This window comes from Anastrepha ludens, chromosome 6 (genome assembly GCF_028408465.1).
Source record: "Anastrepha ludens isolate Willacy chromosome 6, idAnaLude1.1, whole genome shotgun sequence".
Lineage (NCBI taxonomy): Eukaryota > Metazoa > Arthropoda > Insecta > Diptera > Tephritidae > Anastrepha > Anastrepha ludens.
Window position 1 is genome coordinate 93,379,951 of NC_071502.1, and position 72,089 is coordinate 93,452,039.

General features: G+C 38.4%; 4 protein-coding genes across 4 annotated transcripts; all 4 read right to left on the minus strand.

Moving 5' to 3' along the window:
- Positions 1-14,471: 14,471 nt before the first annotated feature.
- Positions 14,472-42,471, minus strand: LOC128866800 (major facilitator superfamily domain-containing protein 6). Its single transcript, XM_054107788.1, has 7 exons — positions 41,852-42,471; positions 20,384-21,093; positions 20,052-20,315; positions 19,702-19,977; positions 19,447-19,582; positions 18,227-19,387; positions 14,472-18,159 (listed from the first exon to the last, which is right to left on the minus strand). The coding sequence occupies exons 2-7, from the start codon at positions 20,671-20,673 to the stop codon at positions 17,968-17,970; spliced, it is 2,319 nt and encodes a 772-aa protein (XP_053963763.1). The 5' UTR covers positions 20,674-21,093; positions 41,852-42,471; the 3' UTR covers positions 14,472-17,967.
- A 10,920-nt stretch (positions 42,472-53,391) lies between these two features.
- LOC128866157 (attacin-B-like) lies at positions 53,392-54,477 on the minus strand. Its single transcript, XM_054106673.1, has 2 exons — positions 54,052-54,477; positions 53,392-53,981 (listed from the first exon to the last, which is right to left on the minus strand). The coding sequence occupies exons 1-2, from the start codon at positions 54,369-54,371 to the stop codon at positions 53,582-53,584; spliced, it is 720 nt and encodes a 239-aa protein (XP_053962648.1). The 5' UTR covers positions 54,372-54,477; the 3' UTR covers positions 53,392-53,581.
- A 7,424-nt stretch (positions 54,478-61,901) lies between these two features.
- LOC128866336 (attacin-B-like) lies at positions 61,902-62,848 on the minus strand. The gene is made up of 2 exons (XM_054106968.1): positions 62,537-62,848; positions 61,902-62,448 (listed from the first exon to the last, which is right to left on the minus strand). The coding sequence occupies exons 1-2, from the start codon at positions 62,770-62,772 to the stop codon at positions 62,049-62,051; spliced, it is 636 nt and encodes a 211-aa protein (XP_053962943.1). The 5' UTR covers positions 62,773-62,848; the 3' UTR covers positions 61,902-62,048.
- Positions 62,849-65,706: 2,858 nt separating this feature from the next.
- Positions 65,707-66,786, minus strand: LOC128866372 (attacin-B-like). Its single transcript, XM_054107045.1, has 2 exons — positions 66,367-66,786; positions 65,707-66,296 (listed from the first exon to the last, which is right to left on the minus strand). The coding sequence occupies exons 1-2, from the start codon at positions 66,684-66,686 to the stop codon at positions 65,897-65,899; spliced, it is 720 nt and encodes a 239-aa protein (XP_053963020.1). The 5' UTR covers positions 66,687-66,786; the 3' UTR covers positions 65,707-65,896.
- Between the last annotated feature and the right edge of the window lie 5,303 nt (positions 66,787-72,089).

A 72,089-nucleotide genomic window follows, 5' to 3' on the forward strand; every position in this document is an offset into this window, starting at 1 on the left:
TTACAAAAAATTACTTACAGTCACTTTTTCTATTACTATGTTAAAACACGGCCGCCGTAGCCGAATGGGTTGGTGCTTGACTACCGTTCGGCAGTGTGTAAGTCCGAATCTCCGTGAAAAAACAAAATGAAGAAAAAATGTTTCTAATAGTAGTCGCCCCTAGGCAAGCAATGACAAACCTCCGAGTGTATTTCTGCCAAGAAAATGCTCCTCATAAAAAAACATCCGCCGTTCGGTGTCGGACTAAAACTGCTATGAAAAAATATTCATCATAAAGGCTGATCAATTTAGAGGTATCAGATTTTAAATTGAAATAAAAAGACGAAAATTCAAATCGGTTTATTAATTTTGTGTAGCATCATTCATGGCATTTATTTTTAAAGATAATCCCTATCAAATGTTTTCCGCAACTGCGCCGTAATTCGGCCATCCGCAAACACCAATTTTGAATTACTCGCTTTAGGACTTCGAACGGCATCTGATGGAAAACTTTAGTAATGTTCGCTTCCAATGCCTCAATCGAAGCTGGTTTATCCACAAATTATTTAGACTTTACATATCCCACAAATAAAATTTCAAAGCTATGATATCACACGATCTTGTTGGCCAATTCACTAGCCCGAGAAGAGAAATAAATTGCTCACCGAAACGACGACGCAGTAAATCCATTGTTTCACGGGCTGTATGAGAAGCAGCGCCGTCATGTTAGAACCAAATATTGTGGAGTTGACAGACTTCAATTTCCAGTACCAAGAAGTAATTGATCATGGCGCGATAACGTATGCCATTCACTGTTACATTAGCGGCAGCCTCGTCTTTGAAGAAAAATCGGCCGATGATTCCTCCAGTCCATAGGCCGTACCAAACGGTTGTTTTCAATGCATGTAATGACTGTTTTTGAATGGCTTCCGGTTGCTCTGCAGCCTAACTACGACAATTTGGCTTATTGATATAGCCATTACACACAAAAGGGGCTCGTCGCTGATCATTGTTAAGTTGGCCTGAGCGGGCGATGAACACTTTTCACAAAGCGTCGATTTTCGTACTCCAATTGTACGATTCGTAAACATTGTTGAGGCGTGAGTTTTCCATGATGAAATCTCAATGAATGCTGAGAAAAATTATGTATTTAGTTTGACAGTAGTCCAATGTGATCTGTAAACCAAACTGCATTGGAAAAGTACCTCTAATCTGATCACCCCTTATAATATATTCCACGTACCAAAAAAAGCGTACTCAAACACAAGTCTGTTTTAAAAAATTATAACATTCATAATATTTCAGTAAATATTAGTGTTCATATTAACTTCGTATTACTTAAATTCAGATTTTTTTTTAGTTTGGGATGCTCAAAATTGCCTTCAGAGCTATGGGCTTTGTTGCTTATATAATAATTTTAGGTATATTAGAATCAAAAAAAAAATTTACCCACCCTAATGGATGCCCTCAAATATTGCCTGGATAAATATTTGTTTGTTTTTCTGTAATTTTAATCGTCGTTCACACTTTTATGCCTCATTAAAACGAAACCGCAGACAAGTGGTGAACATTTACACAATTCAACAGGGCTCGGCATCTCTTCATTGAAGCATCGTCTCACTTGAAACAAAAGGCATCAAAAGTTTTTATATATAGCTCTATAGTACAATAAGTTTAATGAAATCAAATGTTTTTTTAATTATACATTTGACAGCGAACTGACAGTTCAACACTCATTGAGCTGACGTAGCAATACTTGATTTGTGTCAACTCCGGTGAGATTGCAGAGCAAAGGGAAAGAGAGTACAAATACTGACTGAAAATGAAAATGAGTGAAACTGCAATTTTTAAAAAGTAGTTGGACCCGTTGGCAGTTAATTAGAAAGACCACATTTTGACCAGCATTGAATACTTTTCTTTTGTTTTTTTTTTTGTTTGTTTAGTTTTTGCTGATTTTATTACAACAAATATCATATACGTATGCCCAAATTTCGAACCTTTTTACAAGATTTATAAAAATTCGCCAAGTTTCCATGAAAAATTCAAACCTTTTAATCAGAATTAAGAAAAAAATTAGATACGCAGTTTTATTTTATTTATTTTGTTTCCTTGTTCACTCCTCTCGGGAGCATGGGGCCACGACAAGACTCTTCCACCGTACACGGTTCTGTGCTGTTTGTTTTTGCACCGTCCCATGAGATGTCGACATCTGCTAGTTCGAGCGGCATCGACCTTCTCCAAGTGTTTTTCGGTCGATCGCGAGCTCTGCTCCCTTGCGGGTTCCAGTCCAATGCCATTCTCGTGATGCTCTCTTGTGGTTTTCTCAATGTGTGACCTTTCTGCGTTTGATTTGCCTAAGGATGGCTTCCTCATTCGATAATCTCCATAGTGTGTCGTTGCTGATAGTGTTCGGCCAGAATATTCTGCAGATGATGCGGAGGCATTTGTTGATGAAGGATTATAGCCTCTGTGTGATGGTGTTAGAGACCAGCCATGTTTCGCTTCCGTACACCAATACGGACTTCACCTTTGAGCCGAGTATTTGTAGTTTAGTGCGCCTAGAGATTTGCGAACTCCCCCATACTGTGTGCATTCGCCCGAATGCCGCCCTTGCTTCGTTTAGCCTGCAGTTGACATATTCATCTGCTCCATCATCTGCCGTGATGATACGGCCGAGGTAGCAGAAGCTTTCGACGAATTCCACTGGGCATCCATCAACCAATATCTGCCTTGCATTATTGTGGTTAACTCTCATAGCTTTGGTCTTGACGATGTTGACCTCCAGTCCGACAGTGCGTGCCAGCAGAACTAGAGTGTCCGCCTTCGCTTGCATGTCAAAGGGTTTATGAGAGAGGAGACAGATATCATAGGCAAAGTCCAAGTCCCCAAGATGTCTGGTGAAACTCCATACGATGCCTTTTTTGTGCAGGGTCATCAAGAACGATGGCGAAGGGAAGGGGCGACAGGGGACAACCTTGCCTTACGCCTGCGTTGTAGTGAATGGATCGCTGATATCGCCTTTGTGGGACACTGCCAATTCGGAGCTCTCGTAGAGGGCTTTGATGATGATGTGGGAATGAAAAATTTCCGCGTATATTTGCGGGTCGGTAGTCATTAGTGCAAGCTGTATGCCATCTTCGCCCGCAGCTTTGTTGAGCTTTAGCTTCTTAATTGCATCCTTAATCTCCGATAGGCTGGGGCAGGATGTTACTATTTTATTGCTGGCTGTTGTACTGCCCACCTCGAAGCTAGGTATAGTGCTTAGAGGTATACTCCTAAGAAGCTAGGTACACGCAGTTTTAAAGCCCATTGAATTTTGGTAAAATAAAGTACAAGTTGGAAGTGAAAATAATTCTCGTTGTTAATTTGTTCTCCCTGATGACGTTGCGCATTTTCTCCATACAACGAATGCATGACGTTTCGTTAATTGTTGGTTGGTTGCACAAGAGAATACCGAGGAGTCAATTAGCACTAAGATTGATATTATTTAACGATTACCGCTGCTTTATTCTACTTATACAGTAGGTAAATATTTTTCCGCTTTAGTTAAACCACTTCAATATGTTGATACTTTTTCGCTTCCTTAGATTATTTTAATGTCCTCTGAGCGAACTGATAATCACAAATCAAAAAGACGCCTGTGGATCCAACTTAAACTGAGTCAACGGGAGGCATAGAAGCTGTGCTTATCAGGTCAAGGAAAGCGATCGAAAGCGTTAACGAAGTGGATAATAGATTGCCTTCAGTTGCTTAAAAATTTGGTCTTTTAAGCGAATGGCAGAGGGCTGCAAAAGAGAATGAAGTGTGGAAAAGGATGTTATTTTTCTTGTAGGAAAACAAAAATCGAAATATAAAATTTGCAAAGCACCTTCAAAATCTTGACTTACGGTTGAAAAATCCGCTTCTTTGCACCTTTTTGTACCTATAAACCTATAGCTAGGTTGATTATAAGCCGGTTTTCAATTGCTCGCTTTTAGAAAGTAGAAACTTGGGTATTTTAAATGGTTTACATGGTGGGTCTTGCGGCAACTGAAGGCAAGATAAAGTGCCTGGTGTCAACCATTAAAAAAGTCTACGCGTATTGGACAGCAGGTTGCGATTGACAATTACGAGTTCGCCGTAGTCAAGGACTTCGTCTTCAAAAGATACGGCGAAGAATAAATAACTCTTGCTAACAGGTGCGACTGTGGGCTGGGTAGGGAATCGAAATGCAGAACCCTTTCAACGACGCACGATAAAAACGCTCTACCAATCACTCATCCATCCCGGTTGGCACTGGTCACTGACGAACACGGATGGGTGATTATTAGGAGCCTTCAAGAGAAATATTCTTAGCAAGATTTATGATCCGATTTGTCTGAATGTTGCATACTGAATAAGATGAAACCCGCTGAGGCCTATGTAATTGACGTGAGGCAAGTAGGGTTTGCATGATAGGCCGCGCTCTTGCAAAAATCACCCTCTTTTCAGACAGTCAGGCTCTGGTCAAAACACTGAGGTTGATAAAGAAAATTTACGATCACTACAACCTCTTCGACGACGAAGCTTTAATCTACTCGTACTTATATGATATTTCCCAGGACTTTATGGTGTTCAAAAAAATAAGCAGATAGGTAATGAATCTTCTTTCTTCAAAAGTCGCCCGCTTTATAAACAGTCAGGCGCTTAAGTCGATAATGGAGAACGAGGATTCCTAAAATTTCTTCGACATTTCGATATATTTGACATAATTTGGGATATCGAGTGCAGAAATGCAGTTTACACAAGTTGAGAAGAAGCCTCGAGATATTAACGATTAACAGGTGGGCTAGTCTAAGCAAAAGCGAACATGAAGCTGCTGAAGGGAGTACTAACGAGTTATTGGACTATTGGAAATTTATACAGCCGATACGGAGCTCCACACAACGATTTCTATAGGAGTTACTTGGGTGTAAAAAACGGCAGAATTCATTCAATAAATCCTGTGCAAATGCACTTCATGCTGATTGAATTTTTGAAAAAAATGGGTTGTTTTAAGGATTCGTTATGTAGGTAGGTAATTGCGGCAGTCGGTATTTAAACCAACTCACTTATACCTAGGTCGATCCATTGTGATAACACAGTAGCAGTTTACCTGCTACTCCTCGTTAAACCCTGTTTTTTTAAGTACGAACCCAATAATCTGGCTGACACTTATATCCCTAAGGTCATCAACATCATTCAGAAACGATGAGCCAAAGTATCTAAAAATAGTGGCATTCCACGCAGGACAGTGGCAAAATAGGCTCTTGCTCCTCCTCATTCTTCCAGCTCCTGCAATAGTCGAAATGAATTACATTCAATCTTTAAGCATGTCCATCTAAGAGAGAGTGGCCAGTGATCAAAGCCACTAACATTGAAACGTTTTCCTTGACCGATTAAGTAACGCTTTTGAGCGCCTGACGTTCCATTTTGGCCAAATTCTTGTTGTAGTGTTACATGTCAAACTATCAACCTATCTTGTGTTGGTAGAAGTGGCAATGCTATTTGTACCATGCAGCTTAAAAGTTGAGAAGAGTATACCTACAATCTCCATACCAAGGGGGAGGCGAGTGGTAGTGCTCTCTCTAGCTAATTTGTCTGCCTTGTAATTCCCTGGTGTGTCACTATGCCCATATCAAATGGATGCGGAAATATTCCGCAATCTGCTTAAGAGGCCCCCGGCATTTGCGAGCAATGATGGAATTAGTGACAACCCCACCAAGAGATTTAATCGATGCTTAGCTATCGGTGTGAATATAGTTTTTTCTAAGGTCTCATTTTTGCCTACCTCATTAATGGTTAGAGTTTCAGCCTGAGATATGTTAGAGTGATTAGGAAGGCGTGTCGAAAAGCTTGCTTTTGGTTTCTTGCAGTAGACACCAAAGCCAACTTTATCGTCTAGCTTTAAGCCAACAGTAAAGAAACGTATGCAGTTACTCCGACCAGGTATATTGCCAACTCATTAACGTCTAGCTGCAAGTCTAGTACTAATTTACCTATTAAAATATGGTTCATCCAACCAATAGTCAACAGTATCAGTTGGACCCAGACCGAGTATCATGGCCGAATGTGTAACACCTAACTACCTAAGAATAACATTTGTTGGGAGAGACCTGAAAAAGTATTTTCTGTGCAGCGCAATAAGCTTCTGTGGCTATCGAGTGACATCATTTTCACAGTGGTCGCTCTAACCTCAATAAGTCGTATAAGAGTGACAAAATGGGTATTTGGTTACTGCCTACCTTCGATGCACAAAGCCATGTCCATCTGAAAAAGGAAATATCAGACCACGTATTATAAGTCTCTCGTCATACTTCCCGGTTGTATTTAACAGATAACTCCCATTAAAGTGGTCCTTAGAGTGTTCCGAGTTGCTTCAGTCTACCGCACTGTCTCAAGTGCAGCAGTTTGTGAGATCAGTTAGGAGATAACAATCGACCTCATGGTCCGGGAACGAGTGTATGCGTGGAATTTTAGGAAAAAATGCCGCGGAACGGAGATGTCAAACCATGCAGCGATGACAAAGCCAATGGGGCACTGATTCCAGTGGAAGATGGACGGCGAAGCTGATTCGTACAATATGTAAATGAGTTCAAAGGAACTTCGGGGAAGTGGGCTATTTCATGGCTCGGTTCCTCTCGGGTCACGAATACTTCCGGAAATACCTATACCACATGGGTAAGGTAAGTCCTGGTGCATATAATGTGAAGCGCCGAGCGATGATGCCGAACACACGTTTTTTTATTTGGGACATATGACTCGCGGATGCTCGGAGTGAGCAGATTAGCGACAGCACGCTGACCAACGTGATCAGCAAAATGCTTGAATACGAGGATAACTGGAATGCGTTTGAAAAATACGTTGAAGGCGTATTACAGAGAAAAAAGATAAACCTCGACGCAGTAGAATAAAGCGAAGCCGCACAGATAGAGACAAAAGAAGTCGAGCCTATAGCACGAATGCTGGCTACAAATATCGTGGGCCCAGACGTGGGTGAATAGAATTGGTCCTTTATGGATGACGTTCTAGGATCTCCCGAAGTAATGCAGAAAATAGTTCCGGGAAGGCTGTCTCCCCAGAAGGAGAGGAGGGATTGTTTTAGTCGCCCCACCACTCGATGCAGAAGACGACGGTCGCTGTGGGAAAGCATTTTGAACAAAGAGTGCCCGAAAGCAATTCGTACGAAAGATTGTGTATCTTTGAACATTAGAGAGGGTCAAAAGCAGCAGAATTTGAAGAAAAGAGCAAAGTGGATTAATCAAAGAAGTAAAATTGGTGCGGATAGTCGTTTGTCTTCAGTTGAAAGCAGTAAGCAAATAATTCAAGATCTTTGTGTAAAATTTTCATCAAGTTCGCAGCTTCAGTGCTGAATCCGCACAGAAAGCTTCGAAGATAAGCTATTATGGGCCTTATCATTTCAGTTTAAAATGCTTCCTCCTTTCTCAAAGCTTCAAAAATAATAAGCCTACATAATTTTCTGATCACTTCTGATCAAGTCATTTCAGATCATGCCAGACAACAAATACAAAATACTCATTTCGCCCTTCGGTTTTATTCACTCAATAGGTTTTTATTATTAAAGTTTTTGTTGTTGGTTTTTTTCTCTATAATCTTATTATTCGTTTATTTTGTATTTATGTTTACATTACAATAATATATATATATATAGTGAGTATTGTATGTATGTGTATATGTGTATATATATTTATTCATTACAATACTTGTTTGCTTTAGTTTACTTTTAATGCTTTTATCGATTTTTCTCGATTCAGACGAGTATGCGCCGCTATCGACTTTTTGTGGTAACATTTAACAGTTGTCAATATTTTTGTTTACTTAAAATATCAATACATAATTCATATTTTTTTATGCTGTGTTGAGTTATTTTCCTTTAATTTCTACTAAAATTAGTGTGGGGTGAAAATACAAAGGTATAGTACATTTTTTATTTATAAAATAAATAATTAAAAATATAAGTATACTATACCGTTAAACTAGTTGAAGCACAAATAAATGTATGTAATAAATGTTTGCAGTTTTACTTAGGTTCTGGGAAAAAAATTATTTATAATAATCATACTTTCATATGTTACTTATAGCACTTTTTTGGGCTATAATTTTATAATTTTTATTATTATTATTTTTTTCATATAGTTTACAATCAGTAATATCATTCGGTTTATAAGCTTACTTTTCGAGCTTAATCTTTTGTGTTTTTTGTTTTTTAACTTTATTAATTTTTATTTCTAGTGCCCTTACGTGACTGTGTTGCCTTTTTCAAGCTATTAGGTACATTATAAATTTTAGTATTTGTTTTTGTTTATCTACAAAAACCGAAAATTGAAGACACATAAAAGAAAAATATTAGAAGAAACCCATAAAAATCATAAAAATAATTTTAAATAAGGTGTGGCTACTGCCAATCAAGAATTTCAACTCTCTTTTCTCACTTTCTCTTGCTCGCACCTTTATTCCAGTATACCTTTCTCTCTCTCTCTCTCTCGCTCTCTTAATTTAATGCTTGTGCTTGACGTCGTTTCCTCTAATATTTCTCTTCCTCGCCCTACGATATCCTTCCTTTATTCACGCTATTTAACTTTCTCCCTCTCTCTCTCTTGCTCTCTAACTTTCCCTCTCTATTTTTTAAAGAAGAGTCCGCATGACTTGACGTTTAGGATTGCCTCTTTTTCTTTGCGTTTGGTTGCAATTCCCAAACATCTATCCTATCAGATATTGGCAAAAGTCTTCTGAGAAAATAAAAATGTGCCGAACTGAATGACGGACCGCATTTTAGCACGCCCGCTGACAAAAATTTGGGCATTCCCACTGCAGTCAGTTCTACGTTACCGGCACGACCCGGATTTTTATTCGGCCAAGGATTGTCACTCCAGCAGCATTCCCCTTACATGTATGGAGAATGTTTATGTTGCTACAGCAACAACAAAAGTTTAGAATAAATTATTTATAATTTGTCTGATCAAGAACGGCAAATCCGCCTAAGCAGCGCTTGTGCTTGACATCGTGTCATCTAGTATTTCTTTCACCCGTTCCTCTCTAACGTCCCTCTCTTTCTTCTATTATCTTTTTCACTTTTTCTCCCAATTTATCTCTCCCTCTCTCTCTCCCCCTCTCTTTTTCTATCTATCTTTCTCTCTATCTCCCTCTCTTTCTCCCTCTCTCTCTCCCCCTCTCTTTCTCTATCTATCTTTCTCTCTATCTCCCTCTTTCTCTTAATATGTTCCCTATGTTTCATGTCCCTGCGCTACTATCTCTCTCTCCCTCTCTCTCTCACATGCCAATTTCCCTATGTTTGACACCATTTTGCCTTAGTTTCGTCTTTCTCGCGCGTTCTCTCTCTAATCCCTCTTATACCGCTTGTTGTTTTGCATCTGACTCTTCTACATTTATTTACACCTACGTCATATATGAATGTATAATACAATTTTGTTGTATTTTACTCGTCATAGATTTAATTATTTTACTTATGTATATGTTTATGTGTATGTATGTATGAATATCTCTCATTTTGCATGTTCACAAAATTTTGTTACTTATTTGTGTATTGGTTGATTGATCAAAGAGGCTGGTTTCAATAATATCATTCGTTTAAATTTAATCATTCTTTCTTAATTTTTGTATTTGTCGCTTTCTCTGTTTCTTCAAAAACAAACTTACATTTTAATTTTTGCGTTAATTGTTTGATGCTCGCCAATTATTCCACGGTAATTTTCAACCAACTGTCAAAATCAGCTGCCGCGCAACTTCGTGTGTAAAAATCAACTGTTTTGCTTTCCTTTTGTATCTCCAATTTTTGTGATCGGCAGGCTGTCAAAATCAGCTATTGAATTTTGTTGGTTTGGAAATTGTCAACATCAGCTGTTTGGTTGTCCTTTTTACAGACATTTTCTTAATCAGCTGTTACTGAAAGAGTGTCACACTCAATTTTCCATTTTTTATCTTTATAATGCAATTTTTTTTACTTTTTATTTCTTACCAAGGTACAACATTTAGGTATTTTACTACTTCTGCTTCTTATTGATTCCCTTTCATAACAATATTTCCACTAATTTATCTATTTTCTTCGTTTTTATTCTATTTTCTTTCTGCCCTCTTTTATTTCTTTGCCTACACATTTCTTTACCCTACATGCATATCTATATCTATTCAACATTTATTTAAACTCTTTTTAGCTGCAAAATAACTATACATATATTCTCTCTATTGCTAAAATGATATGATTGTGATGTGAAAAAGTTGCAACTAAAGTTTCTATAAAGCATCTGTATACAAGTACACCTGCACTCTACTACTCTGTGAATATATTTTTTAAGTACACATTTCCTACCTTGTCTTCATTTTGTAAAAAAGAAAATGATATGACAAGTTTTTTTTAAATTAAACTACATATCCCATTATCGCAGTGAAAGTTTTCACTGCTTTCGCATTATAGTAAGCTTTGGTGCGCTCTTGAATGGAGAAGGGCAAATTTGGATTTTATATTTAGAAATTTAGAAATCGTATTAACATATCAGCTCATATCTCACTTTGACTCGGCTTTAATTTCGAAAGCTTATATGCGAAAGCATGAAGGCTTAGATTATTAAACGCAATAAAGTTCACTAACAGGTGAAAGCTTTATTTTTATCAGGTTAACAAATTACGAGCTTTTTTAACGACCATATGAGCATTGGTTTCACGCGTTCTGGGGAAGCCAAAATTAATTTCAATTTTTTTATTTATTAACTGCCTTTATGTTCAGAACTTATGTAGCATTTTCCCCAATATTAAGCTAATGAATTTTATAAATGTACATATATCAATGGCAGGAGAATGGTCTCTTTTTGGTTAAAGCTGAAATTTCTCTATTTATACTGCTGTTTCTCGGAGCTATCTCTTATTTTATGTTTGGAAATTCTGCGATTCAAAATATAATGGTGAAAGTTAGAGTTTGAGCTTTCACTGGTGATTTTGAATTGCACTCACCCTTTACTACATTTTCAGAGTGAGCTTGAAACTCTCATCTAACTAAAGTTTATAAATAAAACAAAAAAAAGCTTTCAGTAGCTGATAGAATCTTTTTGTTAAAGTTAGCCACCGGCAATTCTTTGAAAGCTTTGCAAGTTTCTGAAGCTTTCAAGCCTTCTAATCTTTGCTTCTTTGCTGAATGAAAATTTAGTACAAGGACCGACGTTTATTCATATTTCACATCAATTTGATATATCGAAATCCTGCTTTTTAAGATGTTGAGGGCAAAAACAAATAATTATTTGCGAATGAAATATATGCCTTAAAGTCATACTACTTCGAATATATGTAGCTATAATGATTTTAACTACAGAAATTACAAACAATCTCATTCCCTTTAACAGTACAGTAACAATAAAACAAAAAAAAACCTTTAATGTAATTTCATTTTATTTTGTTCCGTTTTATTTTCTGATACTGTATGTTATTTTAATCTGTGTAATTTTTATTACATATGTTTTTTTTTACTTTTCATTATTTTATTTTATTAATTTTTTATTATTTTATTTAAAACAAAAAACAAGAAAAACTTTAATGTAATTTAATTTTACTTTCTTTCGTTTTATTTCCTTATACTGTATTTTATTTCCTTCTGTTAAATTAAATTTTTTATTACATTTTGTTTTCTTCATTTTATTTATTTTTTTATTACTTTATTTTAGTTAATTTTTTTTTATTATTTTAACCTTATTTTGTTTGTTATTGTTAGATCTTATTGTATTTTATCTTTCTTCACCTTATTTTATACTATTTCATATTGCTCTTTCCCATTTTTATTTTATTTTGCAATATTTTACTTTATTTAATAATTGTTTTCCATTTTACCTTATTTTATTTTATTTCATTTGAATTTTTTAATTTTTATTTTATTTTGCCTTATTTTACTTAAATAATTATTTTACTTAAAGGGTTATACGCAGTTATGACTTTCAAAAAAATCGATTTTTTTTATTGCATTTTTGTAATGTACATATATTCAAAAGTATACGCACGAAATTTGAAGTAGATCTAAGCAATACTTTCGGAGTTATACCTAAATATGTAGAGATGCCTCGGCACGTTTTAAGGTAGGTATTGAAACTTTAAACGTGTTTTTTTCAAAACGGCATTTTTCAAGTCGGTGTACACGATATCTCGAAAACGGCTTGTTTGATCGGTCAACCGTTTTAACTCAATCTTTAAAGATACATTTTCTAGTAATTAATCGTTCCTTTTGTAAATCTGATACTTATTTTCCATTTTACAATCAATTTACGGCCAAATTTTAACGTAAAAATCGAAATCATTTCTTTTAAAAGCTGCCATTTTGTGAAAATTCACTATTTTGATTAGCCGAACGATTAATTACTAGATAATCTAATATATTAACAAAATTTGTTTGGTTTTTTGATTTCAGATAATCCAATCCTGAGTTACGATGTACACCGTAAATCGTCTTTTTTTAAAGGAGGTTCCAGAAATCGCCTGCAGCGCGCTCTATAATCAACATTTTCATAAATAAAAAATTTTGTTACGTTCTTGAAGGATGCTTTTATAACCGCCAAAAATTTTCAAATTAAAATATTCTGAAGTTTCTTCAGGATAAATCCTTGACAACCCGTCTTTTATTTGCTTCATAACTGCGTATAACCCCTTAATTTTATTTTTTTTTTTTTTTATTTAATTATATTTATTTTAGTTTTTTTCTTCATTTACTTTATTTCACTATAATTTCACAATATATTATTTTAATCTCTTTTATTTAAACTTTTATTAAATTGAATTCACTTTATTTTTCTCAATTTTTTTATTATTTCGCTTTTTGTTTAGGTTTCTTTATGTTTTACGTTATCTAACTTTATCTTTCTTCATTTTGCTTTTTGTAATATTTTATTTCATTTAATTTTATTTATTTTATTTCAGTTTTTTATTTTTATTTTGGTTTATTCAATTTTTCTTTACTTATTTTTAATTTCTTCTTCTTTATTTGCTATTCGTAATCGAATGTAAGCTATTATACAAATTAAAAGTAATACATTTTTTTACAAACTTTTTTATGTTTGTTTTTAACACTCTTTTATTAGGTCGGGTTGTATGTATGTATGTAACGGAATCTTTGAGCTTAATTTTCACTGGCTTCTAAAAATCTGATCGACTTGAAATTTTGCACACCTATCAAGAACCGATGACAATGCAATAATTTGATAAAAGTTTTCCATTATCCTTATTAGGATTGCCAGGATTAATATTTTCTTTTTTTACCTGTGGGCAAAAAGTAAGGTGCATTTGGTTGTAAAATGAAAAATCTTTATTTATTCTTGTAAATCAGTTTCTCAGGCTCCCTCCACGAAATAAGTTCTTCATCCCGATTACTTCTTTATCACGGCCGATAACTGCATAGCTTTAGACTCACAGTCGATAAGAAAGGAATTAAATATAACACGAATATATCGAATCATTTAGTCACTGACTGCAATGATAACAATAATAATTTTCATTCATAATAAAAAAAAATAGTTTAAAGAAACTAATATAAAAAACACGCTTTTATTGCTAATCGAACTAAAAAGTAGAAAATAAATTTTAATGACAAAGAGACCTATAATGAAGTAATAGCAAATCGAACGATCAGTCATAGTCAACTACCTCAGAACAGAATTATAACAAAAATTAAGATACAAATAGAGTCATTCGAATTAGAGTTAAAAGCGTGGGATGCATTTTGCTTCACTTTCATAATCCTCTATACATAGGTAGTTGCCAATAGAATGATTGTATTGTAATATTGACTATATCAAGCATCCCACGCTTTTAACTCTAATTTGAATTACTCTATTTGTATCTTAATTTTTGTTATAATTCTGTTCTGAGGTAGTTGACTATGACTGATCGTTCGATTTGCTATTACTTCATTATAGGTCTCTTTGTCATTAAAATTTATTTTCCACTTTTTAGTTCGATTAGCAATAAAAGCGTGTTTTTTAGTTTTTTTTAACTATTTTTTATTTTAATTTAAATTTTGTGTTTTATGTTCCTCAACCAAGATCACGCCCGATACCTCTTCCTCTTTGAATTTTTAATTTAATTTCATTAGATTTCATTTTATTTTATTGTATTTTATTTTATTCTATTTTAGTTTTTATTTTGTTACATTTTATTTACTTTATTTTGTTTAAATTTTATTTATTAAATGATTTCATTTTATTTTAATTTAGTTTTATTCTATTTTTCCCCTTTTTACTTTTTTTAATTTACCTTATTTTGTTTTATTTTATTTTAGTTTTATTATATCTTTTTTTTATTTCTCCTTTTGTATTTTGTTTTATTTTATTTCACTTACCTTATTTTGTTTCATTTTTTTATATTTTCATTTTTTTATTTTGTTTTTTTAATTGAATATTTTCTCATTTTCTTTTAATTTAATTTATTTTTATTATTTATTTTACTTCATTTAATTTCTTATTTTATGTTATTTAATTTTATTTTGATTTAATTTAATATTAGTTTTTAAGTTTTTAGCTTTTATTAGTTTTATTATTTATTTTGTTTAATCTTGCTTTATCTTATTTTATTATATTTACTAATTAAATTTAATTGAAAATATAAATGTAAATATCCTAGTAAGAATAAATATTTTAAACAGAAATATTTTCCTTAAGAATACGAATTCTTCTTATAATTCCTGAGCACTATTGCAACTAAAAAAACCCTTGAGAGATACTTGTAAAAATATTTTAACTAGAACTTATTTTTTATAAATTAAGCTAATAAATGTAATGCAAATTTTTTCAACAAATACGCGCTATGAAATAATCGTTTAAATAAATTAAATATTTCCTACGATAATTCGTAGCATTAGCTATACTTGTTCAGTACCACTTGCCCTTACATTTCATAGTTTGCTATAATTTTCATATGTTTTTTGCAAAATTTCTAGCTTCAGACCTCCTTGAAATTTGTTCCATATTTGTGTACTTGCATAAAATTTCATCAGTGCCAGCAAGGCTCACTTAAACATATACATATATACGAGTATGTTGATATATAGCTGTATGTAGGTATGTATGTATGTATGTGAGATGTTTATGTACTTATGTGCTTGTATATAACATTAACTGCTGCTACACTACTTTGTTGTATTTAAAAATATATATTTTTTAACATTTAGTATTTGTAGTTTGGTGCGCACAAAAAATATTTCTCTTCAAACTGGCATTCAAAATTTTCCAATAATTTGTTTATGCTAAATATTCGCTGTAAATAAATGTAAAAATAATTTATGCAAATTTTTATCGATTTTCTATAAATCGCAATAAACTCAGCAAGGCAACTAAAAATATAAAATTCTTTGCTTTAGCAGGCCATTTTCCAAGATATGTTTGCAGTAGTATTTTGCTTAACCACTCTCCGTTAACGCTTTCGTTTTCCCTTACATTCCTACGTATATAAGTTTTTACATATTTTTTAACATTTTATTCGTTACAAATTCTTCACTGAGCTGATTTGCTTTGCTATCGTGTCGCTGCACATTCAAGTTGATTGTTTTTCATTACCATGTATGCGTTCTTTTGGTTAGTACATTTTTAATTTCGTTTTGTGTTTTTGCTTTTTCAATTTCTTTTGCTTTCATTAAAATTTTTTTTATTTTTACTTACACATTTTGTTTTTCATATTTTTTTTATTTTTACTCATTTTATATCTAAATTTTTTGGTACGTCATATTTTTAATATTTTTGAACAGTTCATGAAAGTTTTAATCGAAAAAACACATCTAGAATTATTTTGGTAATTTTGAATTAAATATAAAGTTCACTAGTAAATATAACTACTTTTTTTTGTTGCGATTTCGCTTACTGCTCAATTAACTATCAATGTAACAAAACAAACTGGTATAGAGGATAGTTGTTGTACATATACGAGTCATAGTAGAGGCCAACGTTGTGAGGTGTAAATTATTTTGTTAGCAGACGTTTTTATTTAGTTGCACTGGTTCACACCAAAAATTGGCACCAGCTGCCACTCTCCAATTCCCATGTAAAATCGCTCGCTGATTCCGCAAATGGAGTTAATTTTTTTTGTGTACTACTTTTCAAGATATTTGCATTGAAATTGTTGCAAATTTTTTTGTGGAAAAATTAAAGCTTTAACAGGGAGCTTTGACAGTTTTCCCTTATTAAACTTAAGATAGCTCTGGGCTGGGTTGAGCCTATTTGCCTTTGTTCTGGCCGAGATGTCTCATCCTTCTTCGCGCTACGGTGTCACATTCAGGGAGAATACCCGTGAGCATTCTCAGTTTGTCCTTGGGAAGTGTTAAGAGTTTCCTAAACCTCATTTGATTATACCCGCCCAGTGAAGCCTGTAGTAACAAATTGGATACGCGTATCGACTAGCACTCAAAAGCTTAATACTTGATCTTTCGACCATCTCACACTAATTATTCCGTTCTCACTCTCCTTAAGTCATCAGTAACGATTATGGCAATGTAAGGGTAATGGTAAAGATATTAATAGTTGCAATGATAGTGGTAATTGTATTGGAATGGTAATAGTAATGATATTCGAAATGATAGGTCGTAATCGTGGTAAAAATAAAAGTAATGGTAAGTGTAATTGTAATGGTAATGGTATTGACAAGAAGGAATGGTAACGATACTAGTAATGGTAATATATAGGTCGTGGTCGGGGTAAAGATAAAAGTACTTCAAATGATATAGGTCGTGGTCATGGTGAAGATAAAAGTACTTGAAATGTTATATGCGATCCTAATGGTAAGGGTAATTGTAATGGTAAAGGTATTGGAATGGTAATGGTATTGCTCGTGGTCATGGTCGTGATAATGCTACTGGTAATATTTATGGTAACGCTGTCCTAGTACCTTTGTAATTTTGATCACAATTCATTTCGATTCGTTCATAGATTATTTCACATATTTTAAAACCACTTAAGATCGCATTATCAATGATTTGAAGCCTTGGAATGGTTATGCACTTCTCTGAAATTATTTATCTCTCCCTCAAATAAACGTAAATAGTCGAAAAAGTTATCTCTCGATGAACAAAACTAACACCTTATAAGACCCACATCATACCCGTATGTTGCATATGCTTGGACGATGACAACATCCGATGAGGCGTCACTTGGAGTGTTTGAGAGAAAGATTCTACGGATGATTTTTGGACCTTTGCACATTGGCGACGGCGAGTATCGCAAGCAATGGAACAATGAGCTGTATGAGCTTTACAACGACATAGACTTAGCGTAGCAAATAAAAATCTAGCAGCTTCGTTGGGAAAAGAAACGACTGCCGCGCTTTGTTAAAGTCGGCCAAAATCGCGTAAATCGTTATTGCGCCGATCAAGAAGAAGAAAAAGATGGCGAAACTCAAATGTATGGCTTCAAAAACTTCATAGGAGTATATCCCTCTTCCAACTTTTCCATCCATTTTCCAATGCTCGCTAATAGCCAGTTGTAAGTCTTACATTCCGCCCAACTGAAGATAAAAGATCGACTCGCAGCCTTGAAATATGGATAATGATCCCCATTGACTGGGAGAAATTCAATGTCCCTGACTTTTTTATAGTACCTCTCTCAGAGCTAAGACAATAACCGGTATTTGATGCTTCATCGCCGCCCTGGTGCCAAAGTCTGTAGTATAAACTTTCAGCGCTTGGACGTGCTCCTGAGAGCTTAACTAATTCCAAAGGGGACAGCAGCGTGCTTTTCGCATCCTCCCTAATTCTCGCGCTCTACTATAACTCCGTTTTCTTATTAATAACACGTTTAGATTTAGTAACAATATTTTCCTATCAATATACATATTTAAACTATACAAATAGATTTCATCAAAACTGTTCTAACATAATTACATGCATACGTAAATGCAAAATCATCAAAAACTTTTTACCTCACAAACCCTTCACTAATTTCCCAAATATGTCCAAACTCCAAGGAAATAAGCACCACGTCCTTGATTTTCTCGTTAAATTTATTGCGCGAATGGATTGTGTGGCTGGGCACCAGGTATATCAAGATTACCGCCCGAGGTCTGATAGGTGCCGTAGCTGTTGCCAGTGCCACCATTTGGATTCATCTCGTTCAGACGCGCATTGGAAAGTGCGCGCGGTATCGGATTACTGGGCACACCATGTGGCGCCAGATGTGAGGTCTCCTCCGCCACCTGTAAATATATAATATTAGTATTTCAATATACTTAGTACCTTTCTTGGCGCTATCCAAAAGCTTACCTGACGTGGATCCTCCGTTGGTGGCAGTTCCGAGATGAAGCCCTGATCTTTGCGATAGAAGTTCACAAAGATGAAAATACCTAAGACCACGAGGCAAACCAAGCCATAGCCGCGGAATGTTTTCGTAGTACCGTAATATGTGACAAACATACCGCCAATGATCGCACCACAACCGCGTCCCAGTCCGTGGTGTATGCCTTGTAAAACGCCCTGTGCTGAGGCTCTGAGATGTTTGGGTGTATTGTGCGCAATATATGAACAGGAGGCGGCCCATACGGCGGCATGCGTGACGCCCTGCATCAGTTCGAATGGCAATACCATCCATGGGTTGGTCGTATATGAAATATATAAGAAACGTAGCACATTGCCCATCAATCCCAGGCACAACACTTTAATATGACCGATTTGCGTGATGAAACGGAAGCTGTAGAAGTAAGCAAAGATCTCGGATACGTGATTAATCACCGAAGCAACACCGAAGAGCGTTGGTGTGCCACCGTAATCTTGCAGATGCCAGAAAAGAAAGGTGAAAATCAAGCCAATGCCAAAGCCCATGAACCAGGCCACGAATAGGAAGGAAATGGTTTTAATATCCTTAAAATGTGTCAACACAGTCAGCCACTCGGGCATTTCCTTAGTGGTTTGAGCAAATATTTTCGACTGTGCACCGACAGCAGCCTGTGGTGCCTTACCCACCACTGCCGAACCACTACCAACCGCCAACGAAGGCAAATTCAGCTGCGCGGCCAGCTCGGCCATAGACTCATCTTCTGCTTGTTTATTGGCCGCAATATCTGGATTCTCAGCGGGCTGTTGCTCCATATCGATTGGATCATATTTGAATGTAATCTTTGCCGCCGAAGCGATGGCACAAGACATCAGCACCGAGAAAATGGCAAAGCAGATATTATAATTTTTTTCCATATGTCCAGCACCACAAGGGTGATGCGAGAAGCGTGTAGAATGATCGAGCACTATACCCACAACAAACATGGAAATACCCCAGCCGAGTGAGCCGAACATCCGCTGATGGCCATATTTATCCGCGTCGTCGCCAAGCAAAGTTATGACCGCTGAATCGGCAAGTGTAATGGCGGGAGCGCTAAAGAACTCGCCTATCAAAATGACAAGCAAAAGCAGAAAGAAGGCTTTTTGGATGTCCTGTTTGGAGAAATAAAGAAATAATTTCATAACAGAAATGCGGACCTCGAGGAACTCACCGGTGTGCGGTAGACCATGGAGGAGAAGATCGGGCTGACATAGTCCTGATGTTGTTTGTGATCGTAGTTACTAACAAAATTGATGTGGATGGGTGAGATGCCGGCGTCGATGCGGGGGATCAAAGAACGCTTGCGTCTTAAACGAGAAGGAAAAAAAAATAAATGGTAATAGCAAACACTATAACATTGGCTCTACAAAATAACGTAAATCCATAGTGTAACGTACTTCAACACGCTTCTTCCGCCTGAACTCACCTAATATGCGAGTCCTCCTCCATTTTAATAGCGGGCATCGCGGCAGCACCACGCAAAGCTGCGGGCGTATCGAAACTCTCGGTGCTTTCTTTATTCATATCGGCCATATCATAAGCGGAGAGGTCACGTTTGGTGCGCGTTAAAGTCAAAACGAAATCGGTTTCATTCTTGCGTTCGATGCAATTTACAGCTTCTGGTTTGATGAAACTCAAAGGAATGGTAAACAGCACCCAGCAAGCGAGTGAGGCCAAAAGCAATTTCTTGCCCTGACGGCAACTGTAAAAGAAAAAATAAATATAAAGCAAGGGATAAGGGAGAATGAGAAAACCCCTCTTACTCTAAGTACTTACCGATCAGCGTAGGAGCCCCAGAAGGGTGCCGATAAGAACTCCACAAATGGACGCATACCAATCAATATGCCACATTGGCCCGGATTCATACCCATCTGTTTAAAGTATACGCCCATCAGCGGGAAGAGCGAACCAAAAGCTGCGAAGAAGAAGAAATAGAAAGCCTTCACCGGTATGAGTTCGTGTTCAGTGGGACCGAAAAGCATTTCGATAATATCGGCATGACCGCGTATTTTGTGCGTTGATTCCTTGGCCTCGGGATAGCTGCACAAAGGAAAGTATGATTAAATATATTTATTAAGAATCTCTTTATCTGCTCAAAATGCACTTACAGCGTTGGATCCACTTCACCAGTGGCTTCCACATCAACACGCGGACGTGCTGCCATGCCATATGGTTGCTGTGGTACTGCACCTAAACCAGCATTCGGCATGGCTTGGCCACCATAGCCACCACTTTGATCGTAACCGCCACCGCTTTGGTCATAACCTCCACCTGTTTGATCGTAACCGCCCATCTGTTGGCCATAACCACCGCCGCCGCCATAGCTGGGTTGCTGTTCATAGCCACCGCCTCCGCCGCTACCAGCAAATGGGTTGGGCGTGCCACCATACTGAGCCATGCCTATGTAACTTTTATTTGGATCCCCACTATCTGTTGTAGACAGTTGCAATTTTTGGTATGCAAACTCGAATTTCTAACGTAACAATAGCGCTATTGTCCTTGTGTTTTTTTCTTGTTTTTGTTTTAAATATGGTTCGTTGTTCTTGTGTTTTTGTCTGCGTATTCTTTCGTTCGGTTCTTTTATTTTGTCGCCTCCTAGTCCTTACACAGTTCTCGTTCGTTGGCCTCACTTAATCTCGCCTGCTAATGATGCTTACGGCTCGTTAACTTTCTTTCCTCTTACTCCCTTCTATTTTTTAATTAAACCTTTTGGATTTTCGTTTAAGCGTGAGCGTTGCACTATCATTGTTCATGTCTTTTTTCATTAATAATCATTCATGAACTCATTGCTCCTACGAGTAATATTCTGCTTTGTTATCTGAAAAGGAATGAATATAAAAGGGAATATTAAACTTGGTTTAAAAATGCCATCGAAGAGCAGGTGCAATGCGCTGGTGAATAAAAATTTCGAGCAGACTTGGGAAAATGTTTATGGTATTTTTTATTATTGAAAGATGATAAGGATTATAAAATTGCTTAAATATCCTGCTGCAATATTTGATTTAAAACCTCAGAAGTAGTGGAAGTGAGGAAGCATAAAATTATTGTTAGTGTCACTAAGAAATTCTGAACGGATTGCGGCAGCTATTTAAATTTGAATTAGAAATTTTGTAGCAATTTTAAATGTAGGTGAATCAAATTGTCTCTTAATTGTTGAATGCAACTTTTTTTGAAACTCCAGCTTACAGGTGAAAGTAATAAAAGTAAACCACATTCTTCAATTGCCCAATTGGAGTCTTGAAGACAACTTTAATTGGCCCCAACTGCAGCCATCGGATGTGGAGAGCTCAGTAGATAGTCGATTAGCGCGCAACAACGTTTACTATCTAACCCAAGAAATCAAACTTTATACGCTCTAAGTTGCCTCAGTGGCTCATTCACAATAAAAAAATATTTTTTTTTTAATTTTTTTTATAAAGTGAGTATCGTAATGATTAGGTTCGCCACATATTGATAAGTTTTGCCTACATATTTTGTTTTTTTTTTCAGATTAATTTTATTTAAATTTTTTAAATATTTCATTCCACTTTACTCCATTTTATATATTTCACAGAGAAATCTTTAAATTGCTGTCTGAGCAGTATCAACTGTTTTTGGCACTTAAAGGCGACCTGATACCCATAGTATTGGAGGAAAATAAATTTGAAGTCAGAGTGTGAGCATGGAGCAAACCAGAACGCATTGAGGGAGGTTTGAAATAAGGCCTACAGCCGGATGGTACTTAAACGATAGTAGTAAGTAGATATCACTATGCTATGGGGGAAATGGCAACTGTTTTCCAAACGGAAATTTTTGCCATCCTGAAAGTAGCCGAATGGATAATCGACAGGAGATGGAGCGGGACACAGATTGGAGTTTTCAGTGACAGTGAGGCTGCCCTGAAGGCCCTGGGAAACGCGTAGCAAACCTCAAAGATTGTTCAAGAATGTAAGAAGAAGCTTAATTCTGGTTTGTATTATATGGATTCCAGGACACTCCGGTGTTCAAGGAAACGAAATTGACGACGAATTGGCCAACCGTGAATCAGCGGTTCCCCCACATGGGCCAGAGCCAATAATCATAATCAGTTTAGCAGGAATCACGAAATGGATCGGCGATTATGTATGCAATTTACATAAAGAGCGATGGTCCGGTCTAGAACGCTGCAGAACTGCAAAGTGTTTTGTGACAAGTCCGAACAGAAAACTGTCAAACTTTCTACTAAAACTTGGAAAGAAAGACGTTCGGTGGATGGTCGGTATTATTACAGAACACAACCCATGGGGTTAGCATATGACCACCATTAGAATCATTAAGGACCCGGTGAGCCTGTCTTGCTTGAAGGAGGCGGATAGCACTGAGCACATTCTATATGAGTGTCCTGCCTTTGCTAGAGCACGGCTAGGAGTTTTGGGTTTCGATGTCATGAGAATGAGTACTATTCGTTCTCTAAAACTGGAGGATATTTACAGATTTGCCAAAGAATTTGGAAGATTCTTACAGGACTAACTACCTTTATCTATGTCTCTATTCTTTCCTATCTCTTTCTCTGATACTTTTCTCCTTCCCTCCTTGACTATCTACCCTTTTTCCAGAGCTCTAAATGCAAGGCCGAAAAAAGCGCGCCAAGTTCAGTCGAATGTAAAAGTTTTGTTTACCGTTTTCTTCGATTGCAGGGGCGTTGTGCATCATGAGTTCTTGCCACAGGATAAAACGGTCAATAAGGAATATTACCTGCAAGTTGCGTGCAATTTGCGCTAAGCAACCCGCCAGAAACGCTCGGATTTGTGGAAGAACAAAAATTGGCTCTTGCATCACTATAACGCCCCTGCTCACACATCGTTGCTTGTGCGCGACTTTTTAGTCAAAAACAACACATTAATGATGCCACAGCCACCGTATTCCCCAGAACTGGGCCCCTGTGACTTTTATTTGTTCCCGAAACTGAAGAGGCCCATGAAAGGACGACACTACGCTACGATTGACGAGACAAAGACGGCATCGAAGGAGGAGCTGAACAAGATAAAAAACTGATTTTTTGAAGTGCTTCGAAGATCGGAAAAAACGTTGACACAAGTGCTTAATATCTTATGGGGATTACTTTGAAGGAAACAAAATAGATATTAATGGATAAATAAATAATTTTTGAAAAAACACAATATAAGCGATACTTTTTAAACACACCTTGTATGGCAGCCACTTTGCAATTCGGTTATTTTCCACTATTAACGGCATACCTTCTTTCCTCTTTACAATGAAATAAACATCCGCTCATTAAATTGAAAAATAGCATTTTTCTTTGAATATCAAAATAACATCTCTTATTGGAAAACCTTTTATGAAACCGGTAGAGAAGATTTCATTCAAGAAAATATCCATTACTAGATAAACATTTTCTTCAACTCTCAGATAATTCGTAAATGTCTTCAAGCAAAATTCGATGATCTCCATTTCATGTGAATAGCGTAGAATCCTCTTTTAGCTGATTTTACACTGCAACTTCTATGGTTGCGATATTTTTGGTATTTCAATCAGCGCATTATTTCACAGGCACCGGAACATTTAAGAGCGCATATACTGACTCGAATACTTGTGTGTTTCCGGTTTGTTAGGAGAATTAGTCACTGCGATCGACCTAAATGACTTAAGAGTTACAACTAACGTGTCAGAATTCCGGTAGTAATTTTAAATAGTTTAGAAATTTTGTTTGTTCGTTAAATTCACTGTTGTTAAAATGTAAGCCTTCAATGTAGTTGTAACATTGCCAGATTATACAAAAAAAATAGATGCATTTCTTTCCATATACAAAACTAAGCTCATTGGAGAAACTTCTATAATAATTTGAGAGCACGAAATTCCGTATAATTAGCTAAATTTTTTCTTTTTTTTAGCTAAAAATTAGTTATGGTGGAAAACTCTTTACCGAGCTTCAAATTCATAAAATCACGCGCTTGAAGAAATTTCTAAAATTCACACATTTGTAGTCAACGCCTTCTAAAGGGTGGTTAAATTTTAAGGACCGATATTGAATGTAAACCACACCTAAACGTGAAGTTTTTTTCTGCATTTCATTTGACATTTTTCAATTTCAGACTAATTCAATTTGAATCACGGAAAGATACATAATCGAGCAACGCGTTAAAGTTATTCAGGCGTATTATGAAAACGGGCGTTCAAATCAAAATGCATATCAAAGAAAGTCATCTTCAGTAATGAGACACATTTTCAACTCAGTCAATCGAATCGTCAATAAGCAGAATTGCCGCATTTGGGCGAATGATAATTCAAGAGTGATTGCCAGAAAACCAATGCACCCACGAAGAGTGACTGTTTGGTGCGGTTTATAGGCCGGCGGCATCCTTGGGCCTTATTTTTTCCAAAATGAGGCCGGTCAGGCAGTTACTGTGAATAGTGTTTGCTATAGTGAGATGATAACGAACTTTGTGGAAGATATGGCTGTGGACGATATGTGGTTTCAACAGGACGGTGCCACTTGTCACACAGCTAACGAAACAATGGCTATTTTGCGCGAAAAATTTGATGACCGAATAATCTCACGTCGCGGCGATGTCAATTGGCCGCCAAGATCATGTGATTTGACACCGTTAGACTCCTTTCTTTGGGGTTATTTGAAAGAAAAGGTGTACGTTGATAAGCCAGTAACAATTCAAGAGCTAAAGGATGAGATAATTCGGCACATTAACGGCATAGAACCAGAATTATGCCTTAACGTCATCGAAAATTTCGACCATCGGATGGAGGTGTGCCGCCGAGGCCGCGGCAGCCATTTGGCCAATATTTTGTTCTATACGTAATTGAACCATGCCAATATTATAATAATAAAGAGAAATGATAATAATTTACTAAAAAAATTGTATTATGTTTAAAATCAATACCGGCCCTTGAAACTTAACCACCCTTTATAAGCGAATTCAACTTGGCTTTTTTGTAAATAATTCACTTACTTTTCCAATTTATTATATCCGAATTTGTTGTTTTTCTTCGCTATCTGCACACCGCAGCATTTTCGAAGCACAACTTTTGCCAAAGTTAAAGTGATATTATTATCAGCTTATGGAGCGGAGAGAAGAGAACCTTTACTGTAGCTTCCAGTAGTTGCTTTGAATTACTTTCGCTCTAATTCATGAGATATAATTTATCGTATGGCACGACATTTATGATATTCAACCACATATTTATGCTGTATTTGACTATAAAATTTCTTTGTTAAACATTTGCTTTTCGTTAAGCGCTACTTTGAGGTGAACACTTTTAAGTGAAAATATTTAAATAGCGCAATTTCGCTGCTCTTACTCCAGCAGCATTCTTCTAATTTCCTTCTACACTATTTCTCTTTGTACGAATTTCATATATTTATTTCAATGCTAACAATCGTGTGCACTGAAAACAGTATGACATTGTTTATTTTTAGATGGAAAAGTATAACTCAGAATACCCTTTGCAAATGTCAACCAGCTGTCGGCTCTATATGGAGGTGAGTAGCTGCCATTTTATATTTTGCTTACCACTATATTCCGCTCTCTCCTATCGACCAACTATGCATATATGTATTTCTTTAAAGAGTAAGAGCGAATCTGTGTCACTGTGTGACGTTGGCGGCAAACAAGCATGCGTTCGTTGATGTGGGCGCCTGTTGGTATGCTACAATGCTCACACCACATTTAGCGGAATTGAGTGTTTGCTTTTGTACGAGTTATTGAATTTTGTTTGTGTTTGTATAAAAAAAAAACAATTAAGAAAAATTGTATCAGCGTACACTTTGGAATGCTATATATTTTCAATTTGAATATTTATTATTTCACTCTGCGTTTCTTATGTCCATTAAAATTTGTATTCCTATAAAATTTTTATTTTCGTTATACACAGCAAATAGCACAAAACGGCACTAACAATTTGATAATTTTTCTTCATTCATATTTTTTGTAAAACACTTGAAAAGCTCTCCTTGCTGACAGTAATTTGTGGTATTTCCACTTATCTACAACAAAAACCATTGAAAAAGATGCGCAATATATGCCAAGAGCACGAGCAAGAAGAGGAAGAGAAGCAGCTAGTATATGATAATTGAAGGACTACGTATGATGGCTACAAGGCTAGAGACAATAAAAGACATACGCAATAAATTTGTGGTTAGCTACATGAGCAAAATACAAATTGGTTTAATTCCATGCCTGTGTATTTGTGCAAGTGGCAAGAAATGAGCAATAAATATTTCGACTTTAAAGTTTTTTTAGACCCAACTTTGAGTGCTTAAGAAATTTTAAGTGCATTTGAATGGGTTGCTTAGACAAGCTCTTCATTAAAGAGCTCACTCGGAGACTAGAAAACTGCGATGGAAAATAAAACATGAATATTTTTCGAAACAAGTTGAAGATGAAACTAGAACAGCTACTAAGAGTCTTGTGTTCACTTAGGCAATACTAGGCAAACGAAGAATATGAGACCTACTAAGGATCTCAAACACGAGTATATCGTGTGCCCTCAAGTGAGGGTTAATGCCGTCTGGACGATTAGCAATAAGGATGCCAGGTTTTGAGTCTCACGTAACATTTTTTGTAGGAGTTTTTTTTAGATGAGGAAAATGGGAAGTCATTCAGCATATCTTGTATGAATGCACTGCGCTTTGGAACTTGAAAAAATATAGAGAGTTGAAGTTTAATCTGGTAGAAGAGCAGATTAGGCGCGCCAAAAGATAGTGATGATCATTCCCATGGTAGCCGGTTCAACGTTACCGGAATGACTCGGGTTTTTCCCGACCAAGGACTGTGGCCCCAATAAACTAGCCCTGCCTAGTGAACAGTATATCAGTATAGTGATGATGTGAATACATAAGGGATATGAGTGTGCCAGTATTCCCTGGGAACGCTTCTCTACCCACGATTGAACTCTCGTTAAGAGTGGCCCGTCCAATCTCACTTAACCGATTTCCAAAATCCATAAACAAGGCGTTTATAAAAGTAAATCTTTGACCGAAAATGAAATAGCCTATGATCAAAAAGTACCGGGAATGTATAATTTAAACGAAACGCGCACGTGGAAACCCGTTCATTTTTTTTTTTTCTTATGTTGGTAGGACTGTAAGACACACATCTGACACTTTTTAACGCCATCGGATCGTTTGAGAGATGCTGCACGTCGCAAACGGCCAGAAATGTGGGCAAACAATTCTTGGATTTTGCATGATGATAACGCGCCATCACATCGAGCCCAAATTGTACTGGATTATTTGACCAAACACCAAGTAATTACCATCGTATTGACCTGATATGGCCCCGTACGACTTCTTTTTGTTTCCCAAGTTGAAGTTACCATTTCGTGGACAGAGGAGATCAAAGGGAATGCGACGATGGAGCTGAAGGCCACCCCTTCGTCGGCCTACCAGAGGTGCATGGAGGACTTGGTTACATGAAGGAGATAAAATAAATTCGCCTGAAATTTAACTCTGTTTTGTTTTATTTAATCATTCCTAGTACTTTCTTACCATAAGGTACTCTTCGTGCTTGGCAGAGTTGACTAGCAAGTCAGGGTAATACCACCAATGCTTGTCCACGTCCACAACTCAATATTTTATGCATTTTAAAAACGAAATGCCTAAGAATCTCAGCTTATTTGCTTAACCAGTTGACTTAGAAATTGAATGGAAATGACCATCCTTTTCTTTATGAATTCTCAGTTTGTGCATTGGAGAAGACAGCTGGGATGTGGGATGTGAAATTTATTTGAAAATCACTATTTTGAACTCTGGCAAGCTTATTGGTCGCCTTAAAATTGCCATTTCATATCAAAAGTGTTCAACAAAGTTTAAAAAAAACAGTAGATTGGATCAACTTAAAAAAAAATTAGTTTAGATAGTTGCCTCCAAAGAGTAGTCAGTAGTTACTCTTTGAAGGCAACTTTTGACATGCATTTAAAGGTCGTTTGTTATTTTATATTAAATTTATTAAATCAAATATGGCAAACATATTTCTTAGGCAACACCGGTTTCTTAATCGACCTTAGCACCACTACTTGGCTGTGCACTCGATGGTACCTAATCCACCTTCGGATTACCGCTACTTGACTCTAACCCATTCGCCGCTTTTGGGAGACTTTTGTCAATGCTATTATCAAGTCGATACTGTCACTAAGTTCTTAGTTTCACGATTTTATGAAAAATTGATGCCTCTAAATTATTTTTAAATCACGTTGGTCACTCACTCTACATGAGGATAAATTCAATTTTGCAGTTAATTTGTGTTAAACGCAGCTTTTGAACATTGAGCACCGCAAAAATTTGCAAAGGTTTCATATTTCACTTCTCCATTATTCACAATTAAATTTATTTCTTTTTTTTTGTTTTTTTTTTTTTGTCAATAGCAAACATTCAAAATGTCGCGGATTCTTTGTCACATTTTTATTCCCTTTTCATTTTCCTTAACTGTTTTTAACCTCAGCGCCAGGTTAGCTGAGTTTCATATTTCATTTGAGTGTCAGTGTCGCCATTTAGCATTTTTCTATGTCAATGCGCATTACTCACACACACACACACTCAAATGCTTTACATGTACGCCTACATACCTATAAAGTATACCCACATACATACTCGCATGTGTAAGGTCACACGCAAATATATACAGATGTGGACAACTAAATAGGGAAAGATATTTTTAATTTTCCTTCATATTACAGTACAGTTATTCTTTAATAAAGATTGAAAGCCTTTTGTCTGGCAAGCAATCAAACTAGTAACATTTTAAGTGTATTTTTGCGTGCATTTGGCATCTTACTAAAAGATTTTCAGCTGAACAGCAAAATAGCTTCAAATCGATTTGGTTGGAAATTTACATTTTAGGTCAAATCAAATTCATTATCCATGTAAGTGCAATACATACAATGGCATTCAATGCAAGTTTATACAAAATTAAATGCATTCACTTTCAATGAGGCAGACTCAAATGTCTTTCTAGCTGTTCCACGGCCTGCTCATTCAAAACTCAACAGCAAATACCATTACGCCAAATTCACACTATAAAGCCATGTATCTAAATTTTAGTCCGACTCTGTATGTATGCTCCATATATGTATACATATGTAGTTATATGCCCGCAAACATTCTTAAGTACTCGCACTTGTGTGCCATGGCGTATGTGCACTTTGCACTCTTTACTTTTCACAATTACCCATATTACTCATACGACATGCACAACCCGCTTCGGGTATAATTCTTTTGAGGGTTTATTGCTCTGTTTATTTTTTATTGTTTTCTTTGCATATTTCTAGGCAGCAATTGTGCACTTATTAGAAATGTTGTACATACAGCTCAGCGCTTGAGTTCATACAACTGCGCATACATAAATTTGTGTATGAGAAATAATTTTCTTATCTGACTATTTACTTAAAAAATGTGAATATTCAAAAATTTTTTAAAATATCAGTTAGTGTGAGATTTAATAAAAACTTATTATTCCATGGAGACGACAACTCTACAACTCTTTAAGTGGCTCAAGCGGCTTGCGGTGCGGCAAATACAATATTATCAGGTATAGGCTTACCCACAAAACACAATTTTTTGGCGCAAAAACGGCCACAATGAGTTGGCAATTTACATATATTTTAGGAGTACTTAGTAACTTAACAAAATCAAAATTATTAACACAATCAAATATGTCACATGTCGCATGCCCATAAATTGAGTAGAGTACACTGAATAATATTGAATGGAATTTCTGGATATATTTTTAGAATGATAAGTAGGCATAAATAAATTTAGATCTTTTTGCTTCATTTTTCAGTAATAATTTTATTCTAGATACTAATTAATACCTGCTAACTACCCTTAATATAATTTTCTTATTTTAAATTAAACCCCTTGCATTCTTGCTCGAATACCTGACAGCAACGAGGTAATGACAGTGTCATACTTCTCTTTTATCAGATCACAGGAGAACAGTAGTTGGCAAAGTATAAGGCCGGCTTTCTCAAAAATCATCTGGTGAAACAGATGCTAAATAACCCGCGTGACATTAGTGAAACTCCATTTTTATGTAACGAAATACAAACAAGCAATCAGTCTTCTAGTAAAGTATTGGGCATGGGAATAAGTTTCCGCCCTCGTAAAAGAGCTGTCCATACTATTTTTGCGTTCGGTGCTGATACTATTTTTGCGTTCGCTCTAGTAAAATATTGGTGATTTGAAGGTGTATATGTGAGGTCATTTTTTATGTGACTTACAACACCGCGTTACACACATTCTGTCCTATGAACCAAATATACTTTTTCGGAAAGGGGATAAAAAACAAAAATACACGTGTATCGGCGATTTTCATGTACACGTCACACTTTTCTTTTGTATTTTATAACTTTAAACGAGCAATTCTTGTATGCATATCTGTATAGCCACACGATCTCAGGATTAGCTTAACGGATTTGAATGAAATTGGGCACACAGATAGTGAATCACATTTCTAGACTTTACACTTAGGTGTTGCCACTGGCAATGTTTCACAGGGTTGCCACCTGTTCGAAATTAAAAAAAAAATTGCATGAGATATGCCGATGTGGGTATCAAAAGAAAGGTATTTCACTCCGCATTACAATAGAGATAAAAAACCCCGAATTTTTTTATTAATTTTATTATACTAAAATTAAAAATGTTAATGCTTTTAAAGAAACTTAGGCCTCTTTTTTGCGGTTGTAAGCATTTGTGTCAGTATCGCGACAAATAGACCAACAGTATTCTCCAACCATATGCGTAATGTCTTGTCCTTTAAAACGCTTTTCAATGTCCTGATGGAACCTTTCGCCATGTTCATCGCTACAAGCTCCTAAATCACCAGGGAAACAATCTAAATGATTGTGAAGGAAATGTATTTTTAGCGACATTAATAAGCCCATTTCGCCATATGCCGAAATCATTTCTGCAACAATATTTTTGTAATTGTCAGCTCATTTGTTGCCAAAAAACTGCTCAATAACGGCAATTGTGCCTTTCCATGCACGTTGTTCGATAGCATTCAATTTTGATGAAAATTCATAACTTGAAACTATTTTTTTTTATCTGCGGACCACTGAAAACACCTTAAATTATACACATCATTAAAAAAATAAAGTTACTAAAAGCCTTCGTAAAAAAAATACCTGCACGAATCTTTGTGCCGCTCAGTTTCGGAAAAATATTGCGCAAACTTGCAATCGCCTCGCCCCCACGATCCAGTTTTTTAACAAAATTTGATAAGACACCGAGCTTAATGTGTGGTGATGGCAAAATGATTTGAGATGGCTGCACTAATGGTAGATTTTCTATACTTTTTACGCCTACTTTGTAGCATGTTCGCATGACAATTTCGCCGTGAGGCGATGGATGAAGGCGCATGTCGAACACTTAACGATATGTCTAAAGAGATGGATGTTGACAGATCAACCGTCGGTAAACGTTTTCATGCGATGGGAATGATCCAGAAAGCAGGTAACTGGGTGTTACATCAATTGAAGGAGAGCGATATCGAGAGACGTTTGGTGACGTGTGAGATGCTTCTTGAATGACAGAAGCATTTTCTGCATCGCATTGTCACTGACGATGAAAAATGGATCTATTATGATAACCCTAAGCGTCGAAAAGGTTGGAGCATGTCAGGTGCAGTAGGTCCATCGACAGCGAAAACAAATGCATGCTTCAAAGGTTATGTTATGTATTTGATGACATTAGAAGTGTGCCATCTATTATGAACTCCTTAAAGCATCTAAAACCATCACTGGCGATCGTTACCGATTGCAGCTAATACGATTGAATAGAGTTCTCAAAGAAAAGTGGCCGGAATGGGGCGGTAGACATGAAAAACTGATTTTGCTGCATGATAACGCCAGGCCACATGTTGCTAAATCGATCCACAAAGAGGGACTAAATTGGGAAATCTTACCCTAGCCACCGTATTCCCCAGACATTGCACCTTTGGATTACCATTGGTTCCGATCAATGCAGTCAGGCCTTATTGCGGAGCGGTTCACTTCTTACGAGAGCATCGCAAGCTGGCTCAGTGAATGGATCAAGTCAAAAGAACTCGATTTTTTCGTCAGAGGAATCCGTATGCTGCCTGAAAGATGGAGTAAAGTTGTGGCTTCCAGTGGCACATACTTCACATAATATAATTGATGAACCAAGAATTATTTTCCAAGGCAGCACAAAACTTAGGTAGTGGGGGTGCACAAATGTTGACCAGAGAAGTGACAATTCTGCGGTAAGGAAGTCACAATCCTGCTGTTGAACCAAAATTCTGTTGTATGCAATGAAATTACGACTAAATCCTGTAGTCTGAGACGAAATGAGTACAGAGCCAAAATCCTTAAGGAAACCAAAATCCTGCAGCTACAGACGAAACGATGACAAAAAATATCAGTTCTTTTTTTCACTTCAAATTACGATTTACACTTTTGACCAACCATTTATAAAAATGTTCCCCTTCATATACAAAAAATTTTCAATCCAAGCCTATTTATTTCTACAGAAAAACAGAGCCTACTTATTTCTACGAAGGGACTTTTCATAATTCACATAGCTATAATTTTTTGCATGCAACTGGTTCCAAACAGTTTTCTAGCGAATTTTTATTTCCTGGGCAATAGAAACTGCTCACTTGCGGTTCCGACTCAATAACTGCTCTGCTTTTAGCAACATTTTCGATGGGTGTTCAAGAGTGTGACTATATTATCAGAATGGAATCATTGGAACCACGACTTTTCTGTGTGCCTATTGGCCTGCTGATTGACCTTCACTGGCTCAGCCTACTCAACTTTTCACATTGCCCATAGTAGGACTAAGGAATGTATTGGATTTAGTTTTGCATTATTGAGCCCTGTAACACCCAACTGGCTTCATCAAACAAGTCTCATCTTGGATCATTTAACGTCAGAATAGCACTTTAAACTTGTGGAAATTTATAGTACTTTGAAAAAAAAATAAATCTGTTCGCGAAGTTCTCAGAGCACTGGCGGCAACTTCGATCTTTATTTCTTTCGAAATGAGGAAGAAGCTGCCGCTATGATGGGTGACAAGCGCTATCGAGCCATGTTGACTGATCTTTGACTGATTTTTGTATCCAAAAATTAATCTGCTAAATATCGACGGCATTTAATTACAACAGGATGGAGCAACTTGCCATACAACGTGCTGAACAATCGATTTATTGCAATATTCAAGCCACCATGGCAGCTATATGGACTGATTTATTAGAAAAAGTAATGGACTATGAATAAGTTCGTGCGGGTTTTTTTCGAAATTTGAAACTTTATTGACGTAAAATGGTTACAAATTTAATATTCAAAATATTGTCCATCGCTTACTACTACTTTTTCCCATCTTTCTGGCAATTCACGGATTCCCTTTGTGAAAAATTCGGTCGGTTTTGCCGCAATCCACGAATCGATCCATTTTTTGACTTCATCGTAATTACGGAAGTGCTGGTCAGCCAGGCCATGTTGCATCGATCGGAAGAGATAGTAATCGGATGGCGCAAGGTCTGGACTATACGGCGGGTGGGGTAGGACATCCCATTTGAGCGTTTCTAAGTATGTTTTGACCACTTGTGCAACATGTGGCCGAGCATTGTCATGTTGCAAAATAACTTTGTCGTGTCTATCGGCGTATTGCGGCCGTTTTTCTCGCAGTGCTCGGCTCAAACGCATCAATTGTCGTCGGTAGACATCCCCCGTAATCGTTTCATTCGGTTTCAGTAGCTCATAATACACAACACCCAGCTGGTCCCACCAGATACACAGCATAACCTTCAGGCCATGAATATTCTGCGCCGACGTCGATGTTGAAGCATGGCCAGGGTATCCATACGTTGCCCGACGTTTTGGATTGTCGTAATGGACCCACTTTTCATCGCCAGTCACAATTCGATGCAAAAAACCCTTTCTTTTGTGCCGTTGAAGCAGTTGTTCGCATGCCATAAAACGGCGTTCAACGTCTCTTGGCTTCAATTCATACGGCACCCAATGGCCTACCTTTCGGATCATTCCCATGGCTTTTAAACGTTTGGAAATGGTTGATTGATCAACTCCCAAAGTTTTTGCAACCTCTTCTTGCGTTTGAGCCGGATCTTGATCGAGCAATTCCTCCAATTCGGTATCCATGAACTTTGGCGGCGCACCCTCGCGTTCTTCGTCTTCCAAGCCAAAATCACCACTTTTAAAGCGTGCAAACCACTTCTGGCACGTTCGCTCAGATAGAGCATGCTCACCATAAACTTCCACCAAGATACGATGACTTTCGGCTGCTTTTTTCTTCATATTAAAATAATGAAGAAGAATTCCCCGCAAAAACACATTATTTGGCACGAAATTCGACATTTTCAAGTGTGGTAAAAATATTGTTGTTTACGCTTCAAATAAAAAACTTATACTGACGTTTGTGCCTTACGACAGTAGCTCTCCAATGAATGTTTGGAAATGTGGATCGATGGAATAATAATCAAGTTACGCCATCTGTTGTAAAACCGTAACGAACTTATTCATAGTCCTATTAGTAAAAAATTGGGCTGTCTGAATATACCACCTACCTCGTAGCTGGGATGGGCATATGCCAGATATTATATTCAAAAAATAAATACCATGAAATTATCTACCAGATTATAATAAAAAATAAATTCCAACAATATTTTTTAAGCTTTCACGCTCTTAAAAAACACCCTTTAGAATGACTCGATGCAATGTATTATAAATATCTCGATATATGGCTCACTAAAGGCATCTAGCGGAATATATTCAACGCTTTTTATTTCCCTTAATATTTTGTGATAGATTTAAGTCCATTATCAATGAGCTTTTTTTGGCTCCCGGTCAGAGATTCTCTATTTCTGAAATTTTTGACAATAATGCTGGAAATGGGTTCTCAATACGCTTTCGACGACACTAAAAAATTAAAAAATGTTTATCATGTTCGGACGTGTTAACACCTCGCTCTCGAGTGCAACATCCTTAAAGTGGTAAATCTTTAATTTAAAAAGTCTTTAGTTCGCGAAATAGACGCTTTAACATGCTAAACACAACTTAGTATTGTTATTAAAAACAAAAACACAACAACATAAGTGAAATAAACAATATAAAAAAATATAAAAACAACGATATAAACAAAATTAGAATGCCAGTAGAGCGCACTCCACCCCGTGAACGGAGTATACCGCTTTCTACCGCGCAAACAACAAATTCAAATCAGTGCTCAACTTACTCTGATAAAACAGAAATAGAAACAAGAGAAACTATGGCTGAAATAAGAGAATTCCGCTATCGTGGAGTGATCAATGTAAAACACCAATAGCGTTAACGGCTAATCACCATCACGAGGAGAATCCGGTAATAAAGACTACTTTGGCGCCCTACAACTGTCCGCAAGAGACAGCAGCAACATCATGCTCGACAGCAACAGGTACTTAATACTCCATTATCACTACATCAGCAACAGCTCTAAGCTCAACAACAACAACAACTTCATCCACTTCTGCTAAACCAACCCACGCACCTTCAACTCTCTTTCAAACCGCAACACGCAGTGCTGAATGTAGCGCACCAACTGCACTGATCGCATCATCATCAACAGCAACGCACAATACAAGAATACAAATGCAAAATGAAAAAAAAGAATTTGTGCAATCACAGTTAAAGAGAAACCGAGATAAGCAATCACCAAACAAACTCGAACTCTCAAGTAATAACAAAAAACAAAAGAACAAAATGCAAAACTCTACACAAACAACTCTACAAGAGTATTGGTTAGGCAACCCAGCTTCATCAAATAGGTTCGATCTTTTGGATGTAGATAACGAACCAAATATCAATGAGCCAGAAAGCAACCCAGTAGAAAAAGACCCAGGTACGCAGCGTGCACAAAAACCGCCACCAATATATGTACAAAATGTAGAAAATGTGTGTACCCTAACAAATGCATTGAATTCCCTGCCAAATAATAAATTTGAAATAAAAGTTCTTAGCCGAAACGAAATTAAAATCCAACCGAAAGAAACAACACATTACACAAAAATAATAGACTTACTAAAACAAAAAAAAACAAAATTTTATACATTTAGACCAAAAGAGCAACAAGGGTTTAGAGTATTTTTACGACAGATGCATCACTCGCCTACTATCGAAGACATAAAAAATGAACTTTTTGAACTAGGTCATGAAACAACAAATATTCACAATGTACAAATTAAAAACGCTTCGGGAATAAAACAACCTCTGTCACTATTTTCAATTGAACTAAAATTAAATGAAAACAATAAAGGCATATACAGTATAACTCATCTACTCCACTGTAAAATTAGTTTTGAGCCACCGCGTCAAAAAAGAACAATTCCTCAATGTACAAACTGTCAGAGATACGGACATACAAAAAACTACTGTTTGGTAGATCCAGTCTGCGTTAAATGTGCTGGTAAACACAAGACAAATATGTGTAAAATGAAGAACAAAGCGGAAACAGACCAAATTAAATGTGCTCATTGTAGCGAAAACCATACAGCTAATTATAGAGGCTGCGAAATCTACAAAAAACTCCAAATACAAAGATATCCGACACTACGCAAAAAAGAAATTCACGCCGCACAAGAACAAGGCAATAATGAACATCACCAGGAAAATCTCGGCACTAATACAAATCAAACCCTTATACCAGGCGTTTCTTATGCACAAGCAGCATCAACGAAAACATTAACAAAAGAATTTAACAACCCTAATAGTACCACATCAAGTATAGATGATTTAATTGAACTTAAAACTATGATGAAACAATTGATAACACAAATGGCCATCATGATGAACATTGTAACCATACAGGTATCGAAGCTAGATGGTCGCACTAAGTAAAATAAAAATAGCAATTTGGAACGCAAACGGACTTACGTGCCACGAACTAGAACTCAAGACTTTTATTCTAGACAAAGCAATTGATATTATGCTAATATCCGAAACTCATGCAACTCATAAAACTTTTGTAAATATACCCAATTACAACATACACTACACAAATCACCCAGATAACAAGGCTCACGGAGGAACTGCAATCATCATCAAAAAAACATTTAAATACCACGAACTTGATGGTTATAGAAAAAATAACATACAAGCAACGACAGTTTCAGTAAATAGCTCAAATGGACCAATAACAATATCAGCAGTATACTGTCCGCCAAAATTCAATAGCACAAAAGATCAATACCTGGAATATTTAAACGGACTAGGAAGTCGATATATCGCTGGAGATGACTACAATGCAAAAAATTCTATTTGGGGATCAAGGTTAACAACTTCGAAAGGCCGAAAATTACTAGACGATATAAGAGAAAATAATGGACACTTCATAAGCACCGGAGAGCCGACATACTGGCCTACAGATATCAGAAAACAACCAGATTTAATTGATTTATGTATTGTTAAAAATATTCCACAATCCCATATCACCATTAAGTCATGTTTGGAGCTATCATCGGATCATTCCCCACTTCTAATGACAATTCTTGGATCTCTGCACCAACAAACTTTTAGAGGACTATATAATAATAAAACTGACTGGAATTATTTCCGACAAAGTGTAGAAGCACAATTGACTATAAATATTTCATTAAAAACGGAAAACGAGATTGATTCAGCAATAGCTTTTTTCAACGATTCCATCATCAAAGCCCTCACCCTTTCGACACCAAATATAAAAATTCAACAAAAAGAGTCTATTCCAATACATATCAAACAAAAAATTCAACAAAAAAGGAAACTCCGTAAGAAGTGGCAAACTACTAAACATCCCGAAGATAAGGCAAAACTTAACAAATTAACAACTGAATTAAAAACATTATTAAAACAACACCAAGATAAAAAGCTTGAGAATTACATACATAACTTGGGGGCCATGGCAGTTAACAATTATTCTCTATGGAAAGCAACTAAAAACTTAGTCAAAGCAGTTCCACATAAACCTCCCATAAAAACACAACACGGAACTTGAGCAAAGGCCAATAAAGAGAAGGCAAACACACTAGCTGAACACTTTAAAACAATATTCTCAAACGAAAAAGACAATCAGCACATTGAACAAAATGTGTAAATACGAGTAACCCAGAAAAGAGAATGAAAATGACAACCTCATCAGAAATCAAATATCATTTGAAAAATCTGAACAGTAAAAAAGCATCAGGCTTCGATCTAATAAATGGTAAAATACTAAAAGAACTACCTGATGTAGCAATTACATATATACGACAAATATTCAACAGCATATTAAGGACACAATGCTTCCCACGCCTCTGGAAAGTTGCACAAATAACGGCAATCCCCAAACCAGGTAAAAGTTCATCAGAAACGGCGTCATATCGCCCTATCAGTCTCTTGCCCATTCTTTCAAAAGTGTTTGAAAAAATACTCTTTGCCAGATTAGACAAAATTCTGATAGAAAAAAATATAATACCAAGCCATCAATTTGGATTTAGACGACAGCATTCAACTGTGCAACAAGTCCACAGAGTTATAAACAAAATATTAAATGATATGGAAAATAAAAGGTTCTGCATAGCTGTCTACCTGGATATTGCAAAAGCTTTTGACAGGGTGTGGCATAAAGAACTACTGCATAAGCTCAGCCAAATATTACCACAGAATCACTTCACCATTCTCAAAAGTTATCTGGAAAACCGACACTTTTTTATAAAGTTCGAAGACGAGCATGATGCAAATGACAGCAGGTGTACCCCAAGGTAGTGTCCTAGGGCCTCTATTGTACCTGATATTTACAGCAGATATACGGATCCCAACAACAAATAAATTGCATGATAGCCACATTCGCGGATGACACGGTTTTAATGGCATCGGATAAAATAGAAAAAAACGCGACTGACATTCTTCAACAAACAATAAATAACACCGTATCATGGTTCGATAATTGGGGAATAGAAGTCAACAAAGATAAAACGGTACAAGTAATATATACAAACAGAAAGCCTAAGAAACATAAATTAACAATAAAAAACAATGAAATAAAAATCCTTCCTAGTGCAAAGTATCTTGGCATAACTATAGATGAAAAACTAAATTGGAAACGACATATACAAAACAAACGAAATGAAATCAAAAACAAGTTCAGAAAACTATACTGGCTGTTGGCTAAAAATTCAAAACTAAGCCTTAACAACAAAGTAGTGATATATAAATCTATAATCTCACCCATTTGGAAATATGGCATTGAAATCTGGGGCACAGCAAAAAAAACCAATATCAAAATAATTCAAAGGACGCAATCTAAAATACTTCGAACAATAACAAAAGCAGGCTGGTATATACCAAACGACGGGATCCACAGCGACCTCAACATCGACACAATAGATGACACAATTAGAAAATACAGCATCAAGCATATACAACGACTAACAAATCATCAAAATGAACAAATGCGCAAACTACCACAATCGGAGAAAGCGGGAAAACGAAGATTAAAACGATTAACTCCAACAGAACTCACAATTTAACAAAACAATAAAGAAAAACAAAAATAATAATAATAATAATTAATAATAATAATAATTATAACACAGAAAATAATATAATGTAGCATAATCTGAAGCAAAATTGAATGTTTATCTAGCATTGGTTAGACAACAAAGAATTCCAACACTACTTTAAAAATAATTACTTATTGTTAAACTTTAACAGATTGTAATTTAAAACGGGAAATAATAAAAAAAAAAAAAAAAAAAAAAACTAAGCACCTTTTACTTTTTATTATATGCAGCCATACCTGAGTAACTTTTTCTTATGTGATTTCTTTGAGCACTCAAACTGAAAAACTGAATCGGTCTGGATTCATAAGAGCTAATTTATATTAATTTTCTTTAAGTTGGATAGAGAAGCAACATTTTAAGCTACTCTTTAATAGTTTTTTTACGCTTGGATACTTCACGTTTCAATAGTAATTTTTTCTATACCTGTAATAATAATTTTACCTGTAATAATTTTATTATAGCAAAAGTAGGTAAGGCAGTCATATTTTAACTCCTACGATGAAATATTTTATTAAATTTGGAAAATATAGCGAGCTCAAAGTTCAGCAGTCAGTTGATGTACATTTCCCAAAGGCCTTTACTGGTATAAAAAAGTGAAAGGCAAAATCTCTGAGTTTCAGAGAACCGAAATCAGAACGGATGATAAGTGTTTGAATGCTTAGGTGATTCAACCTATTTAAAATCCATGCAGCTACCTGAGAAGCGACTCAAAAGTATGTTGTGTCTGCCTGTATGAGCTCTGAATGGACAATATACAGTTAAAGACTCCACTGCTATCGAAAGTTGCAACTATGTTAGCCTCAGAAGCTCCTTCGAGCGCCTCCGAGTGAGCCCTACTCGGAAAATCATGCTTTAGAAGCTACACTAATACAAAAAATTCTCATTAAATTCAAGCTTTACTCAAATTGTTTATTAGTTTTTGCAATTTCTCTGATGGCTTCTTAACAGAAAATCAAAACTATGCAGTTAAAAATAATATAATATTTTGCATGAAAACGACAGTTACAAGTACGAGAGACGAACACTACAACTCTGGAGAGCAATAAAACTTTCTAAAATAAAATTTTTCAATTACACATTTATGCAATACACTTTGCTATAATAAATTAACCTCCTGCAAAAATGCGTTTCTCTGAAAAGTTTTTGGTCATTACTTGAAAGAAAACGATTTTGGGTGATTGCCAAAAAATCTAACCACAAAGAGACACTAAAATCTACATATCTGGGTTAGTTAAGCAAGTAAAGCAAATTTACGTTTACTTTCATCTCCTGCCTTTTGCCTCCTTCCATCTACTCTTACTCACTCACAACGCAGGCAAAACCAAAGCCAAAGCCAAAAATATGCGTACGCGAAATTATGTTAAGCATTTGAGCCAAAAGAAGTTGGTAAGCAGTTATACTCATACATACACACATTATACTCATACAAGTGCACGTATATGTGTTTCTCTGTATGTGTGTGCTTACGAAGAGGCACAGGCTGCAGGCGCAATGCTATTTGTGATTTTTATATAATCTTGCCAATATTGAAAATTCCTCCCCCCTCCGCTATATCGAGTATCTCTTCTCGTCCTTCTGTACTCGTTGGTTTCTTTCAAAAATCGAAAATGTTCAAGAAATCGCACACCTCCTCACTGTTGTAGCAACGAGCTGGGCAACAGCGAGAAATTTGTTATCATAACATTTGTTGTTGGTGTTTAGAAATTTTACAAAAACAGATTTTTCTGTTATAAATATTTTTGTGCTTTATGCTGGTATGTTGTTGCTATTTTTAAACCTTTAATTTTGTTATTTTTGCTTTTTTTCTAATACTTTTTGTTATTGTGTTTGCATCATCGCTTTTTATTCGTCTACTGACAGTTTTATCCAATCAAATACTGCTTTTAAAATTATCACCGTGATTTCTGTTGCTTTTTTCTTGCTTTTAGCGATTTTCTTTGTTCTCCTTCGAACACCTTCAAACAATTCTGGATTTAATGCTCACATTCAAGGTGGAAAAAGTAGTAGATGTAGCTGATGCGTGTGTGTGTGTGTGCTGTTTGTATGTATACTCACATGCCTCTTCCAATTGTCTGCTTGAGAACCACAAGAAAAAATTTGTTGGCATTTACAAATACTGCAAATTTACAGAAATATTTTTCTTTTGGTGGAAAATTAAACGCCAATATAATTTTACACACTTTTTAAATATGTTTTTATAAACTTTTGTAAGTTATATTAAAATATTTTATAAATATTAATTCTCACATTTCCTCACACTTTTTTTCACTCGTCTTCAACGCTCCGAAGGCCAACCGAGTTATGAGAAATTCGATTTTTTCCGCTTTCCTGTTTATCGCTGCCAAAGCACTTCGTTACCTTTTAGATGCTTTTCAAAGGCTTTCCTAAGTAAATTTTTATATCTTGACTTTTCTACACGCAATTAAGTACATTTATGTGCATTAATATTCAGTTTTTTTCGTAACTTTTCACATCATATATTCCTTTTTTCAAGTATAAAATGGTTTTAATGCTCAAACAACACCACCAGAGCGTCTAAAATAGAAGCGCTCATAAAAGAGCAAGGACGAGTTATTAGTATTTCCTATTGCTGCTGCTGCTGCTTGTGCTGCTACGGCTGATACTGTACTACTCAGGCGGGCGCTCTACTAACTGCTGCTACTACTGCTTTTCCGCTCAACTTCTTGTGGCGACTCTCGCTCGATTTCACCAAATTAAGCTGTCAAGTTAAATTTCTTTATATTTACTCAGCAACACCAAATTCAACATAACCCAAACGACCAGCTAGCTCTGTGTTTTCCGTTTTTTTCCACTTACACTTTAATTTCTATTCCATTGACACCCCCTGTGCTGGCATGGCAAACTCTCAGCGTCCATTGTCCTCCATGTCGTATGAGTGCGCGCTAAAGCGCATTAAATTTAATTCTCATTTTCCGTTAAATGAATGAGCGTCATGCTAGTGTGTGTGTGTGTGTGTGGTGAGTGGGGGAAAAATACAAACCGCATAACATGAGAGAGAGAGAGAGCGCGCGTATGGAATAAGAGCCATGCTGCTGATGTCTGGCTTTTGCGCTACTCATTCGCGCGCGCTCAATTCAATTCAATTTCATTTATTCCATTCGGTCGCTTTGAGTTAAGCTGGTTGACAGTTTTCTCAGCATAATTGTAATGCTCAAAGTGACAGGAAAGCTTTAGGCGCGTGCTTTTGTTGGGTATAAGCTCTTGTTTCCGTGTTAAATTTGAGGGATTTTACTAATCAACATATGGTCGTTTTCGCATCTAGCCTATAAAGTGAGCTTTAGTAACCGAGCCGATGATGACCCATTCCCTTTTTAAAGTGCCCTTAAAATCTTATCATTTTCTCAACTGTTGGCTTGCAATTTGCTGGTTGCAAAACCTCGCCAGCCTTGGCTTAATGCCGATGTGTAAAACGAGCTTTTCTCTACTTACATCGCCTGCATTTCATTTCACTTAATTTTACTTTAAGCTAAGCTAAAAAAAGTAATAAGTAACCTCTTGCGCTCCGACATTTAGGAAATTTTTGAACGTTCTTTTTCTAGGTCTATCTGACATGACTTATTTTCCATAAACACAAGCTATAACAATGCAAAATGATAACATCTAACCGCGTGCGTTTGAGAAGCCGTCTAGAGGTCATATGCTGTTCAAATAAGTAATCAGGAGAAAAAAAAATAATCCGCTTTCATCAGGCAGCCTTGCAAGACTCAGCTATTGTTCTCGGCTCAGCCGAGAGGCTCTCAAGTTAGTCATACACTCTGATGGGTCTGCCCTATGACTATATTTGCTGTAAAGCAAAAAAAGTGGATACAAGTTGTGTAGTGTATTTTAAAATAAATATTCCTTCGACTTAAACAAAAGAATGTCTCATTGAGACCCAGTTCGCCCAATAACTGTGCGTGCCTTACAAGACTACCGTAGAAGACTGAGATGCTTACTTCTGATTCTTGTAATGGCATTCACATTCAATGTGTTGCAGAAGTGACAGAGGGCATTGGCAAAGGAATTTGCAGTCGGTAATAGTCAATAAGAATGCCTGTGAGCATTCATAGATTGTCCTTAGCGCAGCTTATGAGATATTTACATATCTTAAGATTCTAATCTCCCTCCCAGTAAGGACTTTACTTGGCGTAGCCTTACAATGTGGTGCCAGCTGAAGTTCCTTAATCAAACGATAAAATGGATAACTTTTAGGGAACGTTGTTTTGGATGGTAGTCGTGCCTACTGAGATACTTAGCTTCAACCGATTCATGACGATTTCTTTATACTAGTAAAAGGATACTTAAAGCAATGTCCATACATATATAGGTACTAGTAAACTATTTATTTAAAATATTCTTGTACTACTAATAAATCACTTGTGTTCAAAACAATGTAGACATCAGAACGCACAAATTCACCCCTAATCAGAGGCGCGTCTGAATTAATTACAAAGAAGTTATTTACACTGCGGCATGAAATCGGAGCCTCTACTAGAAACGCCTTTCAATAGTCTGGCGGCGTCAAATTGTCTCTTGACTCTTAACAAAGTAATGATTGACGGCTAGAGGCGACAATAAACGCCAGACTGAGGAAAATTACCACACTTGAAATAATGGAATAAAAAATAAGTCAGAAAAAAAAAATGAAAATAATGAAACGCGAGCACAATAGAAAAAAAGCAAACATGAAAAATAAATAAAAAAAATGCAAAATGCACCAGTAATACAAAAAGGAAACTTGTAAGAGGAAAGCAATACAAAATTACAGAAAAAGAGAACAAAACGAAGAAACAAAGGACGAAAATATAAAAGCAATGCAAATGTGTAGCAAATTTCTGTCTACTCAACGCATTGACTGGCTTTGCAGGCGCGAACAATGTGCCTTTTTGAGCATAAACAGCAGAGAATGAGAAGTGTGCGTTGGGCTGATTTATTTTTGTTGATGATGAGAAGTGTTGTTTGTTGTTTTTTCGTGGAAGCATTATGCTGTATGTAATTGTATGCTTGTGTGTATGCTTATACCGGATGCGAGCAACAAGTGGAATGGTTACCTGAATCTTTTGCAGAGATTACTGCTACAGAGGAAATATTAAAAAAAGTAGCTAATAGCACATAAAATTCGATGCTATGAAATAAGTATTAAGAATTAGTTTTAAATTAATTATTTAAATTTTAGAGTTAAAAAATCGTAGTCTTAGTATTAAAAATTACCTGAATTTTTTCAATTTTAATGTAAAAACTCGTAATCTTAGAGAATTTCTACATAAAAATTTGATGAGTATGATACTTTTAGTACTCAAGATTTAAGCATCACCTCCATATTCACATAGAAGGTAGCACAAAACTAATCATCCCATAAACTTTTTGAATAAATTCTTTTTTATGTAAAAAAAATGCTTTTGAATGCTAATAGAAATCTTTATTTTTACCATTACGCGCTTCCTTACTTGTCTGTTTATAAATTATACTGCAGTTATTTAGCTTACAAGTGTCGAATATGCTTGGCGTGCGACACCATTTGCAAAAATTATAAATCTTCCGGTAGAGAGATTAATTTTGAGCCACCTTGTACATGTATCAAAACGTAGAAAAAGTTTCGAAAGAGAGAACACTTCACAAAAACTACTGACCCAATTTTCACATTTTCTTCACCCCTTTTAATTGCGTGTTGCCAACTGTTTATATTTAAAAAAATGTGATTTATTTAAAAATAGACATATCTGCAAAAGTATTACAGCAAAGGTATCAATGCAAATATTTTGAAGAAAAAGCTTTTCCATATTAAATTTACAATATTTTAAATTTTAACATTAAATATATTTAAGACAAATCTTCTAAAGTTCTAATTGTTGGAGCATCATCCACTGTATTCAAACGATTTGGCCCCTGGCGAATTCCATCTGGGCTTAGAGCTATAAAAATGTATGAGCGGAAAGCGTTTTGCATCAAATGATAAGATCATAACAGCTGTGGAAGTGTATTTTGCAGCCTCTCCAGATTCCCACTTCAGGGATGGAGTTCATCGCTGGAACAAGTGTTTTGATGTTCAGGGAGACAATACGAGAAACGTTTCGAATACCTGCATACCTGCCAAGGATTCTCCAGAGCTACCTGGTTGAGCGTGAACTGCTGTACGACACACCAGATGGCCAGGAAACAAAACCGATAACGTCTGGCGCAGCTCAAGAATCTATTCTCGGCCCCGATCTCTGAAATCTGAGCTACAACGAGATATTGAGCATAGAAATGCCAGAAGGTACATATCTAGTGGGATACGTGGACAATATAGCGGCGGTCATACCAACTCGGGACACTGAGGACGCTAGAAGGAAGCTGAACGAAGTTGTGATAAGGTCGCAAATATGACTTGAGAACCATGACCTGGAACTCGTCAAACATAACACCGAAGTCAGCTTTATGACTCGATGTCACATGCCACTCGATGTCAGTATGCAAATAGGCAATACGTCCTTAGTGACCAAAAAATTTCTGAAATACTTAGGTATTCAACTTGACTGCAGGCTTACTTTCTGGGCCTAGATACGGCATGCGTCTACCAAAGCAGCAAAGGTCACGGGTATGCTAAGAAGATTAATGGCAAACATCGGTGGGCCAACACAGAGCAAACGAAAGCTAATATGGCGGCCACAAACTCAATTCTCCTGTACGGCAGCGAAATATGGGGAATTGTACTAAACTGCAAAGCCAAGCGAAAAGCACTGGAGGCTGTGCAACGTATCAGCGGGCAGATACTCGTCGATCTCATAGTACGGGAAGGAATAGATGCGTGGGACTCCAAGAAGAAACACATTATGACTAGCTTCTCAGAACGGAGACACCAAACCAAGCTGCGGTGGCAAAACCAATGAGACACTGAACCGAGTGGCAGATGGACGGCGAAAATTTTTCCATCAATTGGCAAATGGGTCGAAAGGAACTTCGGGTAAGTGAACTACTTTCTCTCGGTCCACGGATCCTTCCGTAGATACCTATACCGCATGGGCAAGGTAACCGATTCCAAGTGAATATACTGCGAAGCGCTGAGCGATATCGCTGAAGACACGTTTTTTAATTGTGACAGATGGCTCGCGGAAAGAAATGCTGTAAGGGAGCAGATTAGCGACATCGCGCCGAGCAACATAATTAGGGAATTGCTCGAACGCGAGGGCAGCTGAAACTCGACAAAGCAATACATCGAGAAAGTACTACGAAAAAAAAAGATTGACCTCGACTCAGTACAACAAAGCGAAGCCGCACAGATAGAGACACAAGAAGACGAGCCTATAGCATGAAAGCTGGCTACAAATATGGTGAGCCCAGACGTGGGTGAATATAATTGGTCCTTTACGGATGGCGTTCTGGACCCTCTCGAAGTAATATAGAAAACAGTCTCGGGAAGGGTGTCTGCCCAGAAGGAGAGGAGGAATCGTTTTGGTAGCCACGCCACACGACGCCGTAGACGACGGTCGCTGTAAGTGAGAAGGCACTGAGCAAAAAACCAAAAAATAAAGATGTTCAGGTAGACTGAATAATAAAGTGTATTTCAAATTCATAAAATTGTGTTTTTCTTATCGAACCGCAAAACGAATTGAACAACCTAGTGTGTATATATTTTAACATCGACTGTTGAATAGCCAATTTTTTCACTTCTTTTTGAATTTTTAGTAGATACTGATTTTTTCATTGAGAACATAAAATATTTTTTTTTTGTTTCCACTAATTTAAATATACAGAATTTGGGACCAAAAAAATTTTGCATACATAATTTTTGTAACCAGTTTATTAATTCTACCTTATTTTATCATTACAAAGTTTTGGAAATAACAGAAATTATGGTCTAAAGGAATTTAGGCTGCCTAGCATTTATTTCACATTTTTTCCAGAATTTTTACAGCAAAAAAAATTATTGTAAAGCAGAATTTAGAACCGCCCCCATTCTTATAACCGCGCAAAGTGTGCATACATTTTTTGGAACACCATATAAACTCGCCTTTGTGCGCGAAGAGGGTAACGCGATTAATAATAATAATTGACGCTTACGAGGTGTGTTCAAAAAGTATCGCGATTTTGTTTTTTTTTTCAAAACTTATTTGTTTATTCATTAATATCTATTTTGTCCCCTTCAAAGTAGTCCCCATGAGATATTATGCAGTTGTGCCAACGTTTTTTCCAATCTTCGAAGCACTTCAAAAACTCTTTTTTTTATCTTGTTCAGCTCCTCCTTCGATGCCGTCTTTATCCCGTCAATCATAGCGTAGGGTCGTCCTTTCATGGGCTTCTTCTGTTTCGGGAACAAATAAAAGTCATAGGACAGATCTGGAGAATACGGTGGCTGTGACATCATTAGAGCGCTGTTTTTGGCCAAAAAGTCGCGCACAAGCAACAATGTGTGAGCAGGAGCGTTATCGTGATGCAAGAGCCAATTTTTGTTCTTCCACAAATCTGGGCGTTTCTGGCGGGTTGCTTACCGCAAATTGCGCATAACTTGTAGATCATATTCCTTATTGACCATTTTACCCTGTGGCAAGAACTCATGATGCACAACGCCCCTGCAATCGAAGAAAACGGTAAACAAAACTTTTACATTCGACCGAGCTTGGCGCGCTTTTTCCGATCTTGGTTCATGCGGCAGCTTCCATTGAGTTGATTGAGCTTTGGTTTCCACGTCATAACCATAAACCCATGATTCGTCACCGGTTGTGACCCTCTGGAGCAAATTTGGGTCGTCGCGTTGGGTCGATAGAGTCCAACATCTCATTAGCAATGTTCATGCGATGCTGCTTTTGGTCGAAATTGAGCACTTTTGGTACGAATTTTGCGGCGACCCGTCTCATGACCAAATCATTAAAAAAAAATCGAATGGCACGAGCCAACCGAATGTCTAGGTCCTCAGCAACTTCTCTAACGGTGATTCGACGATTAGCCCATACTATATTCATCAATTCTTTCGTCTGTTGTTGAAGTGCTCGGGTGTCCAGCACGCTTTTCGTCGTTCACATCTTCTCGGCCTTCTGAGAACATTTTGTACCCCCGACAAACGTTGCTTTGGTCCAAAGTAGCATCTCCGTATGACATAGTCAACATTCGGAATGCATACGAGCACTTAATTTCGTTTTCCACACAAAATTTGATACAGGTTCTCTGATCCATCTTCTTGAATAGGTAAAAATCGAAGATGAGCCGAAACACGTGCAAGCAAAGCAGCTGCCAACAATTAATTGAACATTCAAAATGGCCCAACTCGTCGGTATGAGTGAGAGTCATGAGTACCAACATATCGCCACAAAAACACCGAAATTCGAATATACATAACCTGCGAAAATTCAAAATTCGCGATACTTTTTGAACACACCTCGTACCCCTTTTGTTGGGTATTTGGCCGAGCTCCTTCTACTATTTGTGGTGTGCGTCTTCATGTTTTTTCTACAAATTGTATGGCGTCACAGTTGCATGGCGCTTCCGAATGGCAGAAGGTGGTCTTTTGAAGAGCTTTACATGGCAGAAATGCACTCAGAAATTCACCATTTCCTACCGAAAGGCCACCGCTATTAGAAAAAACGTTTTCCATCATTTGGTGTTTCATGTCCGGGAATGATTTTTTCAGATTGAAAAATTTAACTCCAAAAGGAAGGTTTTTTATCATTTGATGTTTCTTATCTAAAGAAAATTCTGAACCTCGAACCTGCCCATTCATCACACAGTTTATGCAAAATATGAAGTAAAAAGCTCGAGAAAATTAACTAACTTTTTATTTTTAAAATACTTTTCATTCACTTGAACTCATAATTTTATTGTCAGGAAAAATCACCCGCAATAAATTCTTTTCCAAAATTCGTTAATTTTTCTCAATTGCACAAAAAGTAAAATAGAGCGAACAGTTATGCAAACAAAGTGAAAGGGTACTTTTTCGATAACGGGAAATTGTATTCATTATCACTCGTTTTTTTTTTTGTTTTTTTGCACGCTGGGAAAAAATTAGCTGCTCACTTTTTTATTTTTACAATTTTTGCAATGTCAATAGACGCTTGCACTGCGAGATCAATTATGTGTAATAAAAATAAAAACCGAAAAAAGCACGTTCCGTAATAACCCAGCAGCGAGGAAAAGCACTGCGGGGTTCAGACGTTTCAAAACAGACACTTTGCTATCGCTTGCACTTACAGACGGGCCTCCGTTAAACTAATTTATTGATTAGCAGCATCAGCAGATTATTCTTACATATATACAGATTGATCACAAATATAGATGAACCATTCTAAAAATATTTTACTTGCATGCATCAAACAAGCTAGTGATTATTCATTCCAATATAAAAAGCACTGCAGCCAAAGCTTATCTGCAACATTGCCGTGAACTGTAGCTTTCAGCCAACACGCCGATCTCATACGAATTAAAAATAAGATCTAAAATCTACTTACAAAAAATGAAACTAATCTTTCTTGCCGTCGCCGTAGTGCTCCTCTGCACTCTGATGTCTGCCGAAGCTGCAGCGCCACGTCGCCGAATTATACGCATTCGCATCATACGCATTATTCCGATACGCCGCGGACGCCGCGATGTTAGTGAGCAGGTTTCAGTTGTGGCTACGGCAGAAAATTATAATCACCTTGCTGATGGTAAACTTGTGGTTACCGACGAAGCTGATACTCTAATCTACAAGTACAACGGAGGAGATGGTGATATAAGAAGAAGAAATTGGAAGAAATTGCACGGCTTTGCGATTCGGTGCGGCAACAAGTGAAGCAGACGACCGGCGAAGATGTCGATTTTGAATTGCAGGTGCAACCGGTTTCTGAATAGACAACTTCTGAGACGAAGGAATACAAGAGATTTTTTTTTTTGTAGTTACACTTGTATATAAATAGCATAATAATAAATAATGGCGAAATGAATTCATTCGATATTCCCCAACTATTCAATAAAATAAATCAAAACTTAAAAATAAATACTAAAATCAGTACTTTGAACTACTGGGTGCTGATTGAATGATGGGTGATAGTTGAATAACAAGTGACAGCTAAGGAAAGAGTGCTGAGATAATTCCACCTCACCTTCCATACATCATCATCATCATCATCATCAGGTAGCGATTACAGCTCGCTCACATCTTCCATACAGCTGAAATAAAGAGGGCTCGAAGCAATACGGAGTCTCACAGTACGCATTTTTCGCAGACAATGTCCGGTAAGAAGACCAACAAAATTCGACAGCTTTTTTTTTACCTTAGAGCTTCCCTCGCGTGCCTTCGATCTACGCATGGCCATGAGGATATCGCTTCCTTATAAGTTTGGCTACTTGTCCAGCACTCCCTGAGTTGACGCGAAGCTCACCTTTTCAGTGGTACACCACAGGTAGTTAAAGGGATTCCAATTCTCTAGCTGTAGCCTAGCTAACTCATTCGCCCAGCAGTTTCATGCAATGTACTTGTACCCAGATGACCTCAATTTTAAAGAATTCGAGGGCGATCGAAAGAGAAACTTAGCATTCCGCAACCAGTTTCGAATGCACCATAATCGAATCTGGGGCCTTAATTAATGCTTGGTTTTCGTAGTAGATATTTACTTCCCTTATATTAGTAATTAAGTACACAGCCAATCAGTTGCTTCTTTGTATTGCTTGGAACACACTGCAATGATCCGGTAGCCTGAACTTCAGATTAATGGGAATGGGGTGCCTCTCTTTAGTAAGTTCTGATATACTACTAACTTCGTTCGGACAAAAAACAAATCATAAATTATTAAACGATTTTCCGTTATTTGTCGAGGCCAATTTTCCGCAGTAGCTGGATGCGTTAGTGCATTACTACCATTCGGAATTCAGAGAGAACGTAGGTTCGAATCTCGATGAAGCACCGAAATGAAGAAAGAGTTATTTCTAATAGCGGTCGCCCCTCGGGCAGGCAATAGCCAACTTCCGAGTGAATTTCTTCTATGGAAAATCTCCTCTTAAAACAAAGACAAAAAATTTAAAAACATTTTTTGTGTCATGCACAACTTTTTTTACTATTTCCTACCCAAAGAAAATTCATCCTTCCCCCACCACCCCCAATAAATACAACATGAAATACTCTCAGAGACAGAGCGTCTAAAATGCCGCAGAATCCTTCACACTCCCTCCAAAAACCGCCTGGTCGGATGAAGTCATCGTACCGGTTTCTTCGCCCTCCAATAGAACTGGCAGGATAAGCGACTTGTAGCAACAAAGAAATGCTCTAGCGATTGTATTTGTGAATGTCTTACGCACAGTCGGTGGCTCTCCATTAAATTTTAGGGGCTTAATTGTAATTGTTTTAACCGAGCTCCGTGAAGCCTTGGGTCATTAAAGAAGAGTAAAAGCTTATTTTTTAACTTTACTGCATGCACTGTGCTTCGAACATCCCTTGTCCCATATCAAAAGCCTCATAGAGCTGTTAAACTCTCTGGACTTATTTCAGAATCTGGCACTTTCCTTCAGAGTGCCTCACTGAAAGTAGCCTGTAAACGGAAATCACTCTTTCAAAACTCCTCTGTGGAAATTTAAGCTGTGATGAAGGCCTTTAAATCGGCAACGACTAACTTGAAATGTGTGTTGAGGATCCTTGCAATCTCTACCACAGCACAGCGTTAATCTCCATTTCTTGATATGAGAAATCGGAAGCCGTATAAGGCAGGACTTGGGCAATCGGTTCAATCTTAGATGCACCGCTAATCTCCCTTATATTTTCGTATATTGAGGAGCTGGCTAGAGTAGACGCTAACTATATGTGCACTAATCTGGGCTCTGAACTAATCAGGAAAAGCACGAAACTTACTGAGGCTCTCAAAAACGAATATATGTACGGGTTTCACGAGAGCACTTAACCTTTGGTCATATGGAGCCGCCAGTTTCGAAACCACTCATTATTTCTGCAGGAGTTGTTAGGATATAGAAGAAGAATGAATCAACTTTAGATTTCAGAGCAATCACGTCTTGGAAGGTATGAACAGTTTAAACGAAATTTCACTGCCCGGCTGGTTAGAATCGTAGAAAAATAGAAGTGTTTTAAGGATATTTAGGGATAGCACTGAGGACATCTGTGCTCGGCACAACAATGGGTCTTTTGTGGGGAAATTTCTGACGCAAGCTTTATTAGAGAAAAGGATCCCAGTACTGCAGCTTCTTTTTTTATAGATTCTTTGTAGAAACCTTGTCCAGAATCAGCTAAAAGTAAACAAATAAAGCAATAAAAATAGTGAAATAAATTTTTAGGAATTTTTTGCTTTGCAATAAAAATATATCTAAACAAGGCGTTGATAGAAGGCCTTAAAAGCCATTGATAAAAGATACATTAATTTATATTAGAGAGATAGAAAAGAGTTTCAGGTCGCGTGTTTTAGCCTCCAAACATGTACGTGTAGGTCATACCTACAATGATTTTAATCGAAGTTAAGGAAATTTTCTGAATAAAATTTATTTAAAATCCAAAATAGAGGCAATTATAAAGAATAACTTAAGTCCTAAGCCGAGTCAATCGCATGCGCCCTCCGAAAATGAACCTCCCCTGATATTTTACCAATCCAGTTCACCGACTTTCAACAAAATACCATTGAATGCCTCGTCAACAAGAAAAAATGAAGTCTATTTCAAAATAATAATTTATTATCAATATTTTAAATGTATAATCTTTTTGAGCCAAAATATAAATATATCATTTTTTTTCTTTTTCTTTTTATAATATTACGAAATTCTAACAATGCAACTCTTCATATTTTCATATTACAAGTACACCAGGAACATTTCACCACTCAATGCGCTTCCTCTACTCTTTCAACCAAACATATGAGTGAGACCCACCCCACCGAAGTAGTCTCGCTGTCCACTCAGAGGACCACTTGTCCACTTTGAAGCACTTCCAGTTAAATCCACGCGAGTATTGCGATCCGGTGAGGACCACAAATTTGCTTTGCCGCCCAATTCCAATTGGCTGCCAAAATTGGGAATGGTGCTCTTAGTCAAACTGGCGCCATGGCCATTGATGTTCGAGTATTCCAAGCCGCCACCATTACGGTCGAATTTGAAGCCATTGGCCAGTGTGTTCTGCGACTTGAAGGCATTCGCATCCAAGCTGTGTACACCGTTATTGTATAGATTAGCGCTCACGCTTTGTGTGAAGGTGTCACGTACTCCAGGGGTGTGAGTCTTCGAGATGGCGGCGCCCAAACCGTTGCTGCAATGGACAAAGTAAATAAAGTAAATCATTTATTTTAAACCACATTTTTTCCACACTGTATACTCACTTATTGTAGGCCAACGTGCCACCAGTGGTGACTGGGCCGCGATCAGTGTTTCCCGCAGCAAAGGCGCTTCCAATTAGATTGTGATTAGGGTCACCAATAGCTTTGCCCACTTCCAGACGTGCATCTGCACCACCACGAGGATTACTGGCCAACGAGCCACCAACACCAACATCACGTGCCACACGCACTAAAATGGGACGTGGTGGTCGTGTTGGTGGTGGATAATACACTAGGTTTTGGTAGTGCACCTGCTGTGGATATGCCTCTACGATGCTGCTGATTGCAATTGCAGCGACTATAGCGAAGACGAATAGCTTCATTGTTGCTCTGGTTGAAATTGTTGCTTAGATTAAGATGATAATCGCTATGTAAGCTGAATGCTTGCTCAGTGGAGGTGTGTCGTCGTTGACTGATGCTTGGCTTGGCGCTCAAACTTGCTTTTATACGATTTCAAAATTCAGCTTAGGAAGAGTTTTGGTGTAAAATATCAGTGAGTTTGGGTTTCCCCCGATACGGGGATTCTTACCTGGTACTATTTGTTGATGATATTTTCTTGTCCATTTGTGCAGTGCGGTGCATTATGGCTTCCCGGAAGAAATTTGTCTTGGCTTGAGTTGTGCGAATTTCTTATCAGTTTCAAGCGAGAAATCCCCGTCGTGGTTGGCAAGCGTACGCACACAAGCATAAATACTCGTACATGCATATGTATGAATAGATAGTAAAATTTTGATTTCAATTATGTTTTTATTTTTTGTTCAATTTGTCGTTGATCAAGCTCAAAAACCTTAACCTATATATTCATGAGATTACATTTTGATAAGTTGAAAAATTTTTAAGTTTTAATTTTTTTGCAAATATGAATTATGATTTCTTAGGTACAAAGGTGAGCTACCAAAAACAGAGTCCTACAAAATTGATTGTTTTGATAATAGTTTTGTACACCGACTTTTGCCAGTACCAATTCTCCAGCTGAACAATTTTCGAAAAATAACAAAATATTATAATTAAGACACAAATTTTAAAGCAGGAACCAAACTGCGTTTTAGAGAGGGTTCTTGGCGTGCTTAATACGGATCTGAGCTCAGAATAGCTCCAGAGGGCGATAGAAAATATAGCTAATCTATTTTCAAAATCTGACTCAAAAATGCTCCTCCCTCGTGTAACGAATGCTGGGCAAAGCCACAGAAAGTACTCTGTATTGTCAACCTCCTTCTAAGGAAAAAGACATGCAACGAGTTGTCGATGATACTTTTGGTAGCCATATGTTGGCCTTATGAAATGTGGCCCATGACATAACCAAACGAGGCATCACAACTCTTTCTTTTTCAGCTTGGCAAGATAAAGTCCCACATTAGCTGCATTCGATTCGCCAACCACCTATCGATTAACGGATGAAGCAAAATCGCTTATTGTATACGAATTTGGCAGCACTGCCCTATTTCGTTGACAGTTACTAAAGAAAAGAGTTTTAAACAAACTCGGCGTGCGCAAGAAAAAATTAATATATGGAACGAAGATGTTAATCGGTAATTCGCTGAATCTCATATATATTTCGGGGGACCAGATAGCAGTTATGTTTCAGCGGCTGTCAAAGTTACCAATGACATTTGGCTGTCAAAATATTCAGTATGATTTTCCGTTTCAGCGAGCATCATTTTACGCTTGACGTACAAATTATTGACTGTTTGCGACAGTTTATGGCATTGCTGCATCCTCGGACCTTATTTCTTTCTAAGAAGGAAGTGGTCCTCCTCGAAATATTCGAGCTGTGGTCCCAACAAGAAGCCGTTAAATTTCATATAAGCGGAGCAATGCTCAAAGTTGTGAAGGAGAACTTCGACGATTGCATCATGTCACGGCCGCTGCGGTCAAGCGACTTGACACCCCTAGTTTATTTTCTCGGACCTACATCTTAGTCTACTTTAACAGGCCAACGACTTTAGACGAACTCCATGCCAAAACTCATGGCTTTATTTCCCGAATGTACGTATTGAAATGAATCATCAAAAATTGGCCTAACCGTGCACTAAAAGAACCAAAAATTCTCATTTCACTGCAAAGTTTTGCTTATCAAAGCTGTGTTAAGCACTTGTCGCTCATTGCGAAAGACAAATTTTAAACAAGCTGATGAGTGTGTTAGAAATTGAAAGACTCATTTCCTGAAAACCTCATAAAAAACACATATTTGAGTTCAACACAATTTTTATTTTTTTATTTTCGTCGGCCGTGCAGGGTTTCTTTTTTGACACCTGCCATAAGTGACCATTGAGATTCTCTAAGAGATCGGCCTATAGGTGCACTGATGGCATCATTTGATTTAGCTATGAATAAGTCAGAGGGACGCACGGTCCAAGTAGGGATATTGAGAGGTATCTTACAATATTTGAACAATCCATAGTTCCAGTTAGGAATTTTACAATCAATGAACAGGCGAGATATTTCTTCTCTTCTAACGGGTGATTTTTTAGCTATTATCTTTTTAAACAGTTGGTTTAAACAGCTGACGCACGTTTCGTGTTTTGTTTCACTGTCAAACATCTTCAGTTTGGTCCATAATTTATCTATATTATGAATCGTCTTACAAGCGAACAACGCTTGCAAATCATTGAATTTTATTAAAAAAATGGGTGTTCTGTTAAGAAAGTTTATCGCGAGCTTTTTCCATTTTATGGTCAGTTTAATCGACCCACTGAAGCGGCTATTCGAGCTATTGTGACTAAATTTAGAACCAAATTTACATTATTGGACATCAAACCACCAACACGCAGAAGAAAATATCGCAGCTGTATCAGCCAGTGTTAATGATGGCCATCAATTATCGATTCGTCGCCGTTCACAGCAATTGGGCTTCTGTTACTCAACAACGTGGACAATTTTGCGAAAGGATTTAGGTGTGAAGCCTTTCAAGAACTGGAGCCGAACGACCTATCGCAACGCACAATTTTTGGTGAATGGGCTCTTGGAAAGTTGGCCGAAGATCCACTTTTTTATCGAAAAATTGTGTTCAGTCACGAAGCTCATTTTGGATCAATGGGTACGTAAATAAGCAGAATTGTCGATTTTGGAGTGAGGATCGGCCAGAAGAATTCCAAGAGCTACCAAAGTATCCAGAAAAGGTCACAGTTTGGTGCGGTTTATGGGCTGGAGGTATCATTGGACCGTCCTTCTTCAAAGATGCTGCGAATCGTAACGTAACTGTGAATGGTGAGCGCTACCGTGAAATGATATCCAACTTTTTTTTGCCCAAAATGCAAGAGCTTGACTTGCATGACATGTGGTTTCAGCAAGACGGTGTCTCATGCCACACAGCACGCATAACAATGGACTTGTTGAGAGGCGAGTTCGGTGAACATTTTATTTCACGTTCGGGACCTGTCAATTGGCCACTCAGATCGTGCGATATAACGCCTTTAGATTACTTTTTGTGGGGCTATTTTTAAGCTCATGTCTATTCAGACAAGCCTGCTTCAATTAACGCATTGGAAGACAACATTAAAGCGTTTATGTGTGAGGTATGAGGTGAAAATTTCTACCAAAAGAGAAACAAATTTATTTTTTATTAAATAAAGAATAAAAGGGGGGGGGTTAAATGGGAAAGTGATGCGAACAATATAGCCACTCCTCTCCAATTGGCAACCTCTACCCACTGTCCAGGACCTGATGCCCTGGACTTGGTACTCCCTGTTTTCGCTAACGAGGCTCTGTCGACCGGTGACAAGGCGGTATATCCTTGTCAGCACTTTAAGCTAAGGTGTCGAGGTACCCGTGCCGAGAGCTGCATGGCTGGTAGTGTCTAAACAAGCAGTCTTTAACGGTCCCCTCCGGCGCCCAGGCTAGGTCGGTTGTATTAAGTGCCTTACCACGGCACTCTGCCGTGGCGGACCATCCCTTCCGTGCCTACTCGTGGGACCAAAAAGCTGGATTCTAAAACAAGCACAACAAAGGAAGTAGTTAAGGAGTTGACGGAGAGTGTGCTGGGCACTCTCTCCGAGGACGATCTTCTGGCCTCCAGCCAGGAAACGATCGTCAAGCCATGTTCGAGCGGTGCAAAACATAGCACCCCGCTTCTACGACCAAGCCTTCTCCAGGCGGCTACCAAGACGACCTCTGGTGAGGAAATCAAGGCGGCCTCTGGAAAGGTTTCCTTGGGGGCCTCTGGTAAGGCCGCCAAGGTGACCCCTGGCAATGCCCCGGCGACCACTGCGAAGGTCACCAAAAAGAAGAAGAAGTCGTCCGGTACCCTGCTCAAAGCGCGCTACCTGAGGGCGAAATTCATTCTGGCAAAGATTGCCAAGAATGAACAAGCCGGTAAAGCGCACTAGCGGGACGCTGAGGACCGGGTGAAGTACGAGGCCGCGATCAGAGAGTACGAGGCCGCGTCTGCAGCAAAATTAACCCAGCCACAACAACAACCACAACAACAGCCAAAACCGGCACGGAGCTCGGCCAAACGTAACCGCTCACAGGATGTGAGTGAACGTGTGGCCAAAAGGAGCAAACACTCCTCAACCCAGGGGGCTGGGGGCCCTTCAACCAGTGTGGCAGGCGCGGCCTCGAGGGCGGCTTATAGTGAGGTGGCCAGAGACCATCTCCAAGTTGCCCTCGTGGACGCAAAAACCAAAAGTGGAAGAGCGGTGTTACCCCTTTGGGATGCCATTGAGGGCGGCTATCGGGGATGGTCGTCAGACACCTCATGGATAAAAAAGGGCCAGCACCTCTCTTCGACTCGGGTGAAATCTGTCGGGGCTGTAGGGTGATAAAATGTGCCAATCAGTACTCGAAGGAATTTCTGGAGAAGAGCCTTGCTACGGTTAGCAACGCCTGGGAGGGGCTTTCGCTAAAGCTCATCCCTGCCTCAGAAATTCCCAGGCGACCACGAGCCAGGATCTGGTTGCCGAAAATGGAGCTGGACAGTTCGGAAATTGTCCCGTGTCTCAAGCTTCAGAATCCTGAGGTTCCTATGGATGACTGGTCTGTCATCAAAGTAGAAGAACCTCAGCAGCATAGCTCAGCCATATTACTGCTGATTAACAACGAGTCGCTGGAGGCTCTCGAAAAACAGCAGTTCAAACTTCGCTTTGGCCTCAGGTTGGCCAAAGTGAAGGTCTTCCCCGCCTCTGTCGCCCTGGATAATGACCTGGAGAAATTGGAGGATGACACCAAGAAGCTGCTCGACGATCTGCGGCTGTCTGGGACGGACGCAGATTCTGAACTGGGGGAGCAGTCATAAAGGTAAGTAACACTTTTGAACAGTCTGTTAAAAGTATTACAAATTAACCTTCGTCATTCCAAACTAGCCACAGATAACCTAAGAGTCACCCTCCGGGAGGAGAACATCGATGTCTGCCTGATACAGGAGCCTTGGATCTGGCAGCATAAAATCATGGGACTGAGAGACAGATCCTATGACCTCTTTTATGTCCATACTGATGGTAAGCCAAGGGCCTGTATCCTAGTAAGGAACACAATTAATGCCTTTTTGCTATCTAATTTCAGTTCACCGGATGTGACTGCGGTCAGGGTGGAACCATCCAGTGGTAGTTGCTTCTGCTTGGTATCTGCCTACATGGCCCACGACAGGTCGGCGCCTCCTGAGGAGTTGCAGCATCTAGTGGATACTCTCCAGCCCAAGAAGGAGAACATCCTGATCGGATGCGATGTGAATGCCAGACACACCATTTGGGGCAGCAGCGAGATCAATGAACGGGGTGAGTCTCTGTTTGATTTTATACTAAGCCGTAATTTACTTATCTGTAACAAGGGCAACACCCCAACTTTTGTCTTCCCGGCATCGGGAACATCAAATGGTTGGGAGGAAGTTCTTGATATCTCTTGGTAGCATATGCCGATGACTTGGTCCTGATGGTCTCAGGTCCCTTCCCATCAGTAATGGCTGAAATTTTGGAAGGTGCACTGGCTACACTCAGCAGGTGGGCCGCCAGTAGCGGTCTCAGAGTCAACTCTGACTAAACGGAGTTGATGCTATTCACCAGAAAATACAAGCCTCCGCCGTTTAAGCTTCCTAGACTTAACAACCAGTGTCTTACACTTTCATCGGAAGTCAAGTATCTTGGTGTAATACTTGACCCCAAGCTCCACTGGAAGCTGCACATAGAAAATCGAGTTAAGAAGGCTAATATAGCCTTCTATGCCTGTAAATCTATGTTCGGCAAAAAATGGGGCCTCAAGCCACGTGTCGTACTCTGGATGTACAACTTAGTGGTTCTGCCAATTTTGACATACGGTTGCCTAGTTTGGTGGTTAGCTCTTCAGAAGGGCTACAACTTCACTAAATTAGAGAGAGTGCAGAGAACTGCATGTGTGGGCATCACTGGTGCCTGCAGAACATGTCCCACCGCTGCGCTCAACGTTATACTCCACTTAATTCCTGTGGATCTGCAGGTTAAATCCATTGCTGCTCAGAGTGCTATCAGACTGAGGGAGTTTGGCCTTTGGAGACAACTCCCTGTTGGGCATAGCAGCATCTTGAAGCAGATCTCCCCTTCCTTCTCTGATATTCGCACCGACCTCTCCATCCGCAAACTGTGCTTTGAGGGTTGTGCTAGGGCTATCTTTCCGAGCAGACAAGATTGGAAAGAGGGGAGAGTTGTTGCGGATATAGAGGCCTCTGTTTTCACTGACGGATCCAAAATGGAATCTGGAGTGGGAGCGGGGGTCTACTCCAAATCAGCCAACATCTCGGTCTCCTATAAACTGCCGGAGACAAGCAGCGTCTTTCAAGCAGAGGTCTTCGCGATCCTGCAGGCATGCAAAATGCTTCGGGATCGCTGCTGGGAGGGAGACATAAATATTTTTTCCGATAGCCAAGCTGCAATCAAGGCACTGTCGTCGCCGCATTGCAGCTCTCTTCTCGTAAACTCCTGTAAGGAGGAACTTAAACGCCTCGAACGGGCAGGAAACATCTCCCTCATCTGGGTTCCTGGGCACAGGAATATAGAGGGAAATGAAATTGCCGATGAGCTTGCCAGGAAGGGGGCGGCAGAACCGAGTCCAGCTGCCCTCTTCTCAGACATCGGTATCCCCTTGGCCGTCGTTAAAGGGAAACTACACAACTTCTTTCTAAGAAAAGCGCAAGACAGATGGAGGCCTGTCTCATCGTGTGCCATTTCAAAAGCACTATGGCCTCAATACGACATAAACAGAACGCTTAAGGTGATGGGAACCCCCCGCCATTCAATTTCCAAACTCATCGCGGTGATCACTGGCCACTGGGTGATCGGCACTCACGCGGAGAAGCTTGGAATTCCGTACAACCCCCATTGCAGAAGCTGTGGGGATCCTACAGAGAAAGAGACTGTGGAACACTTTCTCAGTAGATGTCCAGCTTTGGTGGCTAGGCGCTTGAGATTCCTCAGCGTCCCCTTTGGGGATGACTTGAAGAAATTCTCCAGCCTAGATCCTTTTTCTTTCCTCCGCTACATCAACAGCACTGGATGGCTGTAGACGGTCTTATCTCCTCCCTTAATCCTTTCACAGGTAGTGGTCCACTCTATGGTATCAAAACGGCACGTAAGTGCTACTTGTAGCGTACCTGGGGTACTCTTGCCATCTTACCTACCTACCTACCTAAGATCTGAGCTAAATTTTAGAATTTGCGCAAAATGAACGAAATGGAACACCCTATGTTGTAATTTGGAAAATATTTGTATAGAGAATGCATTTTCCTATGATTCTTATTAATTAAGACTTTCAAATTATTGCAAGTAATTAATTAAATATTTTAAAAATAAAAGTGAGGTTGTGTTGTTTAAAGTGAAATCAAACAGCTTCTAGTGATTCTATACTTTTCTAGATTCTCTATCAAATGAATGCATTAAAACAGAAAATAATATATTTAATTTTTGTTTTATTCCAGAATAAATTAATTTTATACAATCACAAAGTTTTAACTCTAAATAAAACTAATATTTTTTTAAATAACAATTTCAAGTGCGTAAAACTATTTCTCCCAACAACTCATCGCTCTGCATTATCCTTCAACCAAACATGTGCGTCAGACCCAAGCCAGCGCTGAAATCCTTCTGTCCACTCAACGGTCCACTCATCCATTTTGAGCCACTGCCAGTCAAATCTAAGCGCGTATTACGATCCGGAGAGGACCACAAATTTGCTTTGGCGCCCAACTCCAACTGTCTGCCGAAATTGGGAATATTGCTGTGTGTCAGACTGGCGCCATGGCCATTGATGTGCGAGTATTCCAAACCGGCACCATTGCGATCGAATTTGAAACCATTGGCGAGTGTGTTCTGCGACTTGAAGGCATTCGCATCCAAGCTGTGTACACCGTTATTGTATAGATTTGCATTCACACTCTGGGTGAATGTGTCGCGTACACCGGGTATGTGCGTCTTCGAGATGGCGGCACCCAGACCATGACTGTGAGAAGAAAGTTTTTTTATTAATTGAGTTCAAATTGAGAAATTTGGTCGTTTTTTACATCTGCTTAGCATTTATTTGTACTTACTTATTATAGGCCAAGGCGCCACCAGTAGCCACTGGTCCACCATTTGTGTTGCCCGCAGCAAAGACTTTACCAATCAAATTGTGATCCGGTGTGCCAATGCCCTTCGCCAATTCCAGACGCGCATCGGCTCCACCGTTGGGATTGCTGCTTAGCGAGCCGCCCAGCGATTGAGGATATGCTTCGATGAGTGCACCAAAGAGCGCCAAAGCGAGTACGACAGTTGCAAAGAATTTCATCTTGAAGTTGTTGCGGTTGCTCTTGTCAACTGTTTGCTACTGAAGCCTTTGATAGAGTGTGATTTGGCTGAAGGCATCGACTGCTTTTTATATGCATACTTATTTTCGCTTATCTTGGCTTATGCTTGTCTGTTTGGGATGCTAAGGGAATCCCATTACTCAAATCGTTCTATAAAAAGCAGCTGTATTTGAAACCAAAGAAAAATCACTCATCTTTCGGGTATTTACAGTTTTTTTTATTCATTAAGAACAATTTTAATTATTTGTTATCAGTTTTTGTGCGCCAGTAGAAAAAAATTTTGTAATTTTTTTTTGTGAGAATTGTGCAAACCCCCAATAGACAAAATTCTTCATAAAAGTATTACAAAAATTACCTTAACTCCTCCTCTGTCACTTCAGATATTAAAGGCTGGGTTGCTAATGGTTCATGTGCGAATTTTCTCGGGTCGATCTAGTAGATGTTAGATATCACAAATTATAATTAGTTGAAGGGTACCTACCGCATGAAATAAAGTATACCTAAATCCAACGCCGATTCTCTAGGTCCGATAGCATCACGTAGAATAGAGCTGGGTTACATCTTGCCACTGCACGCAACTGCCCAACATCCGAAAATTCGTTATATGTATAAAATCTCACACCTCTATCTACGGCCACTCGTCCCCACGACAGTTGTCTCTGTATTGCCGAAATGAGCGTACAAGGATGTACATTAGAGTGGGCCGATTTTCTTTCTGCATCGTATGGTATATTCGAATTCTACAGGTAGTTCTAAGAGAGACTGTGAAAAAACCATAGATCAGCTCTTTCACAGGATATAATTTTCATTCCCTTCTGATTTACAATATATTCATCTTATCCTAAAACTTTCGCATATGAGCTGTCTACATTTAAGTTGCCGATATTTTTTTTTGGCAAAAACATATCGCTTGTTTACTTCAAAAGTGTCAAAGTAAAAAATGAATAATCATAAATGACCACAAGCTCTTCTTTTATGCAGTGAAAAAATTAATGGTGGTATTAACAGTATCTTATTGAATAAAATGTGTCCCAAGTAAAAGTGGGAGGCAAAGTAAAATGAAGACTTTGAAACCGTTTTTCTCGACATTTTGTTTTCTTGAGTTATGCTACTATCAAAGTTCAGACTACTATCAAAAACACAGTTTTGAACTAGTCGCAGTTTTTTTCAAGCTTTCGGCCGCCGTAGCCGAATGGGTTGGTGCGTGACTACCATTCGGAATTCACAAAGAGAACGTAGGTACGAATATCGGTGGAAAGCCAAAATTTAGAAAAAGGTTTTTCTAATAACGGTCGCCCCTCGGCAAGCAATGGCAAACCTCCGAGTGCATTTCTGCCATGGAAAAGCTCCTCATAAAAATATCTGCCGTTCGGAGTGGGCGTGAGTCCCTCCATTTGTGGAACAGCATCAAGACTCACGCCACAAATAGGAGGAGGAGCTCGGCCAGACACCCAAAAAGGGTGTACGCCCCAATTATATTATATATATACTTATATAAGCCATTTAAAAAACTTAATTAAAAATCTGATATTTCCGGTTTCTTCTTGATTGGCGCGATAACCGCTTACGCGATTTTGGCCGAGTTTAACAAAGCGCGTCAGTCGTTTCTTTCGAAGCTAAGTCCTTCTCCACCTGATCTTTCCAACGCAGAGGAGGCCGCCCTCTTCCTCTGCTACCACCAGCTGGTACCGCATCGAATACTTTCAGAACCGGAGCGTTTGTTTCCATTCGGACGACATGACCCAGCCAATGGAGCCGCTGGATCTTTATTCGCTATGCCATGTCTATGTCGTCGTAAAGCTCATACAGCTCATCGTTCCATCGTCTACGATATTCGCCGTTGCCAACGTGCAAAGGTCCAAAAATCTTACGCAGAATCTTTCTCTCGAACACTCCAAGCGTCGCTTCATCGGATGTTGTCATCGTCCAAGCTTCTGCGCCATACGTTAGGACGGGCATGATGAGAGTCTTGTAGAGTGTTAGTTTTGTTCGTCGAGAGAGGACTTTACTACTCAATTGTCTACTTAGTCCAAAGTAGCACTTGTTGGCAAGAGAGATTCTCTTTTGTATTTTAAGACTGGCATTGTTATCGGTATTAATGCTGCTTCCCAAATAAACGAAGTCTCTTTCAACCTCGAAATCATAACTCTCAACAGTGACGTGGGTGCCGATACGCGAGTGCGCCAACTGATTGTTTGATGACAGGAGGTACTTCGTTTTGCCCTCGTTCACCACCAGACTCCGTCGCTTTGCTTCTTTATCCAGTTTGGGAAAGGCAGAGCTAACAGCGCAGGTGTTAAGGCCGATGATATCAATATCCATGCGAAACTTTCTTCGAGTTTTTTAAGAGCCCAGCGACTGAAATTATGACGATTTGTGGCTGTATTTTATACGCTTTCAAACCAAATCTTTGCGTCAAATCGCCCAAGTAGTGCCACAAGGTAGACAAGTTGTTGAGATCGGCGCCGAATCTATTCTTCTGCGTCTTCGGCAAAAGTATCATTTATAGCCGCAATATTCTCTTCACTTCGAGCTGTACGTGGTCTAATCGATGGAGTATCATCCTACAATGTAAAATTCTTCTCAATTTTGACGATGGTTTGCCGAATAGACGGCCGCCATAGCCGAATGACGTGGTGCGTGACTACCATTTGGGAGTCATTATTACCTATTATTTTCAATAACAGCAGTCGCCCCTCGGCAAGCAATGGCAAACCTACGAGTGTATGGTATTTCTGCCTTGAAAATCTGCTTTAAATCCAAAATAGAGTCAATTATAAAGAATAACTTAAGTCATACGTCAAGTCAAGCACACGCGCCCTCAGAAACTGGACCCCTCCTAGGAGTTTACCATTCCAGTTCACCGACTTTCAGCAAAATATAATTGAGTACCCCGTCAACATAAGATAATGAAGTCGATTTTAAAATAATAATTTATTATGAATATTTTAAGCGTATAATCTTTTTGAACCAAAATATAAATATATAATTTTTTTTCTTTTTGTTTTTATAATATTACGAAATTCTAACAATGCAACTCTTCATATTTTCATATTACAAGTACACCAGGAACATTTCACCACTCAATGCACTTAATATACTCTTTCAACCAAACATATGAGTGAGACCCACTCCACCGAAGTAGTCTCGCTGTCCACTCAGAGGACCACTGGTCCATTTTGAAGCACTTCCAGTTAAATCCACGCGAGTATTGCGATCCGGTGAGGACCATAAATTTGCTTTGCCGCCCAATTCCAATTGGCTGCCAAAATTGGGAATGGTGCTCTTAGTCAAACTGGCGCCATGGCCATTGATGTGCGAGTATTCCAAGCCGCCACCATTACGGTCGAATTTGAAGCCATTGGCCAGTGTGTTCTGCGACTTGAAGGCATTCGCATCCAAGCTGTGTACACCGTTATTGTATAGATTAGCGCTCACGCTTTGTGTGAAGGTGTCACGTACTCCAGGGGTGTGAGTCTTCGAGATGGCGGCGCCCAAACCGTTGCTGCAATGGACAAAGTAAATAAAGTAAATCATTTATTTTAAACCACATTTTTTCCACACTGTATACTCACTTATTGTAGGCCAACGTGCCACCAGTGGTGACTGGACCGCGATCAGTGTTTCCCGCAGCAAAGGCGCTTCCAATTAGATTGTGATTAGGGTCACCAATAGCTTTGCCCACTTCCAGACGTGCATCTGCACCACCAAGAGGATTACTGGCCAACGAGCCACCAACACCAACATCACGTGCCACACGCACTAAAATGGGGCGTGGTGGTCGTGTTGGTGGTGGATAATACACTAGGTTTTGGTAGTGCGCCTGCTGTGGATATGTCTCTACGATGCTGCTGATTGCAATTGCAGCGACTATAGCGAAGATGAATAGCTTCATTGTTGCTCTGGTTGAAATTGTTGCTTAGATTAAGAAGATAATCGCTGTGTAAGCTAAATGTTTGCTCACTGGAGGTGTGTCGTAGTTGACTGATGTTTAGCTTGGCGCGCAAACTTGCTTTTATACGACTTCAAAATTCAGCTTAGGAAAAGTTTTGGTGTAAAATATCACAGAGTTTGTGTTTCCCCCGATACGGGGATTCTTACCTGGTACTCTTTGTTGATGATATTTTCTTGTCCATTTGTGCAGTGCGGTGCATTATGGTTTCCCGGAAGAAATTTGTCTTGGCTTGAGTTGTGCGAATTTCTTATCAGTTTCAAGCGAGAAATCCCCGTCGTGGTTGGCATGCGTACGCACACAAGCATAAGTACATGCATGTGTATGAATAGATAGTAAAATTTTGATTTCAATTATTTTTAATTCATTTTGTGGTTTTTCAAGTTCAAAAACCTTGGCCTATATATTCATCAGAATGCATTTTGATAAGTTGAAAAATTGTCAGGTTATAACTTTCTTGAAGAAATTAATTATGATTTGGCAGGTACAAAGATGAGCTGGTGAAAGAAAAAAGTCCTCTAAGAAAAAACTCCTCCAACTAAGAAAAAAATCCACCAAACATTGGTTGTGTTCGCGGTACTGCTAAGTTTTATATCCTTGCACTTGCCCACAAGGGTTTATATTTTGTTAACAGTATAAAGGAATCGAAATAGATAGATGTGCATATATACCAAAATGGTCAGAATAATAAAAGAGTCGATTTACTCAGTCTGCATGTCCGTTCGTTCGTCCGTGCGCACGATAACTCGAGTAAAAACCGATTTATTTCAATGAACCTCTTGTACACATATTACGCTTTATGCAAAGGAGTCTAACCACGCCTACCGGTCATATAACGGCAATTTTCAAAAACGAAAAAAAATTTATCAAATTTGGTAAAAAAAATTTTCCCAAGAAAATAAATACGAAGAGAGTAAAATTTTGAAAATTGAGCTGGGCAACAGCCACTTTTTCGGTAAATGCGAGTATTTCGGTGACGACTTAATAAAACTCGCCCGAAATTGGTACAGGGTTGAGGGTGGCTACCATTCGGAAGTGCGTAGGTTCGAATCTCCGTGCATGAAACAGCAAAATGATAGGAAATTTTTTTTTCTAATTTTTCGGAGTCGGCTTAAAATTCTATTTGTGGAACAACATCAAGACGCACGCCAGAAATAGGACGAGGAGCTCCGCCAAGCACCTAACAGAAGTGTACGCCCCAATTATTTATTGATTTAACTTATTTTTAATGCTACTCACGTCATTTAGATCCCATACCGCGCTTATTTACACAGATCTTTAATAGACACGGTGGAGCAGTGCAACAAATGGCAGGTAAACCCACCGCCTCATCCCCAGAGTTTAGGCTTGTCTCGAGAAAAGCACAGGGAAGTAGATTACTAACTTACCCAAATTAAGTATAAGTTCATCGCTGCTTTGGGCATAGGGAGACCAAAAACTATGTGCAGCGTGAACCAGCAATCAGCGAAAATGCGGAGCATGCGCTTTTTATAAATCCCCGCTTTAAAAGTCTAATAGCTAAATTGGAAGTTAACCTCGACTGCAGCGTCGCGCCTGAGAATTTAGTTCCACTAATGCTAAAAAGCATGGAAGAGTGGAAGGAAGTACAGCATATGGCTGCCGAAATGTTGCCGTACCTCCGACAAAGCGAAAGAGCAAAGCGGAAACGCAAACGCCAGGAAGTACTTTCTTAAACCAACAAACCTATGCAGAGGTGAAAATGCAAGTAAAGAAAAACAATACTAGTCTCAGAAACTAACTTTTCTATGATATGGACAAGCACATCGTGGGGGCCGTACAGATCCTACAGTAAATGATTTTAACTCTGAGTGGTAACAGGTAAAACTTCTGACGTATTGTGTGAGGACAGTAACTTGAGCCGGGAGGATCATTATTTTAACGTTTTAGTTCGTGTTAAAGCCCACACTGACAGGGTTAGGTTTTCGATGTTTCCTTCTCGTAAAAAAAAGCCACACCAACTAGACTCGACATAAATATTATTGAGACTGAATAAACATCACGCCCACATTTTATATGTTAAGTCTAATATTCCGTCCGTCCATCTGATATTACAAGCTACAGTGTTTGATTGAAAAGTAATGAGCCTTCCCGCGCGGAGCGTCTGCCAAGCGATCAACCGAATCGGCCGGTAGGGGAAAATGATCGTTGGACTTTCCCCTTCCACTAGAAACCGGTCCCAGTTCGCTGGCAGCAGCGGTGCAATCAACATCGCTCCGCGCGTGAAAGCTGTTTTAAAAGTGTGTTAGGATTTTGCAGTGGCGAAAATGCAGCGATCGTTGGAGCAACGTTACTCGATCAAATTTTGCGTAAAGCTAAACAAAACGAGTACCGAAACCATTGGGCTACTCAAGGAGGCTTACGGGGACCAATCTCTGTCCAGTGCCCAGGTAAAACGGTGGCACAAGTCGTTCAAGGAAGGCCGGGAGACCGTCGAAGACGAACAGCGATCTGGAAGGCCTTCGACGACGCAAACAGACAAAGATGTGAACCGGGCTCGTGAACTTCACTTCAATGAAGAGTTAAATTTAACTTATTACAATGTACGGGAAATCGTGACCAGAAATCTTGAAATGCGCAAAGTGTGTGCCAAATTTAACCCTTCATCACGACAATGCGCCGGCGCACACCGCCTTCCTCTGCACCTCTGCATTGGCCAAGATGGGGGTTCCGGTGCTTCCCCACCCTCCCAGACTTCTTCTTGTTCCCGCGCCTGAAAAGAAAGCTGAAGGGGAGGCGTTTCGACACCATCGAGGCGATCCAAAAAACTGCGACAGCCGAATTGAACGCGATTCCGGCTATGAGTTTAAAAAATATTTCCTGCAGTGGAAAGACCGCTACCAGCGGTGTATTGACGCTCAAAGGTCCTATTTTGAAGAATATTAGTTGTAAAGGCCAAAAGGTTTAATAAAACTGCTTAAAAAAAATAAGGCTCACTACTTTTCAATCAAACCCTGTATAACTCCCATTGTCTATGGCTTTGTGCGATGCCAAAAATTAACAGCTAGCCCAAATTAAATTTTACTCGTACTAAAATGGACGCGAGGTTATAAAAATCGGTACGGACCTAATTTAGCCCTCCTTACTTGTTGATAATAGTTTTGTTCGCGACAGTTTCCAGTACCAAATCTTAAGCAGAAAATTTTCGGAAAAATAACAAAGGCTAACGCAAAAGTTTTGAGCCAAGAACCTGACTGCACCTTTCCGATGGCTCTTGGCATGCTGAATCCGAATATGAACACAGAAGTATTAAAGCCTGAAAGTTCAAAAATTATTATGTTTTTGTGTGTTATATTTTGGACTTCTAACAATATGAGATATCCAAATTGATCAACTCCTGTAAGAAAATGAAAATGCTGATGAGCTTGCCAGGAAGGGGTCGACTAAATTTTTTTAGAGGCCTCTCACCCGATCATCGGCATCCTCCTGACTGTTGGTAAAGAGCAATTGCATCACTTATTTCTCAGGAAAGCACTGATCAGACGGAGCTCAACTTCTTCGTGTGATATTTCGAAAACCCTATAATAGACGCAGAATGCAGATAGTCCTCCACGATGGAAATCCACGCCATTCAATTTCCAAACTTGTACCTATGATTAGAGGTGGTCAATGACCTCGCGGCACTCGCGCAGGATAGCTGGGCTTACCATTTAATCCGCATTGCAGAAGTTGTGGAGGCCTTTAAGAGAAAGAGACTATTGAGTATTTTCTCTGTAAATATCCGGGTTTGGCAACCGGACGAATGAGGTCACTGGGTGCTCCTTTCTTCGTCAACCTAGGGCAGTGCTCCAACCTAAATCGCGTCAACCTTCTCCTTTATGGTACATCAACAGCTCTGGTTGGAGGTCTACAAATGGTATCAAAACGGCACTTTAGAGCTACTTTGGGAGTGCGAGTCTGGTACTTGAACCATTTCACGGACCTAAGTATCCCAAAGTCCAGCGCTTCGCTTTCTAAACCCATTTTTATTCGGATCAGCACATCTTTAACGTGGTTTTTCACTATTATTTTCAATTTACAAATCAATCAAAGTCTGCTGTTTGCCGGTGGGTGAATAGATATTAGTTAGCTCGACAAGCACATAGCCAGAGAGGACGCACGTGGGATATTTTGGCTACACTTCCAGTCACAACGGTTAGCATGGAATAGTCGTTTTCTACTATGAGAATCATAAAATCTTTACCTCCAGATTTAATGAGCCCAAGTAAATTAAGCGGACTTGCTATGGTTTCCATTCACTGGGACTTCACTGTTGATCCGGACGAAATGACCGACTTCTTGTGGACAAAAAATCGAGAGATTTACTTCATCGATCAAATGCTTGGGACTCAATTTGTTAACATAAAATATTTATTTATTCGTTAATTTTTGTTCCCTATCTCCTACTGCATAAACACTTCTAGTTCTAGCTTGGATTGTCGAATTGTGTTCATCTTCACAATAAATGCAAACAACTTTTTTATGTGAAGTTCTAGCGGACATTGCTATGAAAAAATATACATCATAAAGGCTGATCCATTTAGAGGTATCGGATTTTAAATTGAAATAAAACAACGAAAACTCAAATTGATTGGGTAAACTGTATTATTTTTTTGTAGAGCCATTCATGGCATTTATTTTTTTAAGATAATCCCTTTCAAATATTAGCCGCAACTGCGACGTAATTTGGCCATCCGTAAACATCAATTTTAAAAGATTCGATGGAGGTCGGTATCCGGTGAATAACTTTAGTAATGTTAGCTTCCAATGCCTCAACCGAAGCTGGTTTATCCACAAAGCATTTCAACTTTACATACCCCCAAAAGGGGTGCTATCACACGATCTTGTTGGCCAATTCACTCGTCCGAGACGAGAGATAAATTGCTCATCGAAACGACTACAGCGTCCATTATTTCGCGGGCTGGAACCGCATGTTGTGATGCATCTAAAAGTCATTTACCAAAGCGCAATAGCGTTCGCCATTCACTGTTACACTGGCGGCAGCCTCGTCTTTGAAGTAATATGGGCCGATGATTCCTCTAACCCATAGACCACACCAAATGGTTGTTTTCAATGGATGTAAAGGCTGCTCTTGAATGACTTCCGGTTGCTCTGCAGCCCAAATACGAGAATTTTGCTTATTGACGTAGCCATTAAGCCAAAAATGGGCTACGTCGCTGTACACCATAAGTTGGCCTGAGCGCGCGATGAACTCTTTTTACAGAGCGTCTAGTTTCGTACTCCAATAGTACGATTTGTAAAGGTAAACGACTTACGTCTCGTCTTTCCATTATGTACTCAGTTTGACGCACGCGTCATCTGCCAAAAAAACACCTATTGAAAAAAGTA

What these genes read in the sequence shown, in the direction of transcription:
- LOC128866800 (XM_054107788.1), bottom strand. Translation starts at nt 20,673, where the DNA reads ATGGCTCAGTATGGTGGCACGCCCAACCCATTTGCTGGTAGCGGCGGA. An exon ending in GAGGAGGACTCGCATATTAG is followed by an intron (nt 19,583 to 19,701) that starts GTGAGTTCAGGC and finishes TTCTCGTTTAAG; the next exon opens with ACGCAAGCGTTCTTTGATCC. An exon ending in CAACGGAGGATCCACGTCAG is followed by an intron (nt 18,160 to 18,226) that starts GTAAGCTTTTGG and finishes ATATATTTACAG; the next exon opens with GTGGCGGAGGAGACCTCACA.
- LOC128866372 (XM_054107045.1), bottom strand. Translation starts at nt 66,686, where the DNA reads ATGAAGCTATTCATCTTCGCTATAGTCGCTGCAATTGCAATCAGCAGC. An exon ending in GGCACGTTGGCCTACAATAA is followed by an intron (nt 66,297 to 66,366) that starts GTGAGTATACAG and finishes TGTCCATTGCAG; the next exon opens with CAACGGTTTGGGCGCCGCCA.
- LOC128866336 (XM_054106968.1), bottom strand. Translation starts at nt 62,772, where the DNA reads ATGAAATTCTTTGCAACTGTCGTACTCGCTTTGGCGCTCTTTGGTGCA. An exon ending in GGCGCCTTGGCCTATAATAA is followed by an intron (nt 62,449 to 62,536) that starts GTAAGTACAAAT and finishes TTCTTCTCACAG; the next exon opens with TCATGGTCTGGGTGCCGCCA.
- LOC128866157 (XM_054106673.1), bottom strand. Translation starts at nt 54,371, where the DNA reads ATGAAGCTATTCGTCTTCGCTATAGTCGCTGCAATTGCAATCAGCAGC. An exon ending in GGCACGTTGGCCTACAATAA is followed by an intron (nt 53,982 to 54,051) that starts GTGAGTATACAG and finishes TGTCCATTGCAG; the next exon opens with CAACGGTTTGGGCGCCGCCA.